At 31.5% G+C, this 71,563-nt stretch overlaps 6 protein-coding genes across 17 annotated transcripts; 4 read left to right on the top strand and 2 right to left on the bottom strand.

Annotated features, from left to right (window-relative positions):
* Nucleotides 1-1,370: 1,370 nt before the first annotated feature.
* On the bottom strand, nt 1,371-3,245 carry LOC112777929 (uncharacterized). The gene is made up of 5 exons (XM_025822308.1): nt 3,162-3,245; nt 2,965-3,080; nt 2,574-2,802; nt 2,065-2,483; nt 1,371-2,010 (listed from the first exon to the last, which is right to left on the bottom strand). Exons 1-5 carry the CDS (start codon nt 3,243-3,245, stop codon nt 1,371-1,373), a joined length of 1,488 nt encoding a protein of 495 aa, XP_025678093.1.
* Nucleotides 3,246-20,382: 17,137 nt separating this feature from the next.
* Nucleotides 20,383-23,617, top strand: LOC112779641 (DNA repair protein rhp54). 12 transcript variants are annotated; one of them, XR_011877804.1, is made up of 9 exons: nt 20,451-20,893; nt 21,381-21,530; nt 21,697-21,921; nt 22,020-22,145; nt 22,250-22,306; nt 22,398-22,491; nt 22,614-22,860; nt 23,052-23,139; nt 23,239-23,617. XR_011877804.1 is itself a non-coding variant. In XM_072227993.1 (9 exons), the coding sequence occupies exons 7-9, from the start codon at nt 22,645-22,647 to the stop codon at nt 23,395-23,397; spliced, it is 456 nt and encodes a 151-aa protein (XP_072084094.1). In that variant the 5' UTR covers nt 20,451-20,893; nt 21,381-21,530; nt 21,697-21,916; nt 22,020-22,145; nt 22,250-22,306; nt 22,398-22,491; nt 22,576-22,644; the 3' UTR covers nt 23,398-23,617. The 12 variants fall into 12 exon arrangements, 9 of the variants coding, with proteins under 9 accessions (XP_072084096.1, XP_072084091.1, XP_072084092.1 ...); XM_072227993.1 differs by having other exon boundaries at nt 21,697-21,916; nt 22,576-22,860; nt 23,059-23,139; XM_072227996.1 differs by having other exon boundaries at nt 21,697-21,916; nt 22,020-22,174; nt 23,059-23,139.
* A 16,467-nt stretch (nt 23,618-40,084) lies between these two features.
* Nucleotides 40,085-42,790, top strand: LOC112777928 (protein FLOWERING LOCUS T-like). Its single transcript, XM_025822307.2, has 4 exons — nt 40,085-40,339; nt 41,281-41,342; nt 41,522-41,562; nt 42,470-42,790. Exons 1-4 carry the CDS (start codon nt 40,139-40,141, stop codon nt 42,706-42,708), a joined length of 543 nt encoding a protein of 180 aa, XP_025678092.1. The 5' UTR covers nt 40,085-40,138; the 3' UTR covers nt 42,709-42,790.
* A 2,674-nt stretch (nt 42,791-45,464) lies between these two features.
* Nucleotides 45,465-54,242, top strand: LOC112776527 (UMP-CMP kinase 3). Its single transcript, XM_025820726.3, has 10 exons — nt 45,465-45,876; nt 46,868-46,922; nt 47,262-47,316; nt 50,135-50,252; nt 50,909-51,065; nt 51,160-51,240; nt 51,327-51,434; nt 51,524-51,595; nt 53,011-53,056; nt 53,916-54,242. Exons 2-9 carry the CDS (start codon nt 46,893-46,895, stop codon nt 53,017-53,019), a joined length of 630 nt encoding a protein of 209 aa, XP_025676511.1. The 5' UTR covers nt 45,465-45,876; nt 46,868-46,892; the 3' UTR covers nt 53,020-53,056; nt 53,916-54,242.
* LOC112776526 (phragmoplastin DRP1E) lies at nt 54,214-65,000 on the bottom strand. The gene is made up of 15 exons (XM_025820725.3): nt 64,134-65,000; nt 63,919-63,982; nt 63,672-63,779; nt 63,311-63,412; nt 62,277-62,327; nt 62,130-62,191; nt 61,633-61,723; nt 61,482-61,546; nt 61,078-61,272; nt 60,876-60,995; nt 60,718-60,788; nt 59,778-60,003; nt 59,636-59,686; nt 59,112-59,549; nt 54,214-54,604 (listed from the first exon to the last, which is right to left on the bottom strand). The coding sequence occupies exons 1-15, from the start codon at nt 64,275-64,277 to the stop codon at nt 54,476-54,478; spliced, it is 1,917 nt and encodes a 638-aa protein (XP_025676510.1). The 5' UTR covers nt 64,278-65,000; the 3' UTR covers nt 54,214-54,475.
* Nucleotides 65,001-67,321: 2,321 nt separating this feature from the next.
* Nucleotides 67,322-69,079, top strand: LOC112779324 (F-box protein SKIP23). Its single transcript, XM_072227827.1, has 2 exons — nt 67,322-67,471; nt 67,846-69,079. The coding sequence occupies exon 2, from the start codon at nt 68,175-68,177 to the stop codon at nt 68,904-68,906; it is 732 nt and encodes a 243-aa protein (XP_072083928.1). The 5' UTR covers nt 67,322-67,471; nt 67,846-68,174; the 3' UTR covers nt 68,907-69,079.
* Nucleotides 69,080-71,563: the final 2,484 nt, after the last annotated feature.

The raw sequence follows: 71,563 nt of genomic DNA, 5'->3' as shown, positions 1-71,563 counted from the left end.
CGATGTTGTTGTTGACCCGGGACCCTCACATGAGTTCTTGGCCTGGTGGCATCAGCATGGAAAGAGGTTCTTGTCACCTGAGATGTACTTGGGGGATCCGAGAGGTATTCCTATTCCGGTTGAGGCAACGCAGAGGGGTGCCAGCCGAGTTCCAGATATGGACCGAGTTGACGACGTTCCTGACAGGCGCCGGGTTGAGAGGAGAGCTCGAGTCGGGACACATCGTAGCCAGCGTGAGTGGAGATGGCTGGACCAGGCTATGGATGAGGGTGATGAGGCCGGTAGGGGCGGTGGTCGATGACGAGGGCGTGGAGGCAGGAGGAGGGGGGCTGCTCCTAGGCAGGATAGCCCTGATTGTGGTGATCATGCCGCTGGAGGAGGAGCTCCAGTGGGGGGTGTTAGGCCCGCTCATGGCGGACATGGTGGAGAGTGGTATGGATCCGATATGGGAGATCCATCGAGCCATGCTGACACTGGGCTAGGAGAGGGGCCGCTCAGAGATTACTTCGTTGGTGTTCCCGCTGACGACTAGACACCTAAGGAGAATACGCCATGGGTGATTTCGGGATCCATGTTTTCAGAGTTTCTTGCCGGTGATGGGATTGACGCGAATTTTGGTGGATCACATTTCCTAGATGAGATCACCACCATCATGCAGGAGGATGCGGTAGCCCGTCGACGGGGACAGACGACGGGGGCACAGGCAGCGTTAGATGTCGATCTGAATGAGCCTCCCTTCGTGGGCCCTGTTTAGTCTTTCGCCTTGGGTGGGACCCCGACATCTGCACATATTGCTCCGTCACATTCAGTCGCCAGACCATCCTCGTCCAGACCCTTACATATCCAGTCTAGGGCGCCTGCACAGCCACCCCCGGAGGACGAAGAGGACGAGATCGAGGATGAGGAGCCCCTTATCCGGAGAGGTCATAGGACACGGGTCCCACGTCGTTGTGGCACGGGGTCGCACCTATTTAGATGATTTGTGATACGTGGTATATGTTATTTCGTTATCTTTGTTGTGTGTTATATATTTTTGTTATCAGTGTTATATTTTATTTTGCTATGTTTGTTGTATGTTATATATTTTTGTTATCAGTGTTATATTTTATTTCGTTAGTTCATCAGATCATGAAGCAGTGAGTTTGGCTTTGCGTTATTGTGTATCAGTGACGGTGATAACATGTGTATTTTCCTTATGTAACTTATTTCCATTATTAGTAACACATTTGACATACATATCTTCTACGAGACGGAATTTTCAGCACTGAAAACCGACTAGTTAGCAAACCTAGTACATCGTTTTCTAAAAAAAAGTACAGATGATCAAACTAAAACAAATCAGAACACAAAACCAGACATTACTATTCATTTCACCCTGCATGGCTGGGTCCTCCGGCCTGTGGACAACTCCGACGAGTGTGTCCGGGTTGCCTACAGAGGCCACATCTCTTGGGCCGGTTCGGATCTGCCTCATCCATATTGGTCCGTATTCGAGTGGACCGTGGACGACCCTCCCTCGCACGCCTCATACTCGGGTCCGGTATAACGGTCGGCTCGTCATAAGGTGGCCAGAAACCCTCCGGAATGGGAAGAGTGAATCCCATCTGATATACACTGAAAACCGAACTAAGTCGATACACCGGGTGGACGTATGGCTGCCAAGTAACACGTGAGTAGGCACAGCATGCCAATGTGTGCGGACATGGGAAATGAAGTGCCTGGAAGTATCCACAATCACATGTCTGAGAACCCAGTGAGACCCTATAGCTTCTCAGTGAGAACAAACCAGTCGGAGTCGTCTCTGCCACGGTGTACTCCGAGTTATCCCTGTCATATACAGTCACCGTGAAGCACCTAGCCGTCTTTAGATTTGCCTCGATACACTTTACCAGGTATTGACTGAATTGTTGTCCGGTACCCAGCTGGGCCTGTGCCTCCCTCCCCTTGCGGACGAATAGTTCAGCCAACCTGCCGTATGTGGCCTTCACCAGCGAGCACACAGGGAGGTTTCTGACACCCTTCAGGATTTAATTCACACACTCAGAGATATTGGTCGTCATTTACCCGAATCTGCGCCCTTCGTCACAATACTGTGTCCACAACGAATACTCAATCCTGTTCGCCCAGTCACACATCGCCGGATTCTCAGAGCGCAGAATGTCAAACCAATAATCGAACTCCACTTCGGTCTTGGCATATGCGGCGTTCACAAGAAGCCTCCGAGCATCTTTGCCCTTGAAGGTGAGGGCAAAATTTGCTGCTACGTGTCGAATGCAGAATGCACGGTATGCAGCCGGAGGTAGCCATCCCCCATCAGGAGCCTTAAGCACGGCCTTGATGCTGTTATGCCTATCCGAAATAACTAGCAGACCTGGCTGCGGTGTCACGTGCTGACGGAGGTGAGAGAGAAAGAAGGACCACGACTCAGCATTCTCACCCTCGACTAGTGCAAATGTCACAGGCAGTATGTTGGAGTTCTCGTCCTGTGCAATTGCGACAAGCAACGTTTCCCCACACTTGCCATATAGATGGGTGCCGTCAATACTCACCAACGGCTTGCAATGACGGAATGCCTCGATACAAGGTGGGAACGTCCAGAACAGCCTGTGAAAATAAGCTTGAGACTCATCGAGCTGTCCCCCAACTCGAACAGGGCATGTCCGAAGGACTGCTACTGTACCAGGCATGGTCAACTGGACTCCTAACACCCACCTAGGGAACTCGTTGTACGACTCATCCCAGTTACCATAGATGACGGCAACAGCCTTCTGCTTCGCCATCCAGACCCTCCTGTACGTCGGTCTGAATTCAAAGTGTGCGACCGTGGCATTTAGGAGCACCTTGATGTTGACGGATGCATCAGCCCTCACCATTGGCATAATGAATGTCGATATGACATGATAATCCAAACTCCTATAGTCGCTGGAGATAGAGGTGGCAAGACACGTATGCGGTCCGTTGTACCGTTTCACTTCCCAGATGCCCTTGCGCTGCCGGAGACTCAACCGAATCAACCATGTGCACCCATTCCCAAACTTAGAACACTTTCCCACATACCGGCGATAGTCAGACTCAATTACCTTGTATTGTACCCCTCGACAGATGCTGTAAGTCTTCACACTCAACAGGGCCTCATCTTTATCCTGGAACTGCTGACCAACCTGGAACTCTGTCATACCAGCAGACCCGTTTGCATCTCTAGCGCCAAATCCAGCAGCCTGCCCAGGAAGCCCATCCTGCCTCATGGCATCCAGGTCCAATGATGAAAAATGGGGTGGGTACTACTGTGTGCCAGAACTAGATCCACCTGCAGCCCCTCTCGGGTCACTCGCTCCGAGGTCATCGCCACTGTCATCGGCAATCAGATCCGGCTTAACATCATTATCATCTGGATCATCAAAGAATCCGCTCCAACACCAGCCGGTGTAGCACAATGTAATGAGGTCGGAAGATGTTCCCCTGTACCAAAATCGTCGCCAACATTGCCGCTGAGATCAACAGCGAACGAAGGGGAGGCAACAGGCTGGATCGGTGGCTCGTACGCAGGGACGGAGGAAGAAGCAACGGCAGGTCTCGAGCTAGAACCGGCCACCGTGGCTAAAGTGTGCGTATTCCAGTTCAAACCCCCCAAACTGGATACCACATCAACCAACTTTGCCAACAGCTCAGGTGTCCTCACCTCGGAAAACTGCCGGCGATAATGAAACATGACCTGCAAGTCCTCATCACTCCCGATCGTGAAACAATCATACTTCACGGTATCTTGGAGCACCGTGGTTGAAATGCGATAGAAAAACTTCTTAACCCTTTTCACACCATCCAGACCAAGTTTCAGCAGTACAGAGCTAACAAGGTCATCATAGCTCGTCGTAGGCCTCACGATAATACAGAGAGGATCCTTATCGGTGAACTTCACACCGGATCGGATTTTCTTCTTAATCGATCCTCTGTGGTGAACCAACACTAAAAAACTATCCTCACTAGCCATCTGACCCCTCTATTGAGAGCAACTTGCGTACACCTCATATATATAGAGATCTGCTTCACACTAATTCAAATCAATTCCATTCGCACTATATATACGTAATTCGAATTAACTCAATTCGAATTACCTTTAATTACCCCTTGTAGCACCGTCACTCCCTGTCTCTCCTGCAAACCTCAGTGCCACCGGTTTTCTTCTGTTACCTCCGTCAGTGTCGTGCCAACTTCCACACCAGACGTGGTGTTGCTCCTCTGCCACCATTTCCCTTTTCCCTCTCCTCCACGTTCTCACGCACGGTGTCACAGTGCCGCCACCTTCCACCAGTGCCGGAGATCGCCAACCAGCGCTGCTGCAACAAAAGGATGGAGTCGCATGCCAAAGGCGCCGGTACATCAGCACCCAGTCAGCCCCCACCGCCGCAGCACCTAGTCGACCCCACCGCCGCCCAGCTATGCCGTCGCCGTCGTTGTAAGGGTGACGCTCGGATTATCCCACCGTGCCGCTTTGCTTTTTCACCCATTGGTCTGCAAAAGGTTAGCTGATAGTTAGATTTTCATTTTTCAGAGGATGTATTAGGCTTCTGGTAATAGTTAAAGCATTTTAAATTAGATATTATTTTATTTAGTTGAATTAGGGAGTTTATGGATATTCGAAAACATGTGACTGTATTCAGATGTTCAGTTTACCTTGTATGTAGATATTCAGTTTACCTTGCATGTGAAATTTTGATTAAACAGTTAGTGAAGACCTAGTATAATAGAAGAAAATGTTAAGCTTTGTTTATGTCATTAAGTATTTTATTTGCTTGTTCGTTTGAATAATTGTTTGAATAATTGTTTGAATCAAATAGCTGTGTGACCTTATTTGAAATTTGGCTCACAGGATGTTCATTATTTTATTTTTTTATTTTACTTTCTTTTTTTGTAGGCATTGTAAATTTGAGATGCCCTACAACCCTGATGACCTAATGGTCCAGTGTGAGGGCTGCAGTGATTGGTAAGTTCTAAGTTGAATACATGCGAAGGAGTCATGTTTAACCTTCATCCTCTTTACTATTTGCTTTTAGTTTCATCACCTGTTTAATTTCTTGATTCTAGTATGTCCAGTTCTATAGATATTTGCATCTTCCTAATGGAATTCATTTTAAATTTTAGATTTTTAAGAATGTTTTAACTCTTTTCATCTGAATTCATGTTAGGAAAACCAGTTATTTATGTCAGCCTTTACCATACTAGAATCGTTTTTCCCTATGTAAGAATCTCCAGTTAACTTAGACTATTATTGCCATTGCTAATTTGGTACTCTTTGAAGATAATACATTCATCAGTAGCTACTGGTGTGTTTGACTCTTCTATGTACCAACGATTTGGTGTTTGCTTGTTTTGTTGTTACATTTTTTGCTTCTGTCTATGCGGTGTCATTTCTCTCTCATAACCACACCTAGCTTTCTTTACTCTGCTTCCACTTGTCTGCACATGCATTCAAATGTCGTGTAACTTCTCTGAATAGAATATGGACATATGGGAGTTATCCTCCATAGAATAGTTTCATTAAATATTCATACTTGTGATCATTCATGACCTTATAAGTAAATTTTAGATGGACACAAAAGCAATAAGTTTAGCTAGTGTGTTATTCAGCTTTATAGGCATCACAGCAAGCCTAGGTACAGGAATCGAAACTTAACATGTATATGCAGCGCCAGTGCCTTTTAAAGTCAAATTTGTGGATTTAGGAAGGTAAATCTGCAAATTCGCAAATCCATTTGAAATTATCAAATATAAAATGGATAGCTTATTGAATGGAAATCAAATAATATATGAGGAATTGCAAAGAAAGTAAGAATTGAATAAAGGTTCTTAATTTGTTAGATGTTTATTATCAATTAAAGCGGATATTCATTTTACTATGTTTGTAGATAGTTCGTTCATTCGAAAAGTGGATGTTTATTTTACTTATAATATTGGTCTTTTGCTTGAGTTACTGGATTCTGCATGCACATGTTCCACTAGTTTCTTTTGTTATGTAGTTTGGGAGTAATGAAGGAAAATTGGATTAGATTTAGTTTAATTTTTTTAATTGAAATTAGGTTTAAGTTAAGCTATTTAAACATGGTGCACGGGTGGAATTTTGGTTAATTTGTTAGATGTTTATTATCAACTAAAGCAGATGTTCATTTTACAATGTATACAGATGTTCATTTCATTCTATGTTGGAATTGAGTTTCACTATGTTTTATTGGTTATAATGAAAGCAATCATTTAATAATATATGCTTTGATGAATTTAAAATTTGTCTCCATAGATTGTTGATTTTTTCTAAAGCTTGGGGTTAATGAGTTCTTGTTACACACTAGTAATTTATATGCCTGAAAATTTAGTTGTGCTCCTGTTCTCCAGTGCATATCGGTTATTGCACAAGTTATAAAAGAAAAGAGCAAGGAAGAGAAAGAAGGATCACATATACAATCTAGCAGAATGTTGGAGAAAAATTACAAGCAGAGAGCTCCTGACAACCTTCCTTAACTTATGACCACCTTGAAGAGCTTAACATTGTCATCATGATGCAGCATTTCTTGAAGATTCTTGTTATTTTAACCTATACTTTTAAATATTGATAACTAACGGCTGGTTCTCTTGTATTCCTCTAACTATAAATTATATATCTCGTGTAAATATTTTATATAATAAAAAAAATTTTCTTTTAATTTCAAATTAAGACTTGATGTTCTTTTCAAGTTAATATTAATGTTTACATGGATCGTATTTTAATCCCTAATTTTCAAACCATAAAACAAAAGAAATATGTGGAGCATGTGCATGCAAAATCTAATTAAAAGACAAACGGTATACCCAAAATAAACATCCACTTTAGAAAGAAAGTAATAATTCGCATACACAGTAAAATGAACATCTGCATTAGTTGATAAGAAACAACTAACAAATTGACCAAAAATACCACTCGTGCACCATGTTTAAATGACGTAACTGAAACGCAACTTGAATTCAATCAAATTAAACTAAATCTAATCCAACCCACATAACAAATGAAACTTGCGAGGCATGTGTAAGCAGAATCCAGAAAATCAAATAAAAGACAAATGGTATACCCAAAATAACCATCCACTTTAGAAGGAAAAGAACCATCCGAAACTATAGTAAAATGAACATCTGCTTTAGTTTAAATGACTTAAAGTATAGTACATGATGCATCTCAATCATTGATGTAGAATAGAAAAATCAATAATTTATATGGTAATGGATTATTTGTTCATGAAACTTTTGGTGCCCATAGAACTCCAGCAGAACTCTAGGATGGTAAATATAGCATTATATGCAGTATTTTAATATAGTAAAATTCTACTGTTTTCAAACACAATTCTAATTGGTATAATTGATGATAGTGCAGAAGTAAATTGAAATCCAGATTAGTTTTTTGTTCGTGTAATATTTCCTTTCAAATTGTATTATATGTTGTTCTATGCTTGTAAATTGGTTTCTTATACAAAGCAAGTTTAATAAAAGTGATTGCTGCAATTTGAATTCCACTTAACTCAGTACAATAAACTGATATGTAAAATAGCACAAATTCTAATTCTTTATATACATGAGTTAGATGCTATAACTAAGAGGAAAAGAAATTAGATTAGTTAGTTACATTATATTAATTGAGTAAACTTGAGATAATAATCTACCTAAAAAATCATGTAATAAAGGTTTACACTCTTTCTTACTTGGGCTAAGTAACAAAGAATTATTGGTTTTTGTTTAGAATTTGAGTTAGTTAGCTGGAAAAAAATATATGAAAATTGTTAAAGTGAAAGCTCTAGTTGTATTATGTTTACAGAAAATCCAAGATATATATCGTTTTTACCAATTAGCTAAAAATAGAAAAAAAATTAAAGAATAGTTGTATTGAGAAAGATAGCTTGACAACACTCACTTTAGTCAAGAAGCTAAAATTAATTATTACACGTAAATTTGCTCAAATAGGGCACATAAAAGGATATTATAGTTATACAACAGTATAGTTCATGAGGCAATTGACAACATGTCTGACAAAGTATTGAAGAACTTCAACAGTGAATTGTCTTGTTCTTGCAAGTTAAACTGGAGGGGACTTTCTGATTTTAGTTGCTTGTTCAAATCCATATGCAATCTCAATTAGCTTTGATTCTTATCCTTTCAAATCACCAAAGTTTATTCCAAATGGGACACCTTTATTATCATACCCTGCAGGCACATTTATTCTTGGGAATCTTCCAATAGCAAGCACAGGTGCAACACTTGAACCAGGTGTTACCAATGTATCAAGTTTATAATCACTCATCAATTTCTCAAAGCCTTCTCTTGATAGTCTTGCTAGATTGGCCAGTGCCGCGTTCTTTGTTGTGCCAATTACATTTGTTTTTCTCCATGAAGCCATCGGTTTAGAATGAAAATAACTATCCACATACATAGTAAAATGAATATCTAGCAAATTTTATTGTATCTACTTAAATCCAATCCAAATTAGTTATTCCCTAATCATTTTTAGTTGTAGGATGAAATTACCAATTAATGTGCATCCATATAAATTGAAGGCTGGATTTATCCCAGAAGTAACCTATACAGAAAAACAAATCAATATGCTTTCACTGTCATGTCACTTCAAATAGAGATTAGAGAGTAAAACAAACCTTCTTCCCTCTTGTTAGAGAGAGTCTGATGTGTGAATTGTCAAACATGTCATTCCTAATCAAGGTTCTAAAAATTGCATCCTTAATATGTAAATTTTGGAACCATACTCATTAGTCACCATGTATTTCCAGCTATGTATGCCAGCAAGGGGTGCTAAATTGAAATCAAACACACCTCATCTCTATTTGGAACATTTTCAAAAGCCAAAGCTTTTGCTGAATCAGACATCCTAATTAATTGTTAACTGTGAGTGTTACTCTTAATGAATAATAGTGCTTATATATATTTTTTTAGCAGGGTTGACATAGTCACAAGTATTATCAAAGTTGCAGTGGCATCCATTTACACTATCACAAGTATTGATAGAGTTTAAGACTCCCAGAGAAGAGAAGCTATTCAAGGTTTAGCCTTCTACTTTTTTTATTTATTTATTATCTCTGTTAAACTATTGAATTTTAATTTATCTTCATTTTTATTATCTCTGTTAAATTATTATGCATGCATCTATACTTATTTATCTATGCTTGTTTGTATAAATCATTCATGGTGAAAATATAATTATATTCAAATCTTTAAGTTAGAGGATTATTTATTATTGTTTTGACAAGTATGTAAATTCATTATCTAATATTTATTATAAATTTTATTTTTGTATTTAAAAGTTTATTTGTCTCATTATTTAATATTTAATTGTCTATTATTTTTCAAATGATAAAAAAATATAGCTATTAAAATCGACGGCGACATTGTTGCTTTCTAAATTCAAAATAGACAAAAGAAAATAAAAAATAGACAGAATTTCTCAATTTTATTTGATATTATCGACGGCAAGTTTGTCGCTTTTACTAAATACGGAAAAATCTTAACCTCATATTATCGACGAAAAGATTGTCGATTTTATTTAACATTTATCGATGGTTTGACATGCCGTAGATTTTATTAGATTTTTGAAAAAACGACAAGTTTAAAAGTAACATGTTGCGCCGTTGATTTTACCGTTGATTTTCATTGCCCGTCGATTTTAACGGTATTTCTTGTAGTGATGATTATAATTATTATATTTGTTATGGTTCTAAAATTTTAAATATATTTAAATAATATAATTATTATTTGAGATTCTTAGGGTAGTTAATACACTTTTTTTTTTTGCCTAAATTTTAATTTTAACATAAATCTAATCTATGGATTTAAAATCTTGAACAAAGATACTGTGTATATATTTATCATTAGATTTAAATTAAATTTAAAGTATATATCAGCGTGGTAATAAAATTCTCATATTTTACTCATACGCTTTATCGTCAAGCAAATATTATGTTAAATTTTCTTGAAGAAATATTAGTGAACACATAATAAAAAGGATAACAAAAATATAGAAAAGCAACATCATTTCTTAAAAAGATATTTTTTAATGTACGGAATCAAAAAAATATAAACACAAACATTTGTAAAAATATATTTATTTTGTCCATATTTTTAAAAATATTAATTAGTTGTTTTTGTGGGTATTTAAAATTTAAAAGTGTGGTTTTCATCAATTATTATTACATGTTTTTTTCGTCATGTTATATTTAAAAATTGCAAAAATTTAAATTGTAAATATTAAAAAAGAAATTTCATCTATTTTTTTGTTCATTAAATAAAAGCATTTAAAAGTTTTTATTGATAATAAACTTATCGTGTTTACTAAATTCGATGTTAGCTAACTTCTAAAGAAAATTGCTTTAGATTCTCTACTAAAGCTTATTCAACTCTATACAAATACACTTTAAATAAGAGATAATAATAGACAAACTTTTTTTATTAAGGTAAAATCAAAAAATAATTATGAATATATTATAATGTAACGTATTGTATTATGTATATTCAATTTAAGATAGGTAACGTGTATTGTTACTATTATTATTATCTTTATTGTTATTAACGTTACATTAATAATATATAATTACAGGGTGTTGGAAAAGGTAAAAAAAAAATAATAAATAAAACACAGAATATGAAAAGATAAAAATTCGGTACTTTTTATTTACAAGATAAAAAATAAGGAACCACTCAGATAAAGATGTTGAAAACGTCTTTTTATAAGGATATTTTTTAATAATTAAAATTTAACACATACAATCGATTAAATTATGTTATTTTTGTCAAAATTAGACTAGATAAATTGACTTGACCGAAAAATGGTGAATCAAATCATGAACTGGTCTAAATTAATATTATTTTTTTATAGAAAATGACTACAATACCCTATTATAGAAAATTACTAAAATACTTCTATTATATATATTAATTTTGAGAATCCTAAATTTTAGTCTTTTATTTTTCTATCGTAGGGTTAGAATTTATAATTTTTAAAATTAATATATATATATATATATATATATATATATATATAAAATAAGAGTATTTTAATCATTTTCTATAATAAAAGTATTGTAGTCACTTTTTATAAAAAAAAATAATATTAATTTAGACCAGTTCAAGATTTGATTCACCATTTTTTCGGTTAAATCAATTTATCTAGTCTACTTTTGACAAAAATAACATGATTTAATCAATTATATATGTTAAATTTTAATTACTGAAAAACATCTTTAAAAAAAGACGTTTTAGGCGTCTTTATCTGAGTGGCTCCCTAAAAAATATTCTTATAAATTGAAGTTCCTTCTTTCATAAAGTAGACATCATAAAATTCCTAATTTTGTTGGTAACAGCCTAACAACTATCTTTTCTTTTTTTCTTCTTCATATTGTTCCCTGCTGACTTCATCGGTCTCTACTCTGCATGTTCCAACAAGAGAAGACTTCAGTCATTTTCCAAAAGGTGATTCAATTTCTGGTTAGTTTCTTGTTATAATGCATCATTTTTTTTCATTTAGTTCTTCCCAGCCTTTTGTGTTGTACATTTTCAAGCAACACTCTTGTTCGTTTCTTTCTATTCGTGTGCAGAGAAACAAAACAAGCTTTTTAAACACTAGTTCGCTACCATGAGTATTATTGCATGTAGAAGTGATCACAAAAGGTAGACATTACATTGTTTGTTGCTTCTTTTAATGATTTCATATTATGTGTTGTAAATATGCTGAATGGATTTGATTTAGGCATTTTTTCGCTACAAGACAACATTGACCCGGTGATAAAGATTTAAGATTCATATTTGGTGTATACAAAGGACGCGTACAAATTTAAAATAATATATATTTTGTGTATTTTTTTAATAACTATGTAGAAACAGATAAATTACATATAATACAAATAATAAAATTTATCATAATAAAATAATAAAATAAATATATGTGATAGCTATCCTTTTTTTAGAGTGATGTGATAATTTCAGATAAAATAATTGCTAAATATGGTGCTGAGTTAAAAAATGAAATTATGTTGATTGATTACCGTGACAATTGTATTAAGGTTAAGATAAAGACCCGATGAAGAAAAATCTGGATACCTTCATATGAGGTAAAAAAGTTAATTACTTTCTATAACTTCAAAAGTATAGTATGGGCGTACTTAATGTATGTCATAAGTGGAATCTTTTTTGTGGCTCTTGTGGATAAATGATATGGTCAAATCTATTTGGATTTTTATGAATCTCATTATGTTAAAGATATTATTGGGGTATTTTTGTTGAAAGTAATTCAAGATAAGTTAGGTTTAAACTACTTTGAAGCATCTAAAAATGTTACTTCTAATATAGAAGAGGATGGAGGAACGCATAGAAATATAAAAATGTTAGAATCTTTATAATTTTTTTGTTTATTTTTATTGTTGACTGTATGTATGTTATATCTTAATTATTGTAGTTATTAACATATTTATTTCTAAATATGTCCATAATTCATTGTATAATATGATTTTGTTATCTGCTTTTTTTATTGTCTATCTTTTTTTCTTATTTTTGGGTTTTTTCATTTTTTTTGACTAATTGCATTTGTAGTTCTAGGTTCCAAAGAATTGCCAATAAGAAGATAGTTCAAAACGTACCTAGATCAACCAAGAAAACATGTGTTGTTCTAGTGGGATTTTGTCATAATATGTAGTCTTATATAACATTAAGAATATTGAATGTTAGTTTTTTTTTTCTTTTAACAAAATTTTTTGTTTATTATTGATTATTGATTTTATATTTATTCTATATTTATTTTTTCTGAGAGTTTATCCACACTATGTTCTCTTGTTGAACATTCAATTTTTAATTTGATTTCCAAATATTATAGAGAGTACGATACAAATAAAAGTACCATAAAAAATAGATCAACAAAAAAAACAAAGGTATATTGATTTTTTTTCTTATTTAATATCATACTAGTATTATATATGTTCTTGATTTTGTCATTGTCTATATAAAGTTATTGTTAGATAAGTATGTTACAAACAAAGTGTATTGAATAAATGAACTACTTTGTATTTTGGGATATTTTGCATAACATTATCCTACATTGTTCATTGTTGTCATTTTAGTTTAATATTTTTTTTTTGTAAATTATCATTGAAATAAATAGATATGTTGTTCTACATCACTGCAAGGCCTTAATTAAATATGACATCAAAGCCGATCGATTTGTAAGCTTTTATAATTATAATTTCGTAATTATTGGTTACTTTATTTTTTATGGACTAATTATTACTTTTTTACGCCGTATATCCCATATCACTTTGTTAGGTTACTACTTGATACTGGTGGATCAAAACACTGAAAGTTGATTGTTGAACTCTCAAAGAATGCTAAAAGTTTTGGAATGAATGTACTGACAAGTAAAAACAGAGAACAGAGAACGGAAATACAAAATTAGTACTAAGTGAAAAGATTTTGTGAAAATGCATAAACTTAAAACCACATATTCATGTGTTTTTAAGATGGTTTCAAAAGAAGATCATCTAATTCAAGTTTATGTAACTAGAAAGTAATTATTTAGGTGGTTTGAAACTTTCTGATATTATTTTAAGTTTATGCATTTTCACAAAAAAAAATTTCTTATGACCAATTTTGTATTTTCGTTCTCTGTTTTTACTTTTCAACACATTCATTCCAAAACTTTTAGTATTCTTTGAGGGTTCAACAACTAATTTACAGTATTCTGATCCTCCAATATCAAGTAGTAACTTAGCAAATTGATACGGGATATAATGTATAAAAACAAGTAATAAGTGGTCCATAAAAAATAAATTAATCAATAATTATGAAATTACAATCATAAAAACTTACAAATCAATCGGTTTGAATGTCATATTTAGTTAAGGTCTTGCAATGATGTAGAACAACATATCTGTTTATTTCAATGATAATTTACAAAAAATATTAACAGATTAAAATGACGACAATGAAAAATGTAAGATGATGTTATGCAAAATATCTCAAAATACAAAGTAATTCATCTATCCAATACACTTTGTTTGTAACATACTTATCTACCAGTGACAAAATCAAGAACACATATAACACTAGTATGATATGAAATCTGAAAAAAAATCAGCATACTCTGTTTTTTTTTTTTTTTTTTTTGATCTGTTTTTCACAGTACTTTCATTTGTAAAAGAAAAAAAAATATAAAAATTGAATGTTCAACAAGAGAACATAATGTGAATAAATTCTCAAAAAAATAAAAAATAAATATAGAATAAATATAAAATCAATCATTAATAATCAATAATAATAAAAGAATTTTGTTAAAGTAAAAAAAAAAAACTAACATTCAACATCCTTATTGTTATATATAGTTATGCAATAAGACTATATATTAGGACAAAATTTCACTACATTAATACACTTTTTTTTTGTAAATCTAGGTACGTTTTCAACTATCTTTTTATTGACAGTTCTTTGCATACCATAACAAATGCAATTAGTCTAAAAATGTAAAAACCAAAAAAAAAGACAATAGAAAAAACAGATAACAAAATTATATTGTTCAATGAATTATAGACATATTTAAAAATTAATATGTTAATAACTACAATAATTAAAATATAACATATATAGTCAATAATAAATATAAACAAAAATGTTGTGAAAATTTTAACCTTTTCATATTCTTATGCGTTCCATCCTCTTCTATATCAGAAGTAACATTCTCGGATGCATCAAAGTAGTTTAAACCCAACTTATCTTTGATTACTTTCAACAAAAATACTCCAATAACATGTTTAACATAATGAGATTCATAAAAATCCAAATGGATTTGATCATATCGTTTATTCATAAGAGCCACAAAAAATATTTCACTTGTGACATACATTAAGTATACCCACGACATGCTTTTGAAGTTATAGAAAGTGATTAACTTTTCTACCTCATGTAAAGGTATCCAAATTTTTCTTCTTCGGGTTTTATCTTAATTTTATACAATTGTCACGGTAATCAATCAACACAATTTCATCGTTCAACTCAGCACTATATTTAGCAATTATTTTCTCTGGAATTAACACATCACCTAAAAAAAATAGTTATCACATACATTTATTTTATTATGATAAATTTTATTATTTGCGGTATGTATAATTATATACTTTGTGTATTTTTTAATAACCATGTAGAAACATATAAATTTTATTTGCGGTATACATATTTGTTTACTTTGAATTGAATTGCACAAACAATTTTCAGCCATAGCAATACAACTTCAAGTGTTAAAGTGTCAATAAAGCCAGCAACATATGATTTCCAGCCATAGCAATTAAAATAAATGCAAGCAAAAAACTATGAAACAAAGAAAAGATGGGCATACTATATTTATGTTCGGAAAATGAGTTGATCCATGAGCTACATATGATTTAATAGCATAATCATAAAGTGAAAAGAATAAAAAGTATGCATTGTGCTATACCTTGCCATGACACAATCAATATTTTGACAAAATCTGCTTAGGAGCTTTAACCAAAAACATCAATCTGTTTATTACCAAGTAAAATTCTAAGAGATTAGACAATGCACCAATATTCTATCCATCATGTATAAAACAATACAGAAAGTAATGAAGAAGTGCTCTCTTTTTAATTTTAATTTTTTGATATTGTAAACTCCACTTCTTTTCACATCCATTCATTCTTCCTACTACTTATCTTCTTTCATAATATTTTTCTACAATAACCCAACTAATGGACAATAATTCTAACTCTAAGATGGTCGCAATCAAATTTTATGCACAAAAAACATGTAATGTGACACTGTAATGCATCATCAGAGTATAATAGATTAAATCAAAGGACTTCATGTTTGAGAATCATACATAAACTGACATGCTTTTCTTCTAAATTATACTTCTTTAGAAAGTTCTTTTTCTATTTGTTAGTTAGAATTTCATGCTTTGGCTTCAATAATACTTTGTAATATTAACAAGCAAGTCTGTGATCTGAACCATAAGAGGAAAAAGTTGCATGACGTTGTTAACTTTGGTAAACACAGATAAGAAAATGATAACTAATTATTTTATACATGTCACTATAATATGCTAATTATTTTAAAGATTATGTTGCACAATTCTAAAGTAACAAGATTAATGTGCACATGAACAAAAAATAAAGATAGTTTTTATTTACCTTTCTTAATTTTCCTTACAAAAGTGAAGGGAAAGAGAATATTATCAAAGACAGTAACTAATATGAAAGATAGCTTACGAACTAGCTCAATTTTGCTTCTGAGTCTCTTATTCAGTTGGAGTTTTAGCTGAACACTGTCTCAATTTATATCAGTAAAAAGCATTTTTATTTTGATACATACATTACTATTATTATTATTATAAACTTGAAATTTAATTTACTTGCAAACCTAGCCACCAGACTAATTAGTAACAGACAACTGCAGATTTTACATTGTTAAATTAAAATCAACTGCAACGAAGAATAATTGAATCAGACAACTATACTAAAATAGCATGCATCTTCATCAATAACATATAGCACGCATGTTATCAAATCACAATTCACAAACCCATATTTCACAGATTATTGTACCGAACCCCAAATTAAAACCCCTAAAATCGGAATCCTAAACCTTTGAAATTTCAGAACCAAATGGAAATCAATACATACCTATTTGACGATGTGAGCACAGAGAAGACGATGAGAAGCACAGAGATGACGATGGTGAGGGCGGTGCAACGATGATCAGTGCAGGACGATGAAGAGGAGCGACGGTCAGTGTAGCGATGTGGTGAGTGGTGAATGGGGCGACGGTCAATGGCGACGGTGAGAATGGCGAAGGTGATGATGTCAATGGTGAAGGGTTTACGCGCGAAGGTGAACTGGTCAGTGCAGCAATGTGGTGAGTGGCGAGTGGTGAGTGGCGGTGAGTGTTGAGTGGGGGGTGACGGTCAATGGCGACGATGAGAATGGCGAAGGTGATGAGTGTAGATGGTGAAGGATTTGTGCACGAAGGTAAGCTCTCTGAAAGTGGAAGGCGCGATCGAATTGAAGGTGTGTGTGCTTTTGGGGGGAAGGGGAAAAAAATTCACTAAGTGTCACCATTTGGCCCTAAATACATTAGTCATTACTTTTGAAGCGTATCCAAAACATAATAAATAAGTTACCCTTTAAAAATGCTCTCTTTGGTACGAAAAGTGTATCTATAGATATCAACATAAGGCTACGCTTTATAAGTGATTTTTATTGTATCTAAGACTACATGTTGTAAATAATGTCACAATTGTGTTTTCTATTCTCTTATAAAAGGGTAATACGGAGAAAAGCGTAACCTATTCATAATTTCGAATGTAACTTAAAAACTGTGTGGCTGAATGGTTTTTTTTTTTTGTAGTGTATTTAGTATTTTTGAATATTTATTAAGTGAATTCTACGGTGTTTATAACTTGGTGCCTAACTTATTTTTTATAGTAAATTTTGAATATTTAATAATTATTTACTTTTATAGTTTTAAACTTAAATATTGATTTTTAACCATTTTAGTAAATTAAACAAATATTTTTAGGAATCATAGCAATCACGTATTTATTATAGGATATTACGTCTATATTATTTCGATTCTCTTAGCACCTATAAATATCCTTCTATATTGTATCATTCTACACAAATTGAATACACACAAACCTTTTTTCTATTGCTCTCTCTTACCTTTCTAACATGGTATCAGAGCCATGGTATCCTCCTTGAAGAGGATAAGTTATTTTTCTTTTGAAGAAATTACCGTACTTTTCATACTTTTCCTCTGTGCCATTTTTTTTTCTTGTCTTTTGTCATTGCTTTGATACTTTTTCACCTCATCGATTAGCCTATCTTCTTCGTCTTGTATCTTTCCGAGTCTAATGAATCAAACATCACTATTATCCGCTGCTTATCTATTCTCATGGAGAAACCAGATATTTTTCGTCACCTTCCGACAGTTCGCATCTTTCGGCATTTTACCATCTCTTTGTAGTTTGCCACCTTTCTAGTAGTTTTCGGGTAGTTCGCCATCTTTCTGACAGTTCTCCATCTTAATTTTTTTGGCAGTTCATCACTCTTGTGGTAGTTTTGTCTCCGCTTTCTTGTGGCAATTTCGTCTATGCTTTCTTTGTGGCAGTTTCATCTGCGCTTTTCTTGCACCAGTTTCATCTGCACTTTCTTTCGGCAGTTCCATCTACACTTGTTCCATCAGTTTATGCAGTTTTTTTTTATTTTGTTGTTTTAAATAAGTTTCAAACTCAGGTTGTCACTTGAGTTTGAGAGATGATGTTAGAATATATTAAGATCAATTAACTTTCATTAGAATTATTTAGCATATCTGAATATTTATTATAGAATATTACGTCTTTATTATTTCAATTCTCTTAGCATCTATAAATACCCTTCTATATTGTATTATCTACACAACTTGAATATACATAAACCTTTTTTTATTGCTCTCTCTTACCTTTCTAATTAACAATACTAAAGGTGCCAAACTAAATTTGGTTTCTTAAGGAATTTAATTTGGTTCCCTAATAAAATAAATTTTATAGACGTGGATGGCTTTATTTATTCTATTAAAAAACCAAATTAACTTTTATTTCTCAATAAAATGTGACAAAACAAACACAATGTATCATATTCCATTATGCCTATATTCTACAATTTAATATTTTAATTTACTAAATTATATTTATACTTAAAAAATAAAGAACTGGCCTAACAAACACTACTAGAAATAGGATTTTTTCGGACGAAAATTTCAAACGAAATTTATTCCGTCTGAATGACTTTTTTATTTCGGACAAATTTGAGACAAATGTTGAACAACTTTTAGTGGAGGCATTGGAATAATATATTTTGTCCTAAATTTGTCTAAATTTTGTCCCAAATTTTGGCGCCAAATTTTTTGTGGATGGCGCCAAAATTTTCATACAGATTAGTAACACATTTCGGACAAAAGCTATAATTCGTCTGTATTTCATCTGAATAACTTTAGACAGATTTTGGACGCATTTTGAAAATTGTTAATTCTATCCCAAATTTGTCTATAATTAGTCTTAAATATTTTTACTATAGCTAACCCCTTGAAATAGGCAAAATTTTTTCGCACAAATTTGGAACGAAAATAGCATCATTTGTAAATTTCCGTATGAAAGTGCATCAGTTTTCAAACGGATTTTATATGTTTATTAAAAAATTATAACATTTAGTATAAAAATAATGTTTATACTTTTAAATTTGTCTATGATTTATCCCAAATATTTTTACTATTTCAAATAAAATTTCTTTTCCTTAAAATAACCTTAATTATATATAACTTATAAAAGAGTACACTTTTTGTTTCTAAAATTTAATTCCAAAACTTTTTGATCAAAATATGAAATAATCATCGTATTGATTAATTTCTCATTTATTATTATACATGTTCATAGCCTAACCCAAAACACTAAGCTAGATCTATTAAGCTTAAAGGCCCACCAAGGACTTCGTTCTACCTGACCTCCTAAGAGGTCAAACATATAAAAACTGAACTAAACTACTTTTTCATACAACAATTAAAAAAAAACGCTTAGTTTTAATATTATTGCAGTAAAATTAGATACCAATTTAATCAAACCATAAAAACTGATTTTTAACAAACTAATTTTTATAAATAAAGAAAAAAAAATAAGCATTAATACACACAATGATAGTTACTAAAAAAAGAACTTACTTATATAGAGTTTCTTTCAAGAGACCTCTTTAACAAATTAATCCACATATCGAAGTTCAAAAGAAGAATTCACCACAATTCCTACAACAAGATTTTATATATATATATGTAAATGTAGCTTCATATATGAATTTATCTATTGATTAATGATTGTGTCACGCAAGTAGGAACTATATAAACACCTTCAAGAATTTGAAAAAAAAATTACTTATAATCTTAATTGAAACCTATCACTAAATAGAACATTTATATGCAATTAAACACCTTATCTATATATATATTCCATATTTTCATGCTTTTTTTAATAATTATAAATATTTTTTTTAAATATATTATAAATATCTTTAGCTAGCATTAATATTAAATTTAATTTTACTAAATATTTATTTTTTAAAATTATTAAATAATAAAATTAAAAAATATAACTTAAAATTTAAATAATTTAAAATTAAAATTAAATTTAATTTTATTAAATATTTATTTTTATGTACCAATGTTCTAAAACTTATCTTTTGAATACTAATGATATAATTTTTTTTTTAATTTGTTGGTAAAGTTTAGATATAATTTAATTTTAAAATTTTAACATATGTAGTTGTTTCAAAACCACCTTTCTACTCTGCGCCAAAAAGCCAAATTTTATTCAAACCCGCCCTTTTGTTTCAATTTTTATCTTCTTCTCAAAAACTGCCCTGCCTCCTTACGGTTTTCAGAGAGGCTTCACTCACTCACACAGTCACACTTCTCTCCTACCTGTGGCCACCATCGATCTTCCAGGTCGCACTCCAGCCAACCTCCGCCCTTGCAACTCAGGCGACCTCTACCCTCTCTCGTTCTTCGTGCTCACAGATTAGAGAGCCCTAACTCGCTCACCTGCTCTGCCCTGTGGCCACCGCCGCGCCGCTGATCTTCCGGGTCGCACTCCAGCCAACCTCCGACCTCGCAACTCAGGCGACCACCACCCTCGTGGTTCGCGTTCACAGGTAATAGCTCTCACCCGCTCACACTGCTCTGCCTCCTGCATGTGGCCGCCTCCTCCGATCTCTCGGACCTCGCACCGCCACCAGCCTCCAACCCTTGCCACTTTGCGTCTTTGTGCGACCTCTGTGGCTCTGTCAAGTCCCAATTTTTTGTGAGTAGTGATGTGATTCTTGTTTGTTTCTTTGTCAATTTGCTTGTTAATGATGGTTCTCGTTATCAGACTATGGCTTGGATTTTTATCAATGGTCCTTTGGTCTTTCTAAGGATAAAATTAGAGTACTATTAAAAAAGTTAGGGTTTGTTCTTAACTCTTTGGATATGAGTGATAATCTCTTCTGTTTTGCATCTATTGGATGTCTTTTATTTCATTCTTGTTTCTCCTTTTCTATCACCATTTTAGTCATTATTTTCATTCGTATATACATTCTTTTAAATCTTTCACCATTTAAATTCTTTTTCTTGTTTGTCTTTACACTTTTTGCAGTAACATTTCATTGTCTTCATTTTAGTATTCATCGTAATTTTAGCCAATATTTGCTCATTCTAAAATTTTTCATATGTATGAAAGTTTAGCAAACTGTGTTTATGTCTTAACATTTCTGCCGGTTGATTACTAATATAACTACCGTAACTAACAGTCTCCGACAACCATTATTCCATTCTTCGGAGATCAATTCTTTTGGGGGGATAGAATCTATCAAAAAGGGCTAGGTCCAGCACCAATTCCAATTTCTCAGCTCACTCTTGAGAATTTATCAAATGCCATAAAGTTCATGCTCCAGCCAGAGGTAACTACACAATCTATGACTAGCATTGAAATTGAAAATGGAAACATCTATATTTTCTTGAATGTTAGATTTACTGGTTATAAAATTTAGGTCTTTTTTTCTTATGGTCATGGTTTTTGATAGATTTAATGGTTAGGTCCACTCGATTCTAATAATAAACCTTCAGGTGAAGTCTCAAGCAATGGAAGTTGCAAAGTTGATTAAGGATGAAGATGGTGTTACTGCAGCGGTTGATGCGTTTCACCGGCATCTACCTTCTGAGCTACCGCTTCCAACACCATCTCCGGTGGAGGATCACCCAAATGCTTTGCAGTGGTTTTTTTCTTCAAATATCCAAGTGGTGTTGTGTGCCTTGTGGTGGTGTATAGTGTTTTTTTCCCCACTCAGTAAAGTATTTTCTTTTATTCATTATATAGCAATGGACATATTTTTAGCTGTGCGTGCCTGTATAGCTTAAACTACATATGTACTCATTACCAAATTTTACAGGTGCTCATTGTTTTGTATGAGACATTCCGAATGCATTCGTCAAAGTTTAGCTCTAGTGGCTCTCGTGACCTCCTTATCTGTGATGAGGCTCACAGACTAAAGAATGATCAGACGATAACAAACAGGGTACTGTACAAAATTTCTCCAGTTTAAAGGCATGTTTCTGACTTTTGTTCAAGGCACCTTGATGGCTGTGATTCTGAGTTTCTCACCTATACTTCCTGAATCAGGCATTGGCAGCTCTTCCATGTAAACGTAGAATTCTATTTTCAGGAACTCCTTTGCAGGTGAGATTCTACGCATGTATAGCTCTTTGTGTTTCGGGCTACAATCCTAAATAACCATTTATGTTTATACTTTTATGGACATATTTTGCAGAATGACTTGGAGGAATTCTGTGGAAGTTGAGGCTGAGAAACTACTAAGATGCATGGAATGAATATTATCAACAGTGTCAGACTTTTATGATACTGTAATGCATTATGTTTCTAGTTCCTTCTTACTGCTTGGAGTATTGAATTTCCTAAATATTTCTTGTATAATATTCAAATTTCAGTTAAGTACTTAAATCTCTGTCTCTCGCCAAGGTTGCAGCAGCAGAGGCTGAGCGAGAGAGAAACCAGTGATGGATTGTTTGTCACTTCCATCGTTCATTTGGATTCCATCAACATCTAAGTATGAAAAACACAGCAACCATCAAAAGAAGTTCCGAATTGCGGTGTCTAGGAGAGACACTGACGCTGAATTTTCTTTGTCCTTTTCTTGTTTTCCTTCATTCAATGCTATTCACAAAACAGTTCCTTTGGCTGCTTCAATCGCAATTTTCTCTGGTCACCCCCTGGTACTTTTTTCATAGACCTTTGCTTGTTTGTTATTTCTATAGCAAAATTGTCAAAGACATTACTATAGCAATACCTAAAAAAAATTAATGTTTTTCCCCTCCTGATGAAAAGTGTTTTATTGAAATTCTAACTTTTATATATTTATCGTTATGGGAAGTATTTGCTTGTATGCTTTTTTATCTTAATTTAGTTTTCAGGACATATTGAAGAAAGCTCAGCTTCTTTCCCCTCGTGCTATGGTTGTTGATTCAATACAAACTCTTGATCTTATTAACACTGTTAGTAATTTTCTTTCAATTTTATTAACACTTTTCTTTTTCTACCATTTGTCAATATCTTTGAATTTAACATTTTGTTTTGATTTATGTATTCTCAAGTGGTCAGAGCAAAATGTTAAGTTGAATGATGCTGAGGACAAGTTAAAAGATCAAGAACATCAACTAAAGGTTCAACAGAAAAGAATTGGTTCTACTAAAAAGACAGATGAGCTTGGGACAGGCTCTAGTAATGATGAAGATGATAACATAAGTGATTGATGTTAGGAGGATATGTTTTTTCTGATTTAAATTAAGAAATTTTTAGGTGAATTAGTTAGTATATCTTATTTTATTCATGATATTTGACCTTTTTAAAGGCTTCCTTTGTTTTAGTTTAAGTATTTTTTTTTCTTATTTAGTTTGATTACATTTATGGACAAAAGTATTTTAATAATAAATATTTTTTTTAACTATTTTATGGTAATTAACTTTTTCATGATTTTATTATGTGTTTATAATTTCGATGATGTAATATGAAAAAAATTATTATGATGGTCTTAATATAGAAAGCAGATTGAATACAATTTATTTTCTAAAATATTTATATATTAAATAGTAAATTATTTTGTATGAAAATTGTTTGAAATATTATATTAAATTTGTAGAAAATTTGTGTGAATATAATTTTTTGTTTTGTATGAAATTTGTTTCAAATACGTAAATTCTTTTAAATTAAATTTGTCTGAAATTTAATTGAAAAGAAATATTTGATTTGTCTAAAATTTGTTCGAAAAAAATTTGTTATATTTGACTAAATTCGTTAGAAATTTGTTTGAAATAAAATATATTTTTTGTTTGAAATTTGTCTAAAATAAAATATTTTTACGTTTGAAATTTGTCTGAAATACATTGTTTTTATATTGGCTAATCTGTCTAAAATTCGTCTAAAATACATCTTAATAGTTAGAAATCTAACAGATAAATACTTATTCGAAATTTGTCACAAAATCGTCTGAAAAAAATTTCGGACGAAATTTCAGACAAAATATAAATTAGCAACAAGGCTTTTTCGGACAAAAAAAATTCGTCCAAATTTTGTTTGAAAATTTTTTTTTGTCTCTAATTTGTTCAAAATTCGTCCGAAAAAGCCCTATTTCTAGTAGTGAAACACCTCTGCAAACATTAATTGAGAAAATAAAATTTTAATTTACAGTTAGAAAAATAATAATTTAAAATTATTTTATTTATTTAATATTCATAATTTCATGTAACATCTATAATTATATATTTATTATATATAATATTACTCAATTATTCTAACTATAAAAAATACAAAAAAAAGTTATATAATAATTAAGAAATATAAAATAAAATAATTTTAAATTATTTTAAACTGATTTTATATTAACTCTCAATATTATTGTTAATTTTAAGAGCAAATACCTTTTTTAAACCCATTCTTTTTGAAAATAGACAAGGGACAACCTAATGTTTGGAAAATGCTTTTGTGCATTTAGATTCTATAATTTATGTTACAAACTAACAAAGAGAGAAGTCACCAAAAAAAAAAAAACTAACAAAGAGAGACACTAGCCACACTCTTTGTGGTTGATTACTTAATTAATGTCTTTTTTATTTTATTAAAGTATCCTTCATTCATTAAGATAAATACCAACAAAAATGTCAGTTGCCACTTGCCACACCCATATTTAAAAAATTATACTGAGTAAATTACTAATTCCGCCCTCGAATTACCAGAACGCTGACAAAAATAACCTCCACTTTTATTAACGACAAAAATACACTTAAAATATTGAAAAACGTTACAAAAATACCCGACCGTAAATAAAAATCTATTCCGTTAACAGAATTGGCTGAGCTGTCAAATGGATTCTGTTACAACTCTTCCTCTGCTTTTCTTCATTCTCCCTCCCTCCCTCCCTCCTCAATGCAACTACAACAAAAATAAACATCATCTGCTGTCACTCTTTTTCTCCCTCAAACCTCCCAGAAGCTGCTGCAAGCTGCAACCACAACAACAACATATCTCAGTCACTCCGAAATTGCAACAACGACAACAACATCATCTTCCTAGCTGAAACTCCTGCAACAACAACATTTTCCTCATTATTTCTCTCCTAAAATATGATGTCGCCTCTTCTTCCACGGTTTCTCTCCCTCAAGTACGACAATGGTCTTGCTCTGTCATCTTGCTCATCCACTTCTCCTTCTTCGATTCTTCTCTCTCGCCGCCTCTCTCTTTCTCTCTCCTTGTTGTTCTGCTTCTCTCTCTCCTCAATGACGGCACCTGCAGTGATATTGTCCTCTCCTCCCGTCCTCCCTCACTCCCTAAAGCAATTACAACAACAATAAGCAACATCTCAGTGACTCCCTCCCTCTTCGAAAACTCCCAGAATATACCTTACGCCTCACCCTCTTCATCTCAACCACAGTAATAATCAGCCATAAATTAGTAATAATCCTCCATAATCAGCAATTTTACAATTTTTCATTATATATTTTTAATAATCTAATAAAAATAATAGAATCCAAAGAGAAAGAATGAAAAAGAGAGAAGCTGAAGAGATAGCTCCTCACTGCCCTAGAGAGAGAGGGACTATCCACTGCTGGCTTACTGCGAGAGAGGAGAGTAAGGCGCTGCAAGACAGGTTTTTGACAACAATGGAGGGGCGGCGAGCAAGCAGTGACGGCGATGGCGAATCTGAGAGGAAAGATCGAGAGATCTGCTGAGAGAGTGAAGAGGGCAAGGAACTGTGAGATCCTCTTCTGACGACAACGGAGGGGCAGCGAGTAAGCAACAGTGGCAACAACGAGGTTCTGCCGTTGAAGACAAAGAGACAACGGCGTGAGTCGATGAGAAATTGTTCTGTATATTGGAGAAGTGAAAGTGAGAAGAAGGAAAAAGAAAAAAACGAGCGGGGAGTGGGGTGTGAGAGCGTGAGATAGAGAAGATCGGAAGGCAGCAGCCATAGATTCAGAGTGAGAGTGAAGAGGGTGAGGTGTAAGGTCTTTTTGGGAGGTTTGGAGAGGGAGGGAGTGAGGGAGAATAAAGGAGAAGCAGAGGAAGGAGTGTAACGGAATTCGTTTGACAGCTCAGCTAACTCTATTAACGGAATAGATTTTTATTTACAGTCGGATATTTTTGTAGCATTTTTCAATATTTTAGGTGTATTTTTGTCGTTAACATAAGTGGAGGTTATTTTTGTCAGCGTTTTGATAATTTGAGGACGGAATTGGTAATTTACTCAATTATACTACTTAATGTTAAATTTTACCTATTGTTACGTTACAGCCATTTCTAATTTAATAATTTGTGTTGAAATTAATATAAAAAATTATTTTTTTAATTTTTAACATATATATTTAATTTTCTTTTGATTTGAACTAATATATAGAGTTAAATACAATTTTGGTCCTTAAGAGGTATAGGTTAAAAAAAATTTTTCAACTTTTTTTTTTAACATACAAAATCGTCCCTAAGATTTAACTTGATTTTAAAATCGTCATTCGGACTAAAATACCTTTCTCATTCTTCGCCAAAATACTCAATTTCTATTCTTTTTTTTTCTTCTTCTCCATTACAGCAGCATCTCTTTTTTTTTTCTTCATCACAACATTAGCGACAACAATAAAATTAGAAGCAAAAATAATGTATAAAACATAAAAAATAGAAACAGAAATGAAGCAGAAATAGAAGTAGAAGAATCAACAACAGCAACAAAATCAAAAGCAGATGAATGGAATCAGAATCAGAAGCAGAAGCAGAAGAAACAAAAATAGAAGAGCAATGGAATCAGAATCAACAACAACGGAATCAGAATAAAAAACAATGTGGTTAACAAAATCAATGTAATTAACAAAAGAAACAGAAGCAAAAGAATCAACAAAATCAACAAATTAGAAGCAGAATTGGAACCCTAGGGAGGACCAGCAGCGAGGACCAGCGGCGTGGACCAACGGCGAGGACGCAAAGTAGCAGCGGCGAGAGACGAGGAGCAGCGACGAGAGACGAGAAGCAGCGGCTACCGGCAAGCAAGCTAGGAGGAGGAGCATAAACAGCAACGCGGCGAATGTCTTCCCTCGCCGATCTGCTGGCGTCAACTTCGAACACTGGCGCATGAGCAAAAACGGTGACGTGGCGTGTGACGTCCATCCTCCTTCGCCGGCATCGTCGCCACCTTCCTCTTTCCCTTTCTTCTTCTTCCGTTTCCCCTTCTTCTTCTTCTTCTTTCCTTCCTCGTGGTTCTCTTTCTCTCTCTCTCATCTGTTCTCTTTCTTTTTTTTCCTTTTTTTTATTTTATAATTTTTTTGTTAGGGATAATTTGTTGCAAAATTTTATGATTTAAGTAAAAATGACGATTTTAAAACTAAATTAAACTTTATGGACAATTTTGTATGCAAAAAAAAAGTTAGGGATAAAAAAATTTTTTTACCTAAAGACTAAAATGTACATAATTCATACTATTCAATTCTTCACTTTTCGCTAAAAATATTGTCTCTTAACGTTCTTTAAATTCCAAAAATGTGATCCTCCAACTTGATTGGGTTTTTGTCTTGTTTATTTTAGTGGATGTAACACTCAACTGTAATCGAAGAATGTTTCTTGCATCAAAATGATGCAACAATTTTTCAATTAAAATAAAGTATTTATACACTAAAATTTTATTCTCATAACTTTTTAGTAAAGTATAGCTTTTTTTCCCCCTTAAAAAGTAATTAGTATAGTGTAATTTATTGTATTTTTTTTTAGTGATTAGTAATTCGTATAGTGTAGTTTATATCATGAGAAATCAATATTATCACTTGATGGATAAAATTAACAACGACAAATAACATAGAATACCTTTAAATTATAGAAAAACCAAAACAAACTTTTTTTTTATGAGGAGCACAACAAAAACATATATGTATGGGTATAAAAAATTTATTGAAAGCCAAATAAATATGTAATAATTACGAATTCGAAAACCAAAAGAAAATTAAAGAATACTGATTTACATTTAAAAAAAAATGCTAACATGTTTATATTTTTCCAATTGTATGATACATTTTGCTGTAGTGTAATCGCTTATCTTATCAAAAATAGGACTAACTCTTTAGCATGCATGTTTAAAAACATATTTATTTTTATTCAAAATACATGTTTAGTATTTATTTATATCATATTTATTGGTTTGTGAGTAACAATGGATGTGAACTACTATAAGAAAAAAGGTTTGTTACCACATTTTTTTTTGTTATACTTCGAAAACGTGGTCAAAAGATTTAATATTTAGCTTGCCATTTGTATTAAAAGATTTTGCTTATGGCTCACAACAGGGTCCGGACCAAAATCTGATGAGAAGACGATGTATTCCGATCCATTAGGACAAGGCTAAAAGCATTCTCTGATTAGTTGCTAAAAATTATAGTATCGGACAAACTTGATGCCATCTTTCCAACTGTGCTACACGCCAATACGCACCATTGGTTGAGGAGTTGTGGAATGATGCAGTCATTAAGGCTACATATGCAAGATGAAGTGAATTAGAAATGTTACCTAGTGTTACTAATTATTTCTTAAAGCGGGTAAGATGAGTTTTATTTTTCATCCGTATTTTACGTGTGTTCTTATAATTTAATTGTAAATTACTGTTTACGAATTTAATTTTTTATTCTACATATGCTGAATGGTGCTGCTGGAAAAATAGATCATAAAAAAAGGAAGTAAAGACTATTTCTTTATAACAAATGTTGTAAGGCTAATACTTTTTGTTGAAAAGTCTAGATGTTGTTTAGGAATTAGATTAGATTTTTTTAATATAGAATTGTAATTTTTTTAAATGTTTATTTTGGAAGTTGAATTTATATTTTTTTAAATGTTTCATTCATATTTTATTATATATATAATTCATATAAATCAATGGAAGATTAATTTTTTAGTGTTTTATTTTATTTTAAAGATTAACTTACTAATATTTTTATTTTATTTTCTATTTTTCTTTTTTTATTTGAAAAGGATTAGACTATGCTTTGAAAGTATAACGATAAGTTTTCACTTTTTGGCACACTTTAAAAGCGTGGCTGTATATCCATTTTTCAGCATGCTTTAAAAGCGTGGTTGTATGTCTACTTTTCGGCACGCTTTAAAAGCTTTGCGACAGGGTTATACATATAGCCATGCTTTTAAGCGTGCTAATAGATAAAAGCGTGGCAAAAAATAAAGCATGCCAATAGTTTGATAAAAGTGTAGCGATAGAGCAATTGGCACGCTTGTAGATGTGACCCTTTTAAAAACGTGTCTATAGTTCAAAAAGCGTGGCGAAAGACTATCGCTACACTTTTTTAAAATTTTTGCCACGCTTTAAATCTTGGTTTTCTTGTAGTAAACTATCAAAACAAGTGTTTATCAATTTTTATAGAGTTTAATTTTGATGTATTAATATAGTAATAAATTTTACACAGTCATCCATGAGATTTATGTGTTAAGATAACTTTTTAATTAGTAAGTTTGAAAATTTGCTATTTTTATCAATGTGATGATGACTATTAAAAAAAATTATTTTTAGTGATCATTTATTTTGCTTTTAACGTCAATAAAAATAGCCACTAATATATTTACCGGCAATTAGATATTAGTTGTCTTATAATTTATCGCTAAAAGATTTTAGCAGCAATTATATAATTGCCAATAAAGATCTTTTTAATAGACGTAAAAAGTATATAATTGTCATTATAATATATAGTAATCGTAATATATAATGTCGCATAAACATAAGTTAAATAAGGCATATAGTGGTCATTATGTTATTAGCTTATTGCCACCAAAATTAAATTTTGTTGTAGTGAATACAAAAATAGAATATTAGATAACTGTATGTGTAGAATTCTTTTACATTATTAATGTATGAAAATTAAATTTATTTTTATAAAGTATATTTATTCATTTTTGTTCAAAATAAATATTAATTCGTCTCTATTTATCATATTCATAAAGAAGAATAAGAGATTAAAAAGGTTTAAACAAGAAAAATGAATATATAATGTGAAAGAGAGGAGAAAAATAAATGAATAAAGAATAGAATTGAATAAAATAGAGTAGAAATGAATAAGAGAAATGAAAGGGGAAAAAAGAAAAAAGTATCATCTATAAAGAAAAGATGTGTATTTTTGAATCTTCATTCAAAGTATCTGTCTATACAGTATAACTACAAAAAGTCAAAAAAGAAGGCTTTGTATGGAAAAAGTTTTGTCTGGTCCGTTAAGAACCGTGTCAGAATATTTCAACTGTGTAGTGGATGTTGGTTCCGAACATGGGGTATTAACGTAATTGTGTTACATGTGCCCCTTAATTTAACGTAATTGCAAACCGGTCCGGTTGAATCAGTGAATTGAATATTGAGTAGGGTGCTGATTTTTTTTTTTTTTTTTTTTGTCTTGGGATTAGGGTGCTGATGAATGTGAAATTTTTTTTCTTTTTTGTTGAATGTAGTTTCTTTTTGTATGGATGAATGAAGATAAAAGGTTATTGGGTCTTGTGAGATTTTTTAATAACCGGACCTTTATGACAAAAAATAACTAATTATAGTCCATTGACTCAGACTATTGTAAAGAGATTGATTTGGACCTTTTTTTATTTTTTATTGGACCCAGTCGAATGATAAAATAGTAGTTGTTTGAAGTATATATTTACACATATCCAAAAAAAAAAAACACATAAATAAAGGCAGTCTAGTAATAATGTCCGATAAAAAAAAAAATATTACAAGACCAGAATAGATTACTAGGAGGAAAGAAAAAGATATACTTTAATGTGTCAAATGTATTTAAAAAAAAGGCTAGTGAATCTTAAATTCTTAACATGATTCTTGAATGGTTAGATAGAGAAGATAAAAAAAAAATCAATTACAAAAAAATCATATCATTCTAAATGGCAAACTCTAAATTACTATGGAATTACCTAAATTAGTGGAGAATCAATCTTATTTGTAATTTGCATGAGGTTCTTAAAACATTTGATGGTTATCAGTGGCTAAAAGAAGGGGGTTGAATCTTAGCCCCCTCTTTACTTGACAATACTTGCTGGTCTTTGAAACCACTTCTAAAATTTTTTTGTCTTTTTATCTCGTAACTAGCCACGGGACTTTTTCTTTTGTCTCGTCCCCAGCCACGAGACTTTTCTTTTTGTCTCGTCAGTCAACACGAGATATTTTTGGTTTTATCTCCTGTGCAACAGAAACAGAAATGGAGTAGAAGAGAGAGGAAATTACACCCAGATATATCCTGGTTGAGCTGCTAAGTGCAGTGCAGCTTACATCCAGTCTCCATCACAACTATGATGGAATTTCACTATAATCTTCATGATTACATATACCAATTCTCCCTAGGAACTACCCTTCCTATCCGGGACAAGTCCAGAATCTAAACCCCAACTGAACTTGACTTGGTCACTGCCAAGCTTTCACTGCAAAGTGCTAACCCAACTTGCAAGGGATTCTCACAGAATCATGAAACACAACACAGATATACAAAGGACCTCTAAGAACATCTATGGCTTTTTCTTTTAATTTTGCACTCTCTGCCTTTTTTCGCTCTATGGCTTTTTCATACAAACCTCACTGTTTGCCTTTTCCATGAGACTCAAGACATGACAAAATTAAACAGAAAAATTACAAAATGAAAAACATTGAAGGAGAAGAAATTCTGTTAGCTTAGAGAGCTATAGGAACTCTGTGCTCACTCTTTTCCTTTCCTTGAATCAAACCCTGACAGTTCACCTTTACTTATAGGGAGAAGCCTCCAAGGTTGAAACCAAACAGACCAAGCCAATCTTCTTCTTCTTCAACTAGAACCGGTTCGGCCAGAGAGAGAGAAGAGATAACACATGCAAAACCCAACATGCAATTACCTCTAGTCCTTCCTTGGTCATCAATCTTCATCAATCCGAGCCCTTCATCCTTGCCTTGCTCTCCAAGATGAACTTCTGGCTCTTGATGCTCCATGATGATGATAGCTTCATTTGCTCCAATCTCTGCCTCCTCCATCACGTAGCCACTGTAGCTACCTCCTGTGATGGTTGAGCAGAATCAGAGACAAGTCATCCTTCCAAGATTCTTCTTCTCTGACCGAAATCTTCTTCAACCATTTTTAGTATGGAGAAGTCAAGATCTCTTCACAAAATCTTACCACAAGTGAATGAGAATGTTAGCCACAGCATACTCTTAGTTTGCTTTTTCTTGCCATCATTGTGATGGTCTTGTAGCGTGCATCTTCATCTCTTCGGTGTCTAGCCATAGCCTCCATGCTTTCTCTGTAATGATATGACTGAAGGTAGAAGAAAGATGAGAGAGAAGATAGAGCCAGAAGAAAAGCAATTAGATGTAATTGAACAAATTAATTGAAATGGGATTGCTTTTACTTCCCTGAGTAGCGTGTAGCATTAAAGCCATTCATCAAATCAATGACAATTTCTCTCTCATAGTTTCCATGCATGTATTAACTTCACTTTAATAAAATTTGAATTCCACCACATGGTAAAAATTGAGATCCGTTGGAGGCAAAATATTTACTTTCCCTCAATAGGTTTCAGACCAAGTATTGGATCTTTGGTTTAATATGGGCTTAATGATGATGTTAATAGAAACTGGCCCAATTAAACAATTTAGCCACCATTCATTTCATACAAGGCTGAATTTTGATTTCATACTGGACTTTGGTTTTTCTTTTCTATTCGGCCCAAGAAACAAAAATTTATTTCAGCCATGGTCTTATCAATTTAATACTAAGGCTGAAAAATTGGCCCAATAAAAACCTGCATCAACAAAATTATTAATTAAACAAGTATGAATTAAGATCAAATTAATAATTTTGTAAATAATTATACTAATAATGTTTAGTCATCATAAAAATTAATTTAGAATTTTTCAAACTCATCAACATTTTTTTGAAAATTAAAAACACACCAATCATGTCCACCATATATGTAGTCTAAAGTTATCTCTTTTCACCTATCATCTGCAAAGTAGATTGAGTTTGCATCACACTCCAAGCAAGCTTTAACATCCATTGATACAGACTCATTAGCACCCAAGAACAGAATTTTATCATGTAAAAATCTCATCTTTTTCTATTTCTTGTCTCCAATATCAAGCTTATAAGCAGTAAAAAACTTTGTTCTATAAGAACAAATTAATGGTTGTGTATCCTCAGGTGATAAAAGATCTCCTTCTTCTACTACCAACCTGTCATCATTCACAAAATTTTCAATAAACTTTATCACCAACAAGATTTCTTCTGCAAATACCACAAAGTACAAATTTTTGAGAAGTTATCTCCTAAATATGGTTTCTCTTCTTCATAATTTGCCTCCACATTTGGTGTTAAAAGAATCAATCTTTTAGGAATTTGCCCACAAATATTCCAAACTTCAACAGAACTATCTTGTATCAAAGCATAAAGATAGTTGTTACTGAACACAACGTCACAATAAGATTGCTTATTATCAGAGAGCTCAACCCAAGTTGCAGAATTGCAATAAGTAATTTTGTAGTTGGAACCATATATGATAGCAAGAATGTAGTTTGAAGATGAGGAACAACACATCAAGATTACTTTGACTATGAATATTTTTCTTAAGTATTCAGCAAAGTAAGAATATGTGATAGGGTACAAGAATGAAAGGGGAAGAGGTGGTACATTAATGGTAGTGGAAGAAGAATAGTTTAGAAGAAGTGAAACTCTATTCTGATCCAAAAGCACAATCCAACCATGAGAAGAACCAACACACCATGCTCTAACATGACCCTTCAACATGTTCTTCCATTCATAACGCTTGTTCTCTAATAAACTGAAGATGCTTCGATCAACAGTTATAGGATCATCATCATCATCAAGGATCGAACTCTTGACTTTTCGGATCTAGCGCTCTAATACCATGTCATGATACCACTCATCCCAAAAGTTTCAGCTGATGACAAAAGGTAACACTAATGGTTATATCTCTAATACTCCCTAAACCTCCATTGTACATATTGTATAAATATTCCATTAGCTCCTCATACTTTTCCAATAAATAAATACTATAAATGTTGCCTATTTAATTTATAAAGCAACGCTTTTTCGCATGTATCTTAAATTGATCAAAGAAAACGTTTGTAGTATGTTGGTTAACAAAGAGTTGCAATAATTTTATTTCTTTGCAACAAATCTTAAATGTTGCTTTTGACTATTTTAGATAACACTTTTTAAAGGTTATTTATATTATATGTTGTAATAGCTCAAAAATATTGTAGTGACCTATACACTTGGCAACATTCTAAAAAGAAAAAATTGCAATTTTATTTTATATTTATAAATTGTAACATATGTAATTAATAATAAATAGTTTTAGTAACTAAAAAATGAATAGTAAAATTAACTCAATAAAACATAATAAATAGTTACAGACAGTTAACTTTTAAAGTTAGTTAAATAGTTAATAATCAAATTAAAATTTAATTTTTTAAATATAAATATAATTATTAGTATTCTTTTAAAGTTAGTTAAAATAAAAATATATACTATCGATATTAATATATTAATATTTTTTATTAAAATAATCTTATCTATATTAGTAATTATCTTGGATAAAAAATATTTATACCATAAATGTTATAAGAAATAATATTTAATAATTTTTGTCAAGTGAATTTTTTAATATATTTTTATTGTGAATAATTATATTTTTTAAAATAAAAAAATTAGAGAGAAAATTTTGTTTCGAAATTTTTGTGTACTTTTTAAATATTTGTTCAGATGTTGTTACAAAAATTTAGGTCACATAAATAAGTTGCTTGCTAATTATGAAAGTGATTTTGTTACTTATAAAAAATATAATATTTATTGATTCTTTTAATCGTATTTTTAAATTATTTAGGGACTATTTTGTTGATATCTTTAATCTTTTTGTCAGCGGCTGAATTTTTTGAGTACTGAATTGGTAGTTAGTCTAAATAATTATTTAGAAACACACAGAGAATAAAAATATTTAGATATATTAAAAATAAAAAATTAATTATAAATTATATTTTTTATTATTCTAAATTAATAAGACTAAGTTTTATGAAAAATTTATTTTTTTATTATTTTAGATTAATTATAAATTATTTTTTTATAATTTATTATTCTAGATTAATTATAGATTATTTTTTATTATTCTAGATTAAATATAAATTATTTTTTTAAAAAGACTAAGTTTTATGAAAAAATCGTCAACAATTTTATGACTGATTTGTAAATATAGTTTTTTATTATAAGTTTTCATCACAGAGAAGATAGCTGTCATTTTTTGGGATTTTTGCTAGACCGTCACTAATGTTAAATAACAAAAATAATAAATTAAAAGGGCTCTAAATTTTTTTTTCTACACCTACGTAAGACATAAATAACAACCATTATTCACACGGGTATTATTCATCTTAAAACAAATTAATAATTAATTAATTATCATTTAAAATATACAAATAATAATTAAAAATTAAATACTATTCCATTTAAATTAATAAACAAAATTTTGAATGTAAATATAAAAAATTAAAATTTGATAATTTGAATTATATCTATTTAAATAAATTCATAAAAAATATCATTTTAAAATATTTTTAATTTAAACATAGTTTTTCTATTTAAAATAGACTTTCAAAAATTATATTTAAACTCAAAATACTATGATTTAAATTTTTTAATTTATTTAATTTAAAAAATTAAATAACTAAAAAAATATTCTTTTTTAAGAAAAATAAAAGCTATTAATTTTTTTTTATTTGAGAAAAAAAATTTCAGTGAATTTTAGGATAATAATAAATAGAATAGAATAGATTAAGATCCATCCAAATTCTACCCATAAATTTAAACATTTGAATTTAAATTCTATTCACACTCTAAATTTTTTAACTCGGCCTAAAAAATAAATTTATTTTCACTAAAATATAATATTAATCAATATTTTCATATTTCATAATATTAAATATTCTTTATTTATTATTAGAAAATTAAATTATCAATTACCTTAATATTATTATCAGTTTTCTTTTCTTTTTATCAATATAAAAAAAATAAAGAAATAACCATTTTTTTTTTATCTAAATTTGACATTTACTTATATATATATTGTTCTTCATAAATTAATTTTACTAAATACATATTTATTACAATACAAGTCCACATTTTTTTTACCAAATTCAAAGTTTTGACTCCATCTATCAATGTAAGCAAACTAGCTGAATAGGCTCACCTGTCCCACATTTCTATGCACCGTTAGGTTATTAGCAGAATTTCATCTCTACCCTCTATTGCACTATGTCAATTGGATCATTCTACAATTCATTTATTATAATTTCACAAACTTAAAGGCCACTCACGCAATATAAAAAGTAGTGTACTGAAATTACCACAACCACAAAAATAACATCTTCCTCCATAGTCCTTAGGCTGCGATTGTTTTCAGAGACAGGACAAAATATGACACTGAGACAGAGACAATAAGATGGAGACACTAAAAATTATTGTTTGTGTATTGTGTTTGAATACGATATACAAAAGACACTACTAATGTAATGTCCAATATTATGTTTGGATACACTTGGACAAGACTAAAATATTATATGAAATGACTAAAATAACCATATAATTTCAAATTTTCTACATCAAATACAAACTAATTTAATAGAAAATGAGAATACGTAGGAGTACAAACAAAACTTGAAAAAATGATTGAAAATAAAAAAATATATAATAGTATTTATATTAAAATAAAAATTATAAATATATTTATTTTATTTTTAAATTTATTATTAATATGTAGGAATACATATGGTTAAGATTAATAAAAAATAGATTTAATAAAAAATTTTGTTTAGGTTAATAAGCCAAATTAATTTTAATTAAAAAATCAGTTTTAAAAAAAATCCGTTTTTACATGAAAAAAATAGTTTTTGCACATAAAAATTTATTTTTATTTAGAAAACCAATTTTTTTTATCTAAAAATTGATTTTTCTTTAAATTATATAAAATCAATTACAACTTATAAATTATTTTTTAGCGTTTTAAAAGATCAATTTTACCTTTAATAATATTTATCTTTCAAAAGTTTTAAGACTAATTATAGGAAAAATAAGAAGGGATAATAGTGGAATAATAAAAAATATCTATGGACAAAAAGGAAAACAAAATTTATAAAAAAGTCCGTGTCCACTCTTCCAAATTTCGTGTCCATCATTGTCCTTTGTAAAAGAGTGGACACAAAAATATAAAAAACTGTCTTGGAGACAATGTGTTCCATGTCCATGTCGCTGCTTCCAAACACATTTTAAACATATACTGTCCATATCTCTATGTCCTGTCTTCGAAAACAAACGCTACCTTAAAGAACATGAGTTTACTTTCCTCATCATAGACAATTTCCTTCTTTACAAAATCAAACCAAAAGTCCAAAATAAAACAAATATAGTACTAAAAATACCTATGAAGTCACTAATCACGACGATAAACCAATCTATTATTTAGAAAAAAGTCTAGGAGACTAGATTTTGTAGTTTTTAGTTATTAATTAGCCATCAATGATATTTTTAATGGTGTAGAATCATTCAATTTTCTTTTGATGATTAAGTACTTACCAAAATTTAACAAAAATACTGCCCCCTAACACTCCTCATTATTTAGACCTTACAACATAGATATTTAATCCACAACCAACTAGAATATGTTTGATAGACTAACATCCATCTTCACAAGACCCAATTGAGTAACATATTCAATTCTTTCAACATTTTTTTATTTATTATTAGTTCATTAAAGATAATTAATATATTCCTGACAATATTTTTTTTCAACTATGCATTACTCAATTATATCATCATTCAAATGGTTAATAATGAAACCAATTGTTGTGAAACATATTTAAAATACGAATGGTAAAATACCTGTATTTTTTTTATATTTATATATGTAGTTTTTATTTGAATATTTATCTAATATTATATGGAGAGAAGGACTATTGTCACACCTCAATTATAAAATTTTTACTTAATTATCTTAAATTACCTTTCTTTTTATTTTACAACCTAAATTAATAATTTATTAAATAAAGATATAATATTATTCAAATTTATTATCACTAATACTATTGAATTAAATAAATATTATTTCCTTTTTCTTTTTAAAAATGCAATAATAATCATCTGTATAATACATAGTAGGAAGTATATGTACATAATAATAAAAAGAACAATTAACAAATGAATTATAAGATACAACATATATATTCATTAAATATTTTTTCACTGTGCTTATGCAATTTAAACTAGCAGCAAATAAACTAAAATTATTAAAAAAAATTTATGTAAATTTAGTTATTTTACTTTATAATTATATGTTTTTTTAGGAAAGAATTTTATTCTAGCACCTAATAAATGAAAGAAACGAATTATGTTGTGGCTGAAATTTAATTAAGTTTAAAAATTATTATTAATTTTTTTTATTTAACTCAATTTTTTCATGTGTAAAAAGAAATTATTTGATTTGATTTTATTTTATATTTTCTTAATTCACCCGGCTTCAAGCTATGTTCAATTGTTCATCATCATATTCATATACCAAGTACTAACCGGCAGCTGCTCTTTGGTCATTACCCTCTTTTTTTTTTTTAGGCTATCATTCCAAGGATCAATTGGGAATTGTCATAGAAGCTAGCTGACAAAAGTTTAACCTACTATTTGCAGACCGATCCTTGTTTTTCTGGTTATTTTCATTTATTTCCTGATCCTTTAAAGTCCGGATTATTCTTTCACCACCGGAAAAAAGCTTCCTATAAGAATTATGTATTTGAATAATTCCGAATGTACGTGCAAGTGTGCAACATGCATAGTTAGATACTTAGATTAGGGTTCACATGTATCCACGTGCGCTACAGTGTCTGTATGTGAGAAAGTATCTATAATTCTATATACTACACTTTATTTGAGATTGTTTGAAATCGTTAAAATAAGACCGTCTTTTACCCAAAATATTTACAATAATACTAGGGGACAGCAAAAAATCAGTCAAATATTTTTGGGTAAATCTAAATTCTCTATGTGAATGGTGTCTATATTAGGTATTAGCATATTTATTTTCTTTGTAAATTGAATGGTTCTAAATCTGTTTTCTGATTTATCATGTTTTAAACATTTAGAGAGAGAATGAAGATAAAGAGACGGAAGCTAATTGAATCAAGTTTTCGTGATTCACATTGCAATGATACTGAACGTATCTCCTTTTAATTTGAATGTGATGAAACATTTAATAACTAATATTTTAAATCATAAATAAATAAAATTAATTACTATATTTATAATTAACTAAGTTGTTTCTTTCTTCGCTAATTTGGAGTTGGTTCCATACTTTTCTAAATATTTATGTTTCAATAAAAATTTTAAAATAAATGATCATTAAAAATAATAATTGAATCTAAAAAATATTTTTAAGTAAAAGCAATATTTTAAAACTTATAATTATAAGTAATTAAAAAGTTTATTTTTCTAAAGATGATAATGGTTTTTATTAATTTGATTTCAAGTATAAAATATTAAATAATATACAGAATTATTTTATATCTATTTTGTAATTATATAACTTAAAAGTGGTTTCTTTTCACACGTTCTAAATACAATATATTATTTTAAAACCATTATTTCAGCTAAAGTATTTAAATATAAATTGATTGTCACATAAAAATATATATACAAATAAAATTACTTAAAGAAATTTCATTTTTCAGCAATTCCAAACACGAATAACATTATTTCTTTTATTTCTTTCAACTTTTTTTTTTCTCTTTGGTAGTCACTACAAAACTCAAAAGGAGACACGCACCCCTTGAAACTATAAATAGCTAGCCCCATATATGTTATACCAAATATAATAATAAACTCGTAGAATAACATCAAAACAATTTAATTATTTGATAGTTAGTATTAGATTTGCACTATACCAAAGTTCCAAGCCATGCCAATTGTTAGTAAGGACCCTCTTGTAGTTGGGCGCGTGATTGGGGATGTTTTAGACCCCTTTGAAAGTTCTATTCCAATTAGAGTTACTTACAATAATAGAGATGTTTGCAATGGCTGTGAATTCAAGCCTTCTCAAGTTGTCCACCAACCAAGAGTAGCCATTGGTGGAGTTGACCTCAGAAACCTCTACACTCTGGTAATTTACTACTATTTTCTTTTGGACACGTGTTAGATTCAACAGTTATCTCAAACATATTAAATCGTTCAATGTTTTTACTTATTATTTTTATTTAAAGATAAAATTTAGGTACGAATTATGTTAAGTAATTTAGTCAAATATATTAAACTATTTAACAATTTTTAGCTATAGTCTTCATGCGAAAGAAGATATTTTTGTGTGAGCAAGCACTAATTTTTGAGAAATAGAAAAATTATGTTTAAAAACGGATCATAAACAACATCGTAACAAATCAGTTTGAGTTAGTTGAATGATTAATTCATTCATCTGCTTAAATAAGTATCAGGAGTTTAAATTTTATATTGGACATAAATTAATATATGACACATTAATCATTAGCTTCTTACACCAGAAAATTTTATGAAAAAAAAAAAAAAACTATATCTTAAGACAAACTAAGGTCGATCTCCTGAAACTAGAACTTAGAGAACCTCAGCTCCACTTCCAATGAACATGGCTCTGCCTTTGCTCAACACCGCACTCTGTCTTTACTTATGCTTTTCTATATATACACATGCCGCATGGAAGAATAAACATCTACAACAATATATAGACAAGACATTGTGAAGAAAAAAGAAACAAACTACTTGTGTAGACAATCTCATTCCTCTTTCTTTATAATTTGGTATTTTATTTATTGGAAAAAAAAACAATATGACAACTTTTGGAATTAAAAGTACTTCTCTCGTTTTTATCGTAATTATTGTTGGGTATATATAATTGCGTCTAATATAACATTTTCATATGTTAGATATAGAACTACTAATATACTTAAGCATATAGCTAAAGCTTGTCAAAAATTGAAAGAAAAATAGTTATGGCATGGGATTATATATGTTTAAAACAAATTAAAGTGATTTTAATGACTTAAATTAATTTTTATTTGATTTTACTTACAGGTTGCTGTGAATCCAGATGCCCCTAGCCCCAGCAACCCTAGTTTGAGGGAACACCTACATTGGTGAGTCACAATAATTATGGTGCAAAATTTGCACACTAATTAAAGAAGACTAATGGTACATGATTAAATAAAGATTAAACTATATTACAACAATTCACGTCTTAAATCAATTATATATATATTTAGCTTAATACTACTTTTACTTATGTAATATCTCTTTTTGTGTTTATTAACTTCAGGCTGGTAACTGATATTCCTGCCACAACTGGACCTAGTTTTGGTACGTATAATTGTTGTGCATCTATTTAGTCTCTAAACTTACACGTGATTTTGAGATTAGTTATTTAAAATTTTAATTGTTTCTATTTTATTTTCAAACTTTACAAATGTGACTCACATTAGTTCTTTGGATAAATTTTGGTATACAGGTTAATAGAGCACTAATATAGACTACTAGATGTCATGTTGAAATGGCGTCGTTTTGATTTTTGTGCTCAATAGCCCAAAAATAATGTTGTATTCTGAGACTAGTTCTCTAAAATTTTAATTGTCTTTATTTAATCTTCAAACTTTACAAATGTGACTTACATTAGTTTTTTGGACAAATTTTAGTATACAGATTAATAGAGCACTAATATAGACTGCTAGATGTCATGTTGAAACGGCGTCGTTTTGATTTTTGTGCTCAATAGCCCAAAAATAATGTTGTATCACTTTCTTTGAGAGGAAAACTTTTAATAAACACCACTTACGATGTTATTTTTTGATTATTTGAGTGCCAAAATAAAAACAATGTCATTTTGCAGAATTTGGCGTAGCATCTCAGAATTCTGTTAATATTTGTATGTCAAAAGTTGTCCTAAAAACTAACATGAGTCGCATTAATAAAATTTGGAGACTAAATAAAAATAATTAAAATTTTCAGAGATTAAATTAAAATTGGAATGTAAATTCGAGAATCAAATTGAAAATCGTGTCGTTTATTTAGTATAATCTCATTAACATAAAAATTAGCCCTATAGGTATATATAATACATGGACCATTTCTTTTGAAAACATATATACAAATTAAATGAGTTTGTCAGAAAAATATAATGTAATACGTAACAATTTTACCAAAGTACAACAGGTAATTTATTTAATTAATGAGGTTACTAATAAAATGGAATAAATACAACTATGAACAGGTAACGAAGTGGTAGCATATGAAAGTCCACGACCAACGTCAGGAATTCATCGAATCGTGTTTGTATTATTTCGTCAATTGGGTAGGGAGAAGGTTTATGCCCCTGGTTGGCGCCAAAATTTCAACACGAGAGAATTTGCGGAACTATACAATCTTGGTTCGCCTGTTGCTGCTCTCTATTATAACATCCAAAGGGAGAATGGCTCTGGTGGCAGGAGATTATATTCATCATCATCATAATTACATAAATAATAATAATAATCAACAATAATAAATGACTACTTTCTTTTTGGTCCAAACTCAATATAGCTGTATGCATAAATTGAACCCAGCCTAGGCTACTGCACGGTTCATTCTTTACATGTTGTGTATTGGCAACAAAAGTTATAGTATGTTGTTCGATTTTAAAAATGCTATTTATATACTAAAATCAGCCATCAATGTATTTATGCATAAATAAATGTATGGTTCAATTTATTTTTAATGTGTATTTATATTCTAAGCTTCTACTTTTTCTCTGTCGAACAATCTCTCACTTTCGAACTTCCATAGGAGAATACTCGCACCGCATTTTGATAGCTTAGTTCAGCAAGCTCTTCTTTCGTAATCTCTGGCATTGATGCAACATAATCAAGTATCTGCAACAGGAATGAATTGAAGAGTATAAATACATAACCACAAGAGAGAGAGAGAGAGATTCATTTCTATGTGCTTATGAGATCCATATTACTTATTACAACAACCAACTCACCCCACATACAAACCCACATATCTCTCCCCCTCGCCTTCGGCATGCTGAGTAAACATCCTATAATTTGAAGAATGGTTTTGGATGGATTTAATAAGCCAATTCATTTTGCATTGTTACCTACTTTCAAACATGGGATGATTTGATTCCAAGAAGTAAGCCTACTGTCTTATTTTGTGCTAGCTTCACGGATGGAAATATTATCTTTTGGTTATATATCATTGTCCAGGGTTTTCATTATTCCTTATAGTAATAAACAAAATATATACATGATTAAGAGAAAAAAATCACAATCCATTCGCATAAAACATATACAACTACATGGCTGAGTTTTTATAATTGATCTCAACACATTACCATCATTTCCTAGAATACATATACATTACTGTTGTAAATGCAATTAACATTGCCAGCAAAAAACAGAGACTACGAACTGATTTTCTCCTTTCTTTGATTATCCTTCAATTCACTCTATTTGTTCCAATCTGTTTTCCAACACCATCATTCTTTCTTCAATATATTTGTTTTCTTCATAGTCAAAATATTTAGAAATCAGCTCATAGAGCCACACAAAATAGTGTGTGTTTGGATTGTGGTTGGTCAAACTAGAGTTTGAATAAAAGTGATTTTATAGAATTGATTTTGGATAGAAGTAAGTTTATGTCAACATAATTTATGTTTGGCAATTTTTTACCAAAATTGATTTTGATAAAATAAATATTGTTTGGATAATATTAGTTAAAATCACTTTTAGATAGATAATTACTTAAAAGGACATGACATTAAATTATAATATTTTTTTTATACATGTTTAATTTTTTTTATACTTTTTTCTTATATGTTTTTTATATAGTATATTTTTAATACTCTTAGTACTCTTTTTTAGTACATTATAATTTTTAACTATTATTATTATTTATGATTAATTTTTTTATTTAATTTATTTTACTTAATAGGATCAATAAATTCTATTATAAAAAGATAATAATAAATATAATACACAAAAATTATAACTATAAAAATATATAATGTCAAATAAAAAATTAATAAAAAATATAAATAATAAATAATAAAAAAAGAGTTCAAAATGAGAGAAATAATAAGAATTCTATAAATAATGCAATAACATGTATAAAGGATAAAGTTGGTAAAACAAAAATAAATATTGAAGGTATTGGCTAAAAGCACGTTAGTGCAACGGAGAAGCTAGAAATTGTTGCTTCTTGTAAACGTGATTTTATGAACAAAATCACTTCTGCGTTTGTAGAGAAGAAATTTAGCCAAACAAAAAAGTGAAGCTTTCAAGAAGCTCTAACGTGCTTTTTTCCTTCAAACGTGGTTACCAAACACACCCATAGTTGTTGTGTGGTTGTTTAGTCTACAATCAATTATTATGGTCACAATTAGTTAAGACACACAACTAAGTTCAAAAGCAAATACATATCAAAGATGGAAGAACACTTACACAATAGTAGCAATAATAACAAAAGATCATGTCTGAATTCTTAGATGTCCATCATAGTCTTCTTACTATCACGACAAGTCTGAGACGTTGAAGATTGCTTTGTATCATTCATAGTTGCTACTTCTTGTGTTAGGATTAGGGAGAGGTGGACAAAGACGTCGTTTTCCTGACCGAGGAGGGGAATAATAGTTTCAACCAAGTCGTTACTCTCTGCTTAGGACGTGTACATGCCCGCTCACATGATTAATGTCACGTTTTCCGTCAGCTCTTTAGTCTTTACGGTGAGATCTAATGGACTTAAATGTCTAATTAAAAAAAGAGAAAATGTCAATTTATCATTTTCTGAATATTAAGGCGCACAAAATTAATTTAGATTGTTTGAGAAGTCAATTTAAACATCCGCTTAAGTAAGGGTTGAAGGTTCTTGTACATGCAACAACCTATTAAAGTTCTTAGTCTATCAGATTAGAAAACACCATGAACAAAAAAAAAATATTAAAGTGCAACTTTTTATTCAAAAAAGAGAAAGAGACTGAAAATAATATTTATTTTAATTTTAATACCGTTCCCAGAAAAAAATTACACAGGTATCTAATATCTTGAAAATTAACTATTTTGTATACCAATTGCATACATAAATAATTAAATGGCTAGGTGCATTCAGATTAATTTTTTGAAAATAAAACGGAAAATAGGACATGGAAGCCAGAGAATGGAATTTTATGAGCGGGATCTGACGTACTGTGTCTTCCTCTATATAGATCGAAATCCAAATATTATTGTGTTATGGATCGGATTCCTAATAATATTTTGTATTTATTTATTCAATTTAATTACGAGAGGGTGGGTTCTGTTGCGTGGATGTAACGGCTACAACCTACGACACTTTATTTGGGGCGGAAGCATCAGCTCCCACCACCAACAAGGAAGGAAGGGAGGCCAACGTGCTCTTTGCTTTTCAGACATAAAATAAAATAAAATAAAATAAAATAAAAATGAGCAAGAACCGGTACTTTTCCAAATTTGCCCCTACCGACTAAAACGACCTTCATCAACCTCATTCGTTGAGTCCTTCCTATAAATTCAAGCATCAACCATCCACGTTCCTCAGCGCATTTTCGCATCTGACTCCTTTTCCCTCTCTCTCTATAGATCCCTTTTTGTCCCCCTTACTCTTCGTCTTTCTCTCGTTAAGGTATGTTTGCTCTCTGAATCACGTTTGAATTTACGTTTAATTTCACCTTCGTTTAGTGGTTTTTCTGTTGATTCCGTTACTCGCTGTTCGAATTTCGCCGAGATCCGAGTGCACTGCTTTTGGATCTGTGTTTTCCACTTGTTTTTTGTTCGTTTCTCGATTCTCTTGATTTGTTGGACATTGCTTTGTTCTGTTAAGATTGCATGCAAAATCTATCATTTTATTTTTGCTGCGGTTGAAGATTTTGCTGGATTTCAATAGTAGAAACGGAAGTTGATTAGAGGATTTGTGATCTAGCGTTCATTTTTGTAGTAGTTTTCTTTTCTCAGTAGTTTATGGTCCCTGGTTGGTACATTTCATCTGAATTGTCCGAGTTTCAGTACCTGAGCGTTATTTTGCCGCTTTTCTTTAGATCTAAGTTTTGATCTGTTGAACAATCAATGATCTTTGTGAATGAGTTGAGAATTTGGTGAACAGATAGTAGTGATAAGAATGATAACCTGTGAATCTATAAGATCAAAAAGAAGTGTAGCGTCGCTAACACACTACTATTATCTTATGAAGTGGTGGTTGGATGATAGAAGGGGTGTGATATTGATTTTTTAATCAGGCTAATGCCATCTTATACCAGCAAGTTGCAACAAAGTCAAGTATTTTTCTTTTCCAGTATCAAGTCTCCTGTTCTTCGATTTAGCATTGGAAATTATACTCATATTTATTAATTTTTATGGATCAAGTGAGATTATATATTTTTCAAAAGAAATGTTAAATCTGTTTGATTGTGAGTTTTGTTCCCTTATCAAATTTACTTTTTGTCATTGTAGAACAAGCTTTGCTTTTTGGCATCTTCCTTATACTATCTTTTGAAATACTTTAGTAGATAATATGTCTGTCCAAATATGGCTATCAACATGTGAAATAACTTCTGCAGTTTAAATTCTACTTGGCTCATCGTTAAATTTGTGGGTTTTTTTTTGTTTTTGTTTTTCAGTTAAACACACTTTAGTAAGGTACTTATGGGAACTGTTGTTGAAGCTGCTAACAAGGTATTCTCAGTTGTTTTACCTTTGAACTTGCTTTTAGAATTTATCTACTTGGATCTTTTTTCTTCCAATAATGTGATCTGTACTTAGATGGGTTCTGTTTATAAATGTTATAATACACATTACCAAGAGAATTTTAAGGTTTAAATTTCGAAACATAGTTTCCATAGGCAGACTGCTGTTAGCTATTCCTTTGTTATGTCTTGTGGGGCTGTGGACCACTTTCTTTTGCATTGTTGAGATCAGGTCACTTTATTGTATTCCAAACATAACTGATCTCTGATCCCTTTCTTTTTTTTATTTTTGATTTTTTTCCTTTTTCTCCCCTGCATTTGATTATAGGGTGCAAGCGGAAGCATTCTACAGAAAAGAAATCCTACAATCGTTTTTGTGTTAGGTGAGCTCTCATTAATTGCATTGAAAGTCAAGGGTTTCTTTACCTACAATGCGAGAATAATTGGCTTGAGCTATTCTTTTAAGCCACTTAGTTATGTCTTATATGAACCTAATTATTATAATTGTTATTTCAAACATTCCAATACTACTTCTCAAGTTGGTGCATTGATGTCATATACACCATACTTGCTGCAAACATGGTTTATCGGATGACCGCTAAGGGATCATAAGTGCAGTGGAAATTTCTCTAGACTTTCCTCAAAAGTGGCAATTGGTTTTAGCATATTTTATTCTTTTATGGAATATTTGATTCGAAGCTATATACAAGGCTGTTCAATTATGGAACACAAGCTTCATAGGTTGTCACTTTAATTGCCTATCTTTTTTGACAATTCTTTTAGCAACATCATTTCACATTACAATGCAATTGCTCAATACTCAACTTCAGCACTTGATTAAACAATCACAGAATGCTTCATAATTTTCTGAGATATGATATACCTCCAAAGAGAAGTGCACGCAAATTCTAAGGTTGAGGGAAGGTTTGTGATTACAAATTAACCCTCAGCATATATTTTTAATAATTTTTTCCCCCAGAGTTTTGTTGATGTATCTAATTACTAGGATGGCAAAATTAATGTTTGTTCAAGTTATTAAAAAATTCAGCTTCCAAATCATTTTTCTTGAAGTTTTTCTTTACAATATGTAGGTGTATCAATGGTCTTCTAGTTACTAGGATGTCAACAGTAATGTTTGTTCTAGCTATTAAAAGGTTCAACTAGTCATGTTGGTCTAGAAGTTTGACTTTGCAGTATGTTGGTGTATTAATGGGCTTACATCCTATCTGCTAGTATCTAGGAAGTATTGAAGCTTTTACACGATCCTGAGTCTGAAATTGGTTGAAGAGGTATTGCTGCCTCTACCCTTCAATACTGGTGGAATCTTTCCCGACTATACATAGTGATGAAGTTCACTATGGACATGCGAAAATGTTGTACACTAATACTAAAACATTTGAACTAAGTGTGAGGTAATTGTTTGAGAACGCATAATTATACAACTTACAAACTAGTCCATATTCCCTGAACAGAAGATCTAGGCAATTGTTCCATACAGACTTACTTTTGCATGTCTTCGTGAAAAAAGGCATTTTTGATGGGAGCAAATAGAGGTGCTAGTGGTGGATAGCAGCCAATCTAAGAAGAAAATGGACAGGCAATTTCAAACATTGGATAGAAACTTTACTATACTCGAACCATGTATATGATATAGCTTTTTTGGAAAAAGGATTCAAGCTTTTGTGGGTAGTGACTAGTGAGCTTGAAAGGGGGATGTAAGAATAGTTTTGATGCCACAAAAATAAAAAAAAAAATCAATTACCAAGGTCCAAGTGATAGTCGACAAATACAAGCAATCTCACTCAGCGAGATGCGTGGTAAAAGGATTAGGCTAGGAAGGAAACTGCTCAATGACAGACTAGATATTAATAGAGGTGCTAGTGGTGGATAGCAGCCAATCTAAGAAGAAAATGGAAAGGCAATTTCAAACATTGGATAGAAACTTCACTATACTCGAACCATGTATATGATATAGCTTTTTTGGAAAAAGGATTCAAGCTTTTGTGGGTAGTGACTAGTGAGCTTGAAAGGGGGATGTAAGAATAGTTTTGATGCCGCAAAAATAAAAAAAAAAATCAATTACAAAGGTCCAAGTGATAGTCGACAAATACAAGCAATCTCATTCAGTGAGATGCGTGGTAAAAGGATTAGGCTAGGAAGGAAATTGCTCAATGACAGACTAGATATTGTGTTTGGCATTCACGCGATAGTCTCATTCAGGATGATGTGTAATTGGAAAGAATCTAAGAGAGTGAGATAGAGAGAAAGGAGAGTTTTCTCGAGAGTGTGAATATTATGATATTATGATTATGATGATTCGGTGCTTATACAGGGTGCATTGGTGGAATAGTACAGAGGCAGTGGTGCAATTGCACACACTAAACCAGTTAGAGAATTGTGAGTTTTGTTAGGGGAGTTATCCTAGTTGGTAGATCCGTAACTACTTCTAGCTAACTGTTCCTAACTGCCTCTACCTTTTAGGCTCTTCTAGATGCTATCCCTAACTCGCTCTATTATATACAACCAATATCCTTAACCTGACACAAGGAATATTCTGCTTTATGTTCTAAGCCGCACCATCCTTGATTCATGAATCTTATTAATTTATTTGTCACTTCCAACATACCAACATCTTTAGTCATCTAATGATGCTGGCTCTTTGTAATCATATGTATCAGATCTTCGCTATGTTTTAACTTAACATCAGTAAGATTCTAATGGATAATAAGATTATACATTCTTTATTCGAATTATTATAACCTACATAAAATGCTGTACTGTGGGATTTGGAATGTCTTTTCAATACCAATCTTTCATGTTTGTTGTTGCCAAACCTTTCAATGGCCTTTCTCTGTTACTTCAAATCACACATTTATTATCTGTGGTTGTTATGAACTTCAGCTAGAGTGATCCCTTGAAAAACTGCTTTTATTGTTGCTTTGTTTTGTTTATGAAAAGCGGCTTTGTAACTAAGACAATAGAATTTAGGAAGGGAAAAAAAAATTACAGCCTTGGATCTTAGTTTGACATTGCTTCCCATGCGATTGAGCAAGTTGTAATAAGTATTATTTTTCTACAAGTTACCAAGTCCCAACTGTTTCTATTTATCAATAACCATATATAGAGAGTTACTTATCACCGGTTCATGACCTCATGCTCATTTATAATTGACATTTTCTGACTTCTAAGTTGATTTTACAGGTGGGCCAGGAAGTGGAAAGGGCACCCAATGTGCTAACATTGTGGAGCACTATGGGTATACTCACCTAAGTGCTGGTGATCTTCTACGAGCAGAAATAAAATCTGGTTCTGAAAATGGGTATAGTTCCTTCGCTCCATTTGATATGATAGTGAATTAGCGTTAGGTTAATAGTTACGTTGTTTTGAACTTAATCTTCTTGTCTCTTTACAAGAATAAGTGGTTAGATCAATAGGTTGAGCCTTGGCACAATGATAATTTGTCTGCTTTTGGGGTTAAGGTTGTATATCTGCACTATCAAGACCTCATTGTCGGGAAGTGAGTGCATTGCGCTACTAGTCCTGGGATACACGTATTATTTTATGATAGTGAATTAGCGTTAGGTTAATAGTTACGTTGTTTTGAACTTAATCTTCTTGTCTCTTTACAAGAATAAGTGATCAGATCAATAGGTTGAGCCTTGGCACAATGATAATTTGTCTGCTTTTGGGGTTAAGGTTGTATATCTACACTATCAAGACCTCATCGTGTCGGGAAGTGAGTGCATTGCGCTACTAGTCCTGGGATACACGTATTATTTTATGATTTTGTGCATTTGAATAAATCTTGCTAGAATTGGAACAGAACGTGTAGAATGAGAAATTATAGTGAAATGGTATCTTAAAATTCAACTAACAGTTCTGATGCTAATGCCATCTCTTTTTGTTGAGTTTGTGTTGCCTATATATATCTCTTATCATTTTTGCATTTATCTTCTGATGTTTGACAATTGACAGTACAATGATTCAAAATATGATTAAAGAAGGAAAAATTGTTCCATCGGAGGTTACAATTAAGCTTCTGCAACGAGCAATGGAGGAAAGTGGCAAGGACAAATTTCTTATTGATGGTTTTCCTCGTAATGAGGAAAACCGAGCAGCATTTGAGAAAGTGGTAATTGTTAATTCTATTAAATATCTTTTCATTTGTGATTGTTTCCAGTATGGTTGTGCAATCTTGTATTTTGACAATAAACTATGGTCTGCAGACAGGAATGGAACCATCTTTTGTCCTGTTTTTTGATTGTCCAGAGGAGGAAATGGAGAGGCGACTTTTAAATAGGAACCAGGTTTGGGCTCTTTTTCCCTTCCCTTTATATAATTTGTTATAGTTCAGTACTAAATAAATAGCAAATGCTCTTTTTTGATAATAAAGGGGAGAGAAGATGACAATATTGAAACAATAAGGAAGCGGTTCAGGGTTTTCTTGGAGTCTAGTGTCCCTGTGATTAGTTATTATGATGCAAAGGGTAAAGTTCGTAAGGTAAATGATATTTTGTACTTCTACTGTCTCTTTGGTAAGCTTCTTGCTTCCAATTTGTACTAAGGGCGTATCATACTTTTCTGTCATAGATTGATGCTGCAAGACCTGTTGAAGAGGTATTTGCCTCAGTTAAAGCAATTTTTGAACCAAAAAATGAGAAGGTAAACCATTATGTTCGCATTATGTCAAAACTTTATATGTACAAGTTCCATTTTGCAGTGAAGAGAAAATTAATAAGTCTGTGTTGTCATCGTTGTTAATTAGGAATGGGTTATTGAAAAATTACAATATGTTGTGTACTAAAATTTATCTGCTAACTCATGCCAGTGCTATGGGTGTGTGAAAATTGTACAACATTTATAGGTGGATATATATATATTTTTTTCACTTGTACATATTATAATTAATAAATGTTTAAACATCTAGAAGTAATTATTTATTTATTTATTTTTTAGCTTTTACCGACCTCATTTGAAAAGCTAGGTCTCAGTGAGAAAATATAATAATTAAGGAATGGGAGATCCAAGTTAAATAGAGCATCATAACATCATTATTTTTTTGTGTGTGGACAAATAAGTTCCCAACCAAAATTAAGTACTTATAGGGACTTATGTGTCTCTAAGGAAGATGGTCAACGACTTATTTGTCTTTTATTATTATTATTCAAGTGGTACATGCGTGGTTCCTCTTGAGCAATCTCTAGGATTTGAGTCTTGTCGATTAAAAGAAACCCCTACTGGGAGAGCTAGCCCCACCATGGCATGGATATTCTTGGCTTAAATAGGATTGTCTCCTATGAAGAATACTTGTAGTTTCGACCAAAATGGCATAAGATTATTTCATTCCCAAGGAATACTCCAGTTTAACATACGGTCATACGAATGCATTAAGCATGCTTTGAGTCTTGTCGATTAAAAGAAACCCCTATTGGGAGAGCTAGCCCCACCATGACGGGGATATTCTTGGCTCAAATAGGATTGTCTCCTATGGAGAATACTTGTAGTTTCGACCAAAATGGCATAAGATTATTTCACACCCAAGAAATACTCCAGTTTAACATACAGTCATATGAATGCATTAAGCATGCTTTTGAAACAAGACAAGGAAAAAAAGTGATAAATTTCTAGAGTAGCAAAGAAGACTCTTAACCTCTAAAGTTTAAACTTCTCTAATTGAACTAGTTCTCTTATCAATTGTTGTCACCATTGTATAAGTGTGAACCCTTGGTTGAATGTTGTTGACTTAAATTATATGCCAACGTGTAACCAGTTAGATATTAGATGTTTGAGGATCTGCCTACAATTACTGGGTTCTTAATGAAATTGCACACTATTAAAATTGTTATTAACCTCAGCTGAATCGCAACTCACTGGTTGAACAAACTTGAAATAAAATTTTGCATATCTGCAGTTCAACACCTTTTTTTTTTTTTTATAATATAGTTTTGCTTCTCTGATGTGTAGAAATTACTCTCACATATACAAGGCAAAAGCATATTGAAATTATAAGTGAGACTGTTTAATTGACAAATCACGGTCATGCTATCGAATTTGATGTTTCTCTCTGATTTTTGTAGGCTGATTGAGCATCTTGCATCCTTGGATTCATGCTGGAATCTAGAGGTAAAGTTGCATTCTGAATGACAAGAACTACCAAATTTTATTTATTTTTTAACAGATGTATTTCGAAATTCCATTTCAAGTTTTTTGATGTTTTAGTGGAAGCAATTAAATTCTAGCAGGTAAGATATAACCAATTGAAAGTTACTCTCTGAAGTACATATAGCAATAAATTAGTAGTTCAATTTCATTTTAAAATGCTATTTATTTAAACCCCTGATGTCCTTCCAAGTGGTAAGGTATAATACTTTCTAGGTGTAACCTTCCAGATGTGTCTAGACAAAATCTGTTAGGACAAAACTGCACACACCAGCTATCTTGTTTTATACTCGCATGATATTTGTAATATTGTTGTAAGCGCTGAAAAGCAAAGTATATTCTTTCAAGATTGATAAATGAAAGCACATAATTTCGGTTATTCTTACATCCTGTTCTGTTCTTTTTAGCTACAAAGAATATATTCTGATAAGATTGGTAATAAAGATTCATGATTTCTGGTTATTATCAAATGTTGAAACATCAAGTTTACTGTGATTCTGTGGAGGCTCAAAGTCTTTCGCATCTTTGGAACCGTAGAAGTCAATTTCTAATTCATGCTTATTTTCATGTGAAGTGATAATTAAATCTTTAGATAATAATTTAGTCAATCCTATCAAATTATATAACGATTCTTAACTATCAACTTTATATGAAAATAACTGCACGTGAGTATTCACCTATTTTCATTATATATAAATGGCCATTATATGCAAATTGATGGGAAGTTACTTCATTCATTAAAAAATAGTTAAATTTTGTGGATGATACTAAAGTATCTCTCGCGTGGATAGTGATTTTTTGTTTAACTGCTGTTTTCTTTCAGGTTTTACTATTATATTATTGGCTGCTTCTTCGTTGCCTCACATTTTGGTATTAAAATATAGAAAATTGTAGTTTATTAGTTTATACCTGAGATTATCCCCTTCTTATGTTGTACCGTGTTGACTTATTCGTTGATTGTTCCAATAAAGCATTTTGTGTCTACTCTCGTAGTTCATATGGCTCCTTTTAAAGGTGTAATCTCTCTTCCCCTCTCCTATTATTATTTTTTGGATAATTCAGATAGAGCCACAAAATAGAACTTTTATCATCTTTCTAATGTATTATAAATTTGTACAACATTTATGTTATTAGCACCAGTTAACTGTCATTGAATGAGTTTAGAATTAAGAAGTTCGTACAAATCTCGTAAGTCACTTAATAATGTAGGAGGCATAAAACAATATGTAAATTTCATCTTAAATATCAATCCAAATTCCAAACTCCTAGGTACGTCACTCACCACATTAACCCCTAAGAATAATCTGAGCTATCAAAAATAATAATACAAAAACAATCGATGTTATATGATACAAGGCAATGGGGACAGCGAGGTAGGCATTCTCATCTTGCCCAAGAAACAGAATCAATTTCGTCCCTTGCTGCCTTATATAGTTCGAGCCTTTTAGCACACTGTTTTCTCCTCTCCATCAACGCAGGATCTTCATCTAACAAATTTAATAGCTGTTCAGCCTGCACAAAACACCAAAGACAAAATCAGATGACCTTGTAAATCATTAGTCAATACGGAAAAAGTACTACATATATTCCTACAAAATTGAATGGAACTCATAAAAAGACCAGGTGAACTCCACATTTCACACAATGACTCGATCTATCTATTCTTAATATATAAAATTTATCCACATTACTTTTAAAACATTTTTCTCGTCCTACTAATGCCATGTCAAGTTGTCAACATCGCTTATTTGGCAAAACTTTAGAATCAACCACTCAATTTTTGCTAAATTAAATATTATTTCCAAATCAGCAAAATATATGTATACAATAGAAATATATGCAAATTAGGTGCTAAATTACCAATGACAATAATTAGAAATTAATAGTGTCTCACCAAATTTGTAACCTACAAAGACATTGAATCTATATTCCTATATTTATTATATCTTACCATTATAAACAATACAATAAATAAAATTATTAATCTCTATAAATAACTCATCAAATGTAATAAACATCCATATTACAAATGTCATAATAATATTATTAATCATAATAAATTTTACATTATAAATATTCAAATTTCATACTATTTGAACTACTTATATAAGTCTCTTATCACTATTCTTTCAAATAATATCAAATTTAGCAAGAAAAATTTATTTCCAAACTATACGACATCTCAAACTTACTCAACAAACAGACAATTGGTTGGTTTATTAAAGTTCGCGTGGTTCGTCTATAGAAAATATTAATACCCATAAATGAAGAAAAGTCTCTTTGCTTAAAAATGATTATATTAGATAAAAAGGTACAAAACAAACATATTTATTGTATTTTTAAATTGAATTTACAAAAAAAATACTTTAATTATTTTTGTTGTTTATACTTTTTATATTATTTTATAATATTTTATATATAATTGTAATTTAATATCGTTAAAATTATACTTTTTTTCAATATGCTATTCATTGTTCCTTTTCTAATAACTTAAAAAAAAATAAATGTAATCAATTTTTTTTTACTAATTATTAACTATGATTTACTAACACTGCAGGGAAACACCTCTTCATGTAATTGCGAAAAAAAATATGATGAACAAATTCGAACATTTGTTACAAAAAGAAAAAGTCTATACTATAAAAAAAATTGAAAATAAAATATGCAAATGATTTGTATAGACCAATTAAAAATACAATGAAAGCAAACTTTTTACTCACAACTATTGGGAAAGAAATTAAAGATCCAATTTTAAACATTCCCCAATACTATTTTGAATTTGAATCATTTGAGACACTGTCTAATAAAGTGAGTCAAAAAAACATATTAACAGGTAATTTTACTTTATACTATTTTAATTATTCTTATTAAAAATAACTTATTCAAAAAATTTCTATACATTTTTATTCTTTTTATTGTAGATGTCGATTAGAAAGCTGTATGCACTAAGAGAAAAAAAAAACAAGTAGATGCTAAAGGAAAATCACAAAAATACGAAGAATGAAATTAATACTAAAAGAGAAAAAAGATATACAAACAATCTATTTTCATTTACATATATAGTTATTAACAAAATACTAATAATTTTAGAAACATCATGTTAAAAATTACATTGTGAAAATCCAACATTTAAATCTTTTATATTATAAATTATTTTAAATAAAATATCTTTTAAATTTAACTTTAGTTTACACATATTTAATTTAATTCTACAAAACATAACAATTTTTAATATTTATTATATACTATCATTAATTTACCGCCCCGTGATGCGCAGATCTCATTCTAGTTTTCTTAAAAGCAAAATCCATGAGCGCAGAGATAGCTTTTCTCTTTCCCCCAAGATACATTTAAAGATGCATCTTTTTGTTCCTGATATGATTTTTTCATATCTAGAATTTTGGTTAAAAAGAGAGACCCTTCCATGGCTCCCAAAAACAAATATAATCAATAGTAAAATGGACAATTAATAGTCAAGGATGAGTACCCTCTTGGTCCCCAAGGATTGGGTTAGGGGTGTACAAGACCCGATCCGGCCCGAAGATTCGGACCGGGTCCAATGACTTCGGGGCTAATTTGGCCCGGCTTGACTCGAGGTTTCAACAGATGATCCCGGTTATTTATTAAATCGGGTTCGGGCCAAGTCTCGGGCCACCCGATCCCAATCCGTTGGACCCGTGTAGTTGTTTGTTACTTAATATTTTGTTGTTATTAGTTGGTATGACAATATAAATTATTATTATTATGTTAATCTTGTGTTGGTTGTTAACTTTGTTTTAATTGTCTTTTGAGCTTTGAATGTTTAATGTGTAATTGATATAATTATTATTATGGAACTTTAAATTATTATTGTTAGATTCTAAATTATTATGTGAATGTTGCAATGTTATGGAATAATTATTTTCTAAAATTTAGAGGTTCAAAAGATGTAGAATCTAATTTTTTTGTGATATCGTAATAAAGATCAAGACCCGGGTTTCACTCGGCTTAAGTGTGGCCCGAAAATAACACGATTTCATCGGAGGTCTAGAATCGAGTAAGAATCTCATAAATAGACCCGGTCATTATTTAGGGTCGGGTTCGAGTCTCCTTAAACCCGACTTCACCCGGCCCCATGTGCACCCCTAGATTGGGTCGAAATCAAATCATCCCTAGTCCTTTTTTTTTTTTCGAAATCGGCTCCAACATTAAAATTATTTTTAAAATCACCCTTTTATTAAAAAAAAAAATCATTTTAAGACTATTTTACCATTTATAAAATTTTATTTTTCTCACTCTCGACCTCCCAAAATACCATTGGAAACAGAGACAAAAAAAACCAATGAAGAGAAGGGAAAGAAAGAGGGATAGGAGAAGTTAACGGCGGAGCAAGGAGCCACCGCTGTTGCCACCGTCAACTATGGAATACGAGAGAAAATGGCGCCAATGGAGAGAGAAGCAGATCGGAGAAGAAAGGAAGAGAGAGAGAAAAAGTTGAAGCAAATGACGGCGGCGATGGCAGTGAGAAGGGCCGTCATCGCCGCGGAGCTCGCCAGAAGAAGAGTGGTAGAGGAGAGAGAGGAGACCGAACCAGAGAGAAAGAGGGAGAGTTCGTAGAGAAGGAAAGGAAAGAAAGAGGCGACGGCGTGGGAAGCCACTGCCATCGCCGTCACTGCTGCAGGATAAGGCGTGACCGCCGGCGCCATGCTATTCTTCTTCACCTCCTTCCTCTGTTTATTATTGATGGAAGTGTTTTATTCCATTCTGTGTGAATGATTGCTGTTGTTGATTGTTGATCGAAGTGTTCTTCTCCCTCTATTCAATTTTCATCTCCTCTGTTCTGTTTGGGTAAGGATGAGAGGAGAGGTATTTTTTTTAGAACAATGCTATGTGGCGGGTAAATATTATTATTTTTATATGGCTAGTAAATATTATTATTTTTCTGTTTGGATAAGGATGAGAGGAGAGGTATTTTTTTTAGAGCAATACTATGTGGTCAGTAAATATTATTTTTTCGTCAACACTTAGTCAGCAAATAATTTGCCTCTATATTTATAGATACTTTGTGCCCAGGTATATAATTTATACTTATATTTATTAAAGTTTTGCACACATAAATTAATATATTTTGCACCAATAAGTCAATATAATTTGCACCCATATTTTTTCAGAAATTGCACACATAAATTAGTAAAATGACAATTTAGTGTTTGTGCTGGTCAAACAATGACAAAAAATACTAAAAGTTATTGGCTCCTAAGAGTTTTTTTTTCTCTTTTTTTAATTATTTTCAGCGACAATTTGGTCCAAAAAATACTAAAAGGGGTGATTTTGAAAATAATTTTAACATTGGGGACAATTTCGAACTAAAAAGAAAGCTAGAGACGATTTTGATTTCGACCCAAAACCTTAAAAACCTTAGGAACCAAAAGAATACTTGTCCCTAATAGTCACAAACTCAATTTGAACGTTTATTTTAGGCTAATTTTTTTTTATATTGTATAAATATATGTGTAATACATTGTTATGGGAAGATTAGGTGTTTTTTTTTATATGGTGTTTCATTCAAATCGGACGGTCCGATTTGTTTGAAAAAAAAGTAAAATACAAATCGGAGGGTCCGATTTGTTTGATAAAAAAAAAAACTACAAATCGGATGGTCCGTTTTGTATTTTTTATTTTTTTTTATTTTTTGAAATAGAAATCGGACGGTCTGATTTCAAAAGTAAAAATTTTTTTATTTTTAAAAACACAAATCGGACCATCCGATTTGTGATTGTTGATTTTAAAAATGAAACAACTCGGAGGGACCGATTTGTTCACACCATAGCAATGAAAAACTCATCTCTTCTCCCATCATTGTGAGATGCACTCAGCTCTCCTCCACACAAAAAATAATAAGCGTTTATTTTATCCTATTTTAAATGTTTGTATTGTCTCTTAATAGGAACATGAAACGATGAGCAAAGTCAGGAATCAAAGCTATGGCAGAGGAGATTTGTCATTGAAGGCGAGAGTGAAACAGAGTGAGAAAGCGTACCTCTTTCTTCCCCATTTGTACATAGAAACGATTTAGCAATGCCAGCTTTGCTTCTCTAACTTGACAATAAACCACCGCCTTTGGAATTGTGTTCCTGAGTGTGTCTGACACCATACCAATATAAGATAACACGTTTGATCCAATCCTCCGGAAATGGCCCTCTCCATAACGATCGACATTTGGGCCAGCATACCGATCCCCATCTGGCGCAGCTGGATTAGCGGATTTAGTTGAACTAGGTGGATTAGCTGAATTAGGTGGATTTCCAGCTCTCTCCACTTCCTGAGGAAGTTTCCGGAAGAACTCCACAGTGAGATATGAAGACTCCATATCCACAAGCCGAAGAGTTGCCTTCTTACTCTCTTCACGGAACCTCTCTAAAGCCTCATTTGTAGCAGCAGCTAATTCGGCTTGAAGAGTTGGAAAACGCTTTAGTTCCTGTTTAGCAAAAGATTCATAGGCTTTTACAGACCATTCAACCTACATGAACATAATAACTACAAAATAAAATCCACAAACATTACCTCGGTTTCAGCTATTGATTTTCTCACAAGTTCTTTCAAGACATAGTGAACCTACGTTGAAATCATACACACCCAGCTTAATTCTTTTAGTAAAGTTAGCTTTAAAATAAGAACTACGCAGAATAAAATCATGATTGCTTACTGCATCAACTGATGCCTCAGCTGGACCTCTGAAGTAACTCAGAGCCCCTTCAATCAGGCGCCGGTACCCTTGCTCTGGGGCAATTAAGTGAGGCTGGTAACCATCAGCTTCTGACACCACTTTCTTCACATTCTGAAGAGAAAGATGTCGGTCAAATGGTAGTTTCCGTAGAGCAGCAGGAAGCTGATTGTCAAAGACATTGTATATCCTGTCTCCTCCTGCCCGCCTAAGACAATAAAGCAGAAAGATCATATCTTCAACCACTGGATACCAAGACACTTCATGACAATTATTCAACATTTATTAGGCATGTCTAGGTTGTAATCTTTGTCATTCAGAGCTTTTGTAAACACACACGACACGAGTTTATTTATTTCAAAAATTATCATTTAAATATCCTAGATATTAACGTAAATAGAAAACATAGTGATTAACATTGGTTAACTTTATAGCAAAATAAGTGAAAGAAAGGTTGTAAAAATATATCGCAATATATTTTTACAACTCATATATTAATCAATTGTTATGTTATGCCATACTTCAACCATATGTCTATTCTTTCGTTGTTTCACATAATATACATACTAAATTTGTAAAATTAACTTATTGATTGAATCAAACTCTTATCAATGTTGATATAGTTTATGTTTCTTATACAACTATGATATATGAGTTTTTTAAGAGCATTACCAGCTCCAATACTAATCCAAGACTTAAAAGGTTCAATATAATAAATTAAGAACTATTGCAATTGAAAAGTGCCGTGGATCTTAATTTCTAATTTAAAAGACTAAACTCAAACACCATAGAAATATGTATAAAACCATCAAGGATAAGTCAAGAACAGTCAAGTTGCTATCCCAAAAACTATCAACTCTAAAAATTTATGAGAAGCCAGTAATTATAGAGTATAAATTGAAAATGATAGCATATATTTTACCCTCCATCTAAATGCTCCTTGAATATCCGTTCAAATGCACGGCAGAGGTCGAGGATGGTGTATAGTTGAGCCTAAAACCAAAAATACAGTTGAAATATTCTTCCGAAGAACATTGTAGAGATATTTTGCTCATCTATTCACAAATTTAAACCACATACCCCAGCATCCATAGAAATTGGTCTCCCAATACGATCCATCTCTGCTTCCAGCTCTTCGATGGTTTTGTTTATCAAAGATATAATACTAGGTATCTGTGCCCTAATTACTGACTCCAAGTACTGTAAAAAAAAAAATCTAACATAATTATGCTGGCCCTATCTCTTTAAGAGAATGAGAAATAGCAGCTACCAGAGAGCAAACCTGAGAGAGAAGTTTTGCAAGGTATTCTGAACCCATTTTATGTGCCAAGTGCCCATACTCAGGACTGGTGGCAAAATACTCTCGCTCCTTGCGCCTAGAAAAAATCATATCAACGTTTCTATTGATATCAGCTTGGGATCGATTTACTATACCAACCCAAGGATGTTGCAGACGATAGGATCTTCCTTCAAGGACCTTGATGCAATAAAAGGGTAACATCACAAAGTAAATTATAAGATTGTAGTCTCATAGGTTCAATCTTCAAACTTCCAAGAATTTCAAAGGGATATATTTCACAGCTGCATGCGCGCGCGCGCACACACACACACACACACACACACACAGAGAGAGAGAGAGAGAGAGAGAGAGAGAGAGAGAGAGAGAGAGAGAGAGAGAGAGATTACATCCAATGCATTAGTTCCTTTGTCCATCAAATCCAGCTTTGTCAACACTCCGAATGTTCTCTCACCTGGACAGGTTGCAGACAGGAAATTAGTGAAAAACAGACGTCAGGGCTTCAAGCAAAAGGAACAAACAATTACTCCATGTAAGTACCTGATGGGTCCACTTCCCTTGCAATTTTAATAGCATCAGAAGTTGCTATATCTTGATTGGCCGGAGATATTGCCAGTATAATACAATTTGGCTGTCAAAACGCATTAAATATTGGTTAATGGCATCTCAATTGCAGACTAAATGATTCATCAACAATACAAAGTCACAAAATGGTTCCCAGAGGCAGAGAGAAACACAATAAAGGTGTCTTTTTGGAAACAAGGAATTCATAATTGTCACCCAGTGCAATAATAAATATAAAAAAGAAACGCATGCTAAACGAAAACAAAAATCTAAATCTAAAATTTAACACCAGTATAAGAGGAAATAATAAAAGCATTGCAATACTACAAATAAGTCATTGACTCCCTAAGTCTTTATGACCTTATCAAAACAATCTACACAAACTGAAGAAGTACCCTTTTATATTTTTCAGTTTTGTCTTCTATATATACACACACACATACATATATTCTTAAAAAAAAATTTCATTTTACCTTCTCAATGTAAGATCGGACCATATTTTCAATGTCTTGAACAATACTCTCCTGCTGTCCTTCTGTAAATGGCATAGTAATCAATGACTGCAAACTATAAAGGAGCAAAATATCATACCATATAAAGCAATTGAATGCAAATCATACCTACAGCAACTTTAGTCAACCCTGGTAGATCAACCAAAGTTAGGTTGACAACTGCTCAAAAAAAAGAGAAAAAAGGATAATTTAATTAGGGGGGGAAAAAAAAGAACAGCAAGAATAGTTATGTAATAGCAAATGACAATTTAACTACTAGTTCCAGCTTATGCAATATGATAACACTTTACAGGAATATAAATACCAATGTAATTAACAAAAGAAAGAATACAAATATAATGTACAAAAAGAAAATAATAAAGGGAAAAAGACGACGATGCAAATTAAATAAATGAAATTTAAAAGCTTTTAAGAAGTGCCATTGTTATAATCTAAAATACAACAACAAACAGAGAGATTCACAATCATATTTGCAAATGAGGTAGCTGCATCTTAGTCAGAAAAGGGTTACAGTGTAGCTCCTACTAAAGGAGGTACTAACCATTCTATATAGAGCAGCTTCCGAAGAAGTAGAAGGTCCTGGCAATGTCTCTAGGTCTAGAATACAAATATTTAACTCTAGAAATACGTTAAGTTGGTCACTTTTATTTTTATATTTGCTGCACAATATTCATTTCCTAAATGTTTCCATGCTCACCTAGATTCATAGAATCTGGCAACATCTCTAAAAATTTTTAAATTTCAGGGACCACAATCATCTTCGTTTGTGAGTTGTGATTTGTTCTACTTTTCCTTAGTTGAATCTGCTTACTTATTTACTTTCCCATGAAAAAGAAATGTTAACAATGAAGCGACTCAGTAAGGATGAGATTTTGTTATATTGATTGATAACCAGAAGATTAGCTACTGTACATTTTCTTTACTTTCAATAGGGTAGGGAATATTATTGCCTCTGATTTTGGACTCTCTTCTCCATTACAATATAGTATCCTCAGGAATTCAAAGAGGAAAAAATATACCAGCTTAAAACAAAAAACAATAATAAAACAAAAACAAAAGCACAAAAATCAAACTGGAGTTACAGCAAACAACCATCTAGTGAATATTTCGGAGAGTTAAAGACAATAACAATTAGTGCGCACCTTTTGGAGAATAAATGCTAAGATGAATCGGAACAGGGGATATTTGTTTCGTCTTTCCTGTCAATCTGTCAGTTTCATCCTGAATTTCCTTACGCACTAGAGCTGCAATAATAATAGTAATAATAATAATAAAAATATATAAATAAATAAATAAATAAAATTAAAAAAAAAAAGTATAGATAAGAAGGCATGAACATTTCTTCAATTCTGTAACAACTAACAAGTAAAGCAGTAACCACTATATTTCTATAATTAGCAAGTGTCCGCTACACTACAAGACCGCTCGTTGAAAGCATCAACATGGAAAATTGAATGCTTGAGTACATTATATGGAAGTAACAAGGTGCATTCGGCACGTTACCAAAATCGGTTAACTTTCTCCCAGGCATGTGAAGAAACTCAGCATAGTCTTGTGCATCACCTTCCACCTGATGAAGCTGCAACACCAATGGACGCCTTGTCACAATCCCTGCAATTCAAACACAATTCAAATTCGTTCACATAAAAACACAGAACCGCCAAACAAATCACAAATCTAGAACAAAAAAATAAATAATTGATAATTAAATAAATGAATAAAATAAAAAACGAAGTAGTAAATAACAAACCTGATCCTCTAGGCAGAAAGTCACGGCCAACAATGCTCTCAAGAACCGAAGACTTTCCTGAACTCTGCTCACATTTCCAAAATTAGAAAGAAAAAAATCAAGAAAACGGAGAAAATTAGAAAACGTAAACGAAATTCCATTTCCAACGGTTTTCTCCGCCACAACAAATAGTTAATTTCAAAGAAAAAAAAATCGACGATGATGACGATGATGACCTGGCCACCAACCACGGCTACTGAGGGAAGAGCTTCCCAGAGAGAAGAGAAGGCGTTGTTGTCAGCGCCGCCATAATCGCCGAGAACGGTGCAAGCTCTCTGAATTCTGTTAACCAAACCAATCAAGCTCTCCATCGTCGCCATGTTAGTTCTTGAACGAAGATCACGCTTACTCTTCAGCTACTTCAACAGCAGCAACCTTTCTCCTCCTTCTACTGTGAATTCTGAAAACCCTAGATTCTAAGTCACGAGCTGTTGACGTGAAGAGTAAGAGAGAAGAAGCGAGGTAGAAGAAAGAACGAAAGAGAGAAAGAAAGAGAGTTCTAGAGAGAGAAAATTCGTGCAATTTTTGCGCCTTTTTTGGACAAAGTAAAAGAGTCACGTACTCGGACCGGTTAGAGAGGGGGGTTATGATATGTTGGTTAAGAATTTTTTATAATATTTATAAAAAAATTATTTTTAGTGTAAAAAAGTTTTATAGTTATAATTAACTTTTAAATTTATTTAAAAAAATTTAAATATATAAATTTAATTGAATAATTATGTAAAATTTTTTTATATTATTAATGTATTAAAATTAATATCTATTTATGAAATATATAATTAAAATTAACATTATACTCTTTTTTAATATTTTTCAATGTAAAATATAAAAAAATAAAATATGTAATTAATTAAAAAGTATTATTAAAAAATAAAATAAATGATTTCACTATGATTAGCATAATTATAGTTACCTTATTAATATAGTATAATAAACGATAATTAATTAATTGTAATAATTGTATAATATTTTTTAGTTTTATATCAAACAAATGTACTGTATAACCGTATAATAAAATGGGAGAGAAGGAAAGAGGATTTGTTGAAGTTTGAAAGTTCAAAGTTTTGAATAGAAAAGAGTTTGGAGGAGTGTAGGGGATGATGATGATGCAAGTGTGGGGACAGTTGTTTTGAAAACAAAATATGGTCAAGCCTCGGAACAATGGCGGCGCAACGAGTTCAATTCCATGCCTTTCGTTATTTTCGTCTTTCTTAGAAGGTTCCGTCGCGAGTTTCTGGAAGAAGACAATATTAAGTAAATTCTTAAAAAAAAATTGTGATGGATTTATTGGTTTTTGAAAAATAAAAATACAAATTACATCGTTTAAAAATTATATTACCGATATATCTCACACATTATTGACAGAGACATATAAGGCTATTGTAAAATTTTTCAACGGACATTTTTTAATAAAATATATTCTTGATTTATTGGTCTATGTTATAAATATATGGTCGAAATTTAGACATGTTAGTTTTTATAGATTTTTTTCAGATTTGAATTTTGGCCTATTTAAAAATTCTATAAGTTCACAAGCTTATTTAAAAATTGTATTTTATGAATTATAATTTAAAATAATATATTTAAAAAATATAAATTGACATTCGATGCGTTTTAAAATTTATAATTCATGAGTCAGACATCATATTTATAATCTATAAACATATTTTTTTTTAACAAAAAACACTACAATTTTAATTAGCCATAACTATTAAATTTTTTAGTTTTGTTTTGAGTTTACCGTGAGGAAATAGTTGAAGGTCTAAATAAAAATAATTTAATTTTTTTACAAAAATAATATTTTAACAAACCAGATCCATGAGTTTTATAGATTTTTTTAAAGCATAGGTTCTGACATTTTTAACTAATAAAATTTAAAATAATTTAATTTTTTTTTACAAAAACGCTTCCAATCTTATCTCTATTGTATTTAGTTTTGAGAATAAGAAAAAATAAGACACCGAAAATAAGACAATATAAAAGACGGATTATTCTCTACATATAAGTTATTTACACATACAAGTTCATACAAGTTATTTATATTGTGTTGTTTAAGAATTTTTTATGTATGTGTATTGATAAGTTCTATATAATTCAAAACTCTTCCTCTTCTTCCTTGCATTATAAAAGTGGATTTTATTGAATTAAGGTTAACTTGTATAAACTTGTATGTCAAAAAGACTTGTATGTGTAGCAGGTCTCATAAAAGACAGATACAATATGTTTTTGTATTTTATTTGATAATAAATTAAAATAAATTATAAAAATTTAATTTATTATTATTTTTCTCTATTCAAAAAATTTGAAAAAAAAATATAATTATAAAAAATTAATAAAAATAATAAAAAATAAAAAATAAGTTGTATTTTTTAGTTAATATTTTTGTGTAATGGTCACACGATGCATTAATCGAGTGTTTCTGAACACAAATATCTCTCATATTTTATCTACTAAATACAATTTTATATTTCTATATTTATGTCTTAATATTCCGTACCTATAAACAAATACCGCCTAATATATAAGATCTAAAAAGAAAACATCTATTGCATAAACACCTCAAAAAATATTTTTGAGTTAACGCCATCAGTCTACTTAAAAAAGATATGAAGATTTAGTTCAAACACCTCACAAGTAAAAAATATATCATCATATAATTTCAAAAAACAAAATAAACGTTTAAATCAATAAATATATTTTAGCTTTAAAATTTAAGATAATAAACTCATAATTTCTATCTCAATTTAAAGAATAAAGTAGAATTATAACTTATAAAATTGTAAGGCGTAATGTAAACATGATTTGTATATTCTAAAAAAATATTTAAAAATTTTGATAGCATAAAAATTAATTTATAAAAAGTTTAGCTAATCAAACTTACAAGTTACAAACACAACTTCAAAAGAAAACATTAAATTAAATCCAATGATTCAAGAATAGCAAAAGCAATTAAGCAAAGATTTCATAACATACCAAAATTAATTAAAAAATAACAAAAGCAAATGAGCAGAGATTTTAGAATATAACAAAAATTCAATAATTCACCAACAATTATTATCTTGATATACATGTACTATATAAAACCTTAGAAGAGAGAGTTAGAAATGTTTAGTTTTTCTTTATTTTTGGCCCTTAAGCACCTTTTGACTATCAGAAAATATAAAAACTTGGAAGAAACCAGCAAAAGAGGAGAGGAGGGAGGCAAGTCATGCGAAGTCGCTGGCGGTGGAGGCGCCGAGACCGATCCACGGAGAGAGCCAGAGTCAGACAGATCGCTGCGGGAGGGAGTGGAGCTTCGAGTCTGCAGCCGTACGGAGGCAAAGCATCATTAACCAATGGAAGTCTTCGCTCAGGCGCTGGTAGGGGAGGGAAGTGCTGTTTGAATCGCAGACTGAAGCCGGGTCGGGTGGAGCTTCTGTGTTGGTTGGGTCTGGGCCAGGTTGTTGGCCCGTTGCACTGAAGCCGGGTCGGGTGGTGCTTCTGTTTGAATTGCATAATCGTACGATTTTGCGAGGTATGTTGCCATTTTGACTCCCTTGCTATAATGTGAGCATGTTAGTTAAGTGTCAGGCCGCTTGAGGAGTTGAGGTCGTTAAGATTGACATATTTTTTTACCGGATCTTTTTTAATCTTTTTCAACAATATTTTATCTTATTAATGATATTTTAATCAGATTTAAGATTTAATCTTTTTTTAAGTTTTTTAATCTTTTTTAATCTTTTTAATCTTTTAAGATTTAATCAGATTTTAGTTTCCTATTTTAATGTAGATATCTCAGTCTATTTAAAGTCTTAATCCTCACAGTTCTCTTCCATGAAATTAAAGAGCGTCAAAAAAGAAGAGTGAAAAACAATACTCACACTTCAATGGCTTCTCCTTCTCTCTCAGTTCCCTACGCTCTTCTTCCAAGCCTTCAACAAACACACCTCATTGATGATGATGATCCTATAACTGTTGACCGAAGCATCTTCAGTTTATCAGAGAAAAAGCTTTATGAATGGAAGAACATATTGAAGGGTCATGTTGGAGCATGGTGTGTTGGTTCTTCTCATGGTTGGATTATACTTTTGGATCAGAATGGAGTTCCACTTCTTCTAAACTCTTCTTCTTCCACTACCATTAACGTACCACCTCTTCCCCTTTCATTCTTGCACCCTGTCACATATTCTTACTTTGCTGAATACTTAAGGAAAACCTTCATAGTCAAAGCAATCTTGATGTGTTCTTCCTCTCCCTCAAGCTACATTCTTGCCATCATATATGGTTCCAACTACAAGATTGCTTATTGCAACTCTGCAACTTGGGTTGAGCTCTCTGATGATGAGCAATCTTATAGTGACATTGTGTTCAGCAACAACTATCTCTATGCCTTGACACAAGATGGTTCTGTTGAAGTCTGGAATATTTGTGGGCAAATTCCTAAAAGATTGATTCTTTTAACACCACCTGTGGAGGCAAATTATGAAGAGGAAAAACCATATTTAGAAAATAATTTCTCAAGAAATTTATACTTAATGGTATCTGCAGAAGAAATCTTGCTGGTGACAAGATTTATTGGGAATTTTGTGAATGATGACGGGTTGGTAATAGAAGAAGGAGATCTTTTATCATCTGAGGATACACAACCATTGATTTGTCCTTATAGAACAAAGTATTTTAGTGTTTATAAACTTGATATTGAAGACAAGAGATGGAAAAAGATGAGATCTTTACATGATAAAGTTCTGTTCTTGGGTGCTAATGAGTCTGTATCAATGGATGCTAAAGCTTGCTTAGGGTGTGAAGCAAACTCGATCTATTTCACAGATGATAGGTGGGAAGAGATGACTTTGGACTACATGTATGGTGGACATGATTGGGGTGTTTTCAATCTTCAAGAGAAATGTATTAAGAGCCTCATGCAATGTGCAAATAGGATTGATCCTCCACCAATTTGGGTAGTTCCATAGTAATTTAGAGTTTGCCATTTAGAATGATATGGTTCTTTTGTAATTGATTTTTTTTTTTTTTGTTTCTTCTGTATTTGACAATTCAAAAAATCATGTAAAGAACTTAAGATTCACTGACTGTTTTTAAGTACATATGACACATTACAATATATCTTTTTCTTTCCTCCTAGTAATCTATTCTGGTCTCTTTATGGTAGAAACCTGTGTATTATGTGGTACCGTAATCACCTTTTCTTTTTTACTTATAATTTAAAGAACATCATAAGCAAATTGAATTGAACAGTGTTAAGCATTGTGTGTCTCTTATTATTCATGCTTACAATAAATGAAGAAAACATTTGGTTTCATATATATCGGAATGGGAAAGGAAAAACTATTGTTGTTTCTTGACTAAGGTCAATGTATTATTGTTGTACTTGTATATGCAGCAATCGCAGTTGCTGATATGGTGTTCTGTTTTAACTCATCACCTTATTCGGTTATTCCACTTATATTTGGTTTTGTGTTTATGTTTTGCTGCTTTACACAGTCATGGAGTTCTATTCTTGCTACTCCTGAGAGTGTAGAGGTGAAGTTATGATTGGATAACTAAAATTACTACATAAAATATTTTTGCACTTGACAGTGGTTAAAAAAAAAAAAGGTATTAAATCTATATTTTTTTAAATTATATTTTGAATAATTTCTAGAGGTTGTTGTTATGCTGGGCTGCTCTTTAGTGGATGATGTTGGATTGCGGTATCAAAAGAGTTTTGAGGGTAAAAGGAGTTTGATATTAGAAAGGAACAAACAAAGTGTAAACCTTTTAAGTTATTGATAGCTTGGATTGGGAGCTATGTATAAAGTAGCTTTGTTATCACATTATTGTTTGTGAAATCCCTCCAAATTGAATTGCCAATTTTGCTCTGAATCAAAGCTGCACTACATTAGACCAAGCTATGTTGACAGGAAAATTGAGACCATATAGGACTTTGGATTTCAATGAAGTTGTAAGCCAAAAACCACTAGCATTTATGTTGATATTTACTGTATTGCTTTATTGCTTCTTTGATTTTATTTTTATTGTTGCAGTGCTGGAATTGGGGTTCTCAATGCTGCAAGAAAAACAATCGCAAGGATGTTGGGGAATAATGAGATTGCTTATGAGAGTGCAAAGAGTCAATTTTGGGTCGTTGACGCAAAGGTATTGTGTTTCCTGGTACTTGTGGTTTAATTCTTGTTTTCCCTATTGGTATAAAATAGTTCTTTTTAGTTTTGATAATTGATGATTTATACTTATGTTACATTAATTAAATACTTACATTTTTAGTTTAGTTCTTGTATTTTAAATACTTATTTTATCATTAATTGAACTGATTACCCTGTCCAGCTGCAATCTAATAATCATTGATATGACATACATTTTAGAAGTTAATTTGTAAACATTTTAAAAGTCCAAAAATGTTTTAAAAATTCAGAAGGGAAAAAGAAAAAAACTCACTTGCTTTCTATCATGATATGCCAAAATGCATTCATGGTTGAAAAGTTTCTAATACGCCTCCTCACATAATAGGCAATCTTTTTGTCTTGAGGCATGGACAAAATTGCACAGGTCCACAGGAACCTTGTGTTAATTTTGATATTTATTCATAAGAATGGGAGAAACAGAAATTGAAATTTATACATTTTTGTCTCAGAGGCTTTGATATTATGTTATGAACCATCTCTTCCAAAACTTAAAACTGTTAGGTAGTATATCTAATGGAAAATCAAACTTATTTAACCCTATTTTATTGTATATATTTAATGAGTTATTATTTATTCAAATGTCCTGTAAATGACTTGTTATTTAAAACAATTGATATCATTAAATATACATACTTGTTTTGCCTTTTTCACAATGAAAGCATTTTATTCTTTTATCACACTGGCTTGCTTTAGATTCCGGTTTTGATTAGTCAATGATTCACTGTTTTTCATCTTAAACATCACCTCACTTTCCCTGTTTTAGCACTTTTGAAGATGTCAAAAAATATTAGCCCGTAAAATTTTAAGTTTTTAACTAGAGTTAGATTTTTGGCAGGTTTTTATGGATTACAATGTCTTATTCAGTTTGCTTATTGTTTTTACCAAATATAGGGGTTAATCACTGAAGGACGGGAAAATATTGATCCAGATGCCCTACCTTTTGCAAGAAATTTGAAAGAAATGGATCGTCAAGGACTCAGGGAAGGAGCAAGACTTGTGGAAGTGGTTTGTGAAAATTATCTCTTTACTTGATTTACCAATTTTGAAAATCAGTAATCACAATATGAGATTGATCAATGTAATAATATTGACAGTTTTTCCCTCTAGAATGTCGAGACTAGTTTCACTCAGTTTTTGCCCTGTTTAAGTAAAGAGGGCAATTCGGTCAATTTCCGAATTTCAAGTTCCAATCTTTCAATGCTTCATATATTTTTTTTTCTTGTGTGTATTGTTTGCGCAGCTGAGTGTTAAAGTCGTTATCTTTCTTCTCAATTTTGATTTTTGAATGCATGGTTCATTGCAGAGGTTCCTCTTTGTTTGATTTGATATTCCTCTTTTGCATTCTCTGCTTCTGAGAGGTGAGTTTTTGAATAACTGTTTCTCTTTTTTATTAATCTCAAACGGGTTTTCAAATTCAGATTGTTTCTGGC

The sequence above is a fragment of the Arachis hypogaea genome, chromosome 19, assembly GCF_003086295.3.
Source record: "Arachis hypogaea cultivar Tifrunner chromosome 19, arahy.Tifrunner.gnm2.J5K5, whole genome shotgun sequence".
NCBI lineage: Eukaryota > Viridiplantae > Streptophyta > Magnoliopsida > Fabales > Fabaceae > Arachis > Arachis hypogaea.
This window is presented reverse-complemented; position numbering and strand designations above follow the sequence as displayed.

What these genes read in the sequence shown, in the direction of transcription:
- LOC112777928 (XM_025822307.2), top strand. Translation starts at nt 40,139, where the DNA reads ATGCCAATTGTTAGTAAGGACCCTCTTGTAGTTGGGCGCGTGATTGGG. An exon ending in TCAGAAACCTCTACACTCTG is followed by an intron (nt 40,340 to 41,280) that starts GTAATTTACTAC and finishes TTTTACTTACAG; the next exon opens with GTTGCTGTGAATCCAGATGC. An exon ending in CACAACTGGACCTAGTTTTG is followed by an intron (nt 41,563 to 42,469) that starts GTACGTATAATT and finishes AACTATGAACAG; the next exon opens with GTAACGAAGTGGTAGCATAT.
- LOC112776526 (XM_025820725.3), bottom strand. Translation starts at nt 64,277, where the DNA reads ATGGCGACGATGGAGAGCTTGATTGGTTTGGTTAACAGAATTCAGAGA. An exon ending in GTTGACTAAAGTTGCTGTAG is followed by an intron (nt 62,192 to 62,276) that starts GTATGATTTGCA and finishes TGCCATTTACAG; the next exon opens with AAGGACAGCAGGAGAGTATT. An exon ending in AAGGGAAGTGGACCCATCAG is followed by an intron (nt 61,547 to 61,632) that starts GTACTTACATGG and finishes CAACCTGTCCAG; the next exon opens with GTGAGAGAACATTCGGAGTG.
- LOC112776527 (XM_025820726.3), top strand. Translation starts at nt 46,893, where the DNA reads ATGGGAACTGTTGTTGAAGCTGCTAACAAG. An exon ending in TACAATCGTTTTTGTGTTAG is followed by an intron (nt 47,317 to 50,134) that starts GTGAGCTCTCAT and finishes TTGATTTTACAG; the next exon opens with GTGGGCCAGGAAGTGGAAAG. An exon ending in GACTTTTAAATAGGAACCAG is followed by an intron (nt 51,241 to 51,326) that starts GTTTGGGCTCTT and finishes TTGATAATAAAG; the next exon opens with GGGAGAGAAGATGACAATAT.
- LOC112779641 (XM_072227995.1), top strand. Translation starts at nt 22,645, where the DNA reads ATGGATTGTTTGTCACTTCCATCGTTCATTTGGATTCCATCAACATCT. An exon ending in TTTTCTCTGGTCACCCCCTG is followed by an intron (nt 22,861 to 23,058) that starts GTACTTTTTTCA and finishes TTTAGTTTTCAG; the next exon opens with GACATATTGAAGAAAGCTCA. An exon ending in CTCTTGATCTTATTAACACT is followed by an intron (nt 23,140 to 23,238) that starts GTTAGTAATTTT and finishes TGTATTCTCAAG; the next exon opens with TGGTCAGAGCAAAATGTTAA.
- LOC112777929 (XM_025822308.1), bottom strand. Translation starts at nt 3,245, where the DNA reads ATGAGGCAGGATGGGCTTCCTGGGCAGGCTGCTGGATTTGGCGCTAGA. An exon ending in GGCATCTGGGAAGTGAAACG is followed by an intron (nt 2,803 to 2,964) that starts GTACAACGGACC and finishes CTTTGAATTCAG; the next exon opens with ACCGACGTACAGGAGGGTCT. An exon ending in CGTTCCCACCTTGTATCGAG is followed by an intron (nt 2,484 to 2,573) that starts GCATTCCGTCAT and finishes GCAATTGCACAG; the next exon opens with GACGAGAACTCCAACATACT.
- LOC112779324 (XM_072227827.1), top strand. Translation starts at nt 68,175, where the DNA reads ATGTGTTCTTCCTCTCCCTCAAGCTACATTCTTGCCATCATATATGGT.